Genomic DNA, 71,056 nt, shown 5'->3' with positions numbered 1-71,056 from the left:
CCTGAGCCCTACCCAAGGATGGAAGCAATAAATTTCAGCAATTCTCCCCATCTGCGAGTGTTTTTTTTTTTTTTTTTTTTCTGTACTTGGACTTTGTAATTTTGCTTTCAAGCATGTTATGAGCTAAGTATTTTTCTTCGCTACGTTTCAAATTGCTTGCAGGTTCTTTATTTATGTCATTAACCAAACAGCTGCAATCATATTCCCCAGTTATTGTTTTTCTTGTTAATTTGTACATTTCAGCTTCAACTCTTCCCCTTTTGTCCTTGTTGCACCGAATGATGAAGGCTGACCTTGCTTTTCCAAAATACAGTCCATGTTTTGAGGTCAGCGAAGACATCTGAATGTTTTCTGAAAGTTGGAAAGGTGTCCCTGACCAACAAGAGCCACATATTCATTAGAGTGAAATCATAAAAACCAGTGAAGTATTTCTTAAGCCAAACATGAAATAAATAAATGTTGGTTTTGTGTGTTTTTTTTTTTATTTGAAACCTTTACAGTTTGTCAGCAGCTATTGCATACTGCATTTGAAACAGGTTTTAGGAAGCTGTATAAAGGTAGTGTCATTACCTTGAGGGATGACACTCGAATCAGTGCAAGGTTGGGGCAAAAGATTGATAATGAAAAATATTTTGGATTGTATTGAGAGCAATTAGTCTCTTAATATTAATGAGAACTGACTATATCATTATCAGCATATAGAGCGACAAGTTCATGAATGTCTTAGCAACTGCTTTTGAAAAGCTTCCTGCACATATAAATGTCAATTTACCGGTTTATATCAGCTCAAGGATACTTTAGCTACAACTAGCATAACACACCAGAATCTATTACAGTCTCCAGTCGAGTTGCATTGTGGGTAAAGATGTTTTAAATAACTACATCTTCCTTTGGTACATTCCGAGGTCAGTAACTTCAGTTCCAGGCGAGTATTTTTTCGCCAAACTGTCACTTCTACAGGAGAGGGACATTTTGGAACTGCTGCTTCTCTTTCCACCCCTGCGCACCAAATAACACTTGGACGGCTCCAGCTTCACAGCGTGCTTCCAGTAAAGGGACTGGTGGTACCAGCCGCTTTCCAGTTCACACATACACACACGCGCAGTGTCAAACCACAACACACTCATGTTGCCAGGAAGGGGTCAAATTAACGGCTGACTTTGCAGCTCTCGGGCGGACACACACGCAAATACACACACACACACACACACATACGGAATCATTTCCATTCCCCCCCTCCTTCTCCGCCCTTCCGCTCACAGCCACCCTCTGCTTTCTTTCCTTGTTCTGTCTCAAATTTGCATAATATACTCTCCTTCTGAAGCTCAGGGTGTGTGCACGGACACACACGCACACAGAACTGACAGATGGCACCACTGGCTTCAGACGCGGTGCAGAGCGGGAATGTGAGGGGAATGAAGGAAAGAGGAGAATGTTCTGGTAAAATAAACACACACACACGCAATAATACCATAATTATCCTGGGCACTGGCCTTGGCACTAACCTGGGGAAAACCCTGATGTGCCAACTCACTGTTGCTCTCCTGCTGGTTGAGATAGGTCACAGGGTGCAAACTGTCATGCATCCACCGATCAGCCACAACATTAAAACCACTGACAGGAGAAGTGAATAACATTGACCATCTTGTGACATTACGATGTTCTGCTGGGAAACCTTTGGACCTGGTATTCCCGTGGATGTTACTTAGACATGTAGCACCCACCTAGACCAGACCAAGCACCCCCACGTCATAGCAATGACACTCCTTGATGTCAGCAGCCATCCCCAGCAGGATGCAGCCTGACTCAGGCTTGAACTGGCCTCCAAATTCACAAGATCCCAGACTGATCAAGTATCTGTGGGGTGCACTGGTAGAAGCCTGACCCATAGGACTCAAAGACCCCCACCAAAGATATTCTGTTTTGGAGGCACAAGGGAGACCTACACAATATTAGGAAGGTGGTCTTAATGTTATGCATGATCGGTGTACATACCCATTCATAGGCTTCTTGACGCAAAGCATGTATACAATAAGTTGGTTGAGGAGAGAGGAAATCTTCTTTAAATGGACTAAATAAACACAACTGCTGTCCTTCAATTAATCTCTCCTTTTCTATCTATATTTTTTTTGGGGGGGGGGGGGGGGCGGGAAGGTAACGACGGGCCAGAACGTGTCTATTCTGTCGGCCTGAGTTATCCTTGTAAAGCTCTGGGCCTGATTATCCTGCAATGACTCACCCAGGGAGAGAGAGGTGAACTCAGTGCACAAGAACCCAACAACCAGGCCACTGGTTACATAGCTATAAACAGAGAGAGAGGGGGAGAGTGACAGAGGGAGAGAGAGAGAGAGAGAGAGAGAGAGGGAGAGGGAGAGAGAGAGAGATAGGGAGAGAGAGAGGGAGAGAGAGAAGAGAGGACTAAGAGAACTGGGCCTTGAAAGGCATCAAACAGTGCAATCCCCAGCTCAAGCATGTGAGAACTAGAATGAGGACAAATTGCACACAAGTTTTCATTGCACCAGCCACACACACACACACACACACACACACACGCGCGCGCAACAGACAGACAGACAAACAAACAGGCGTCTATCATTTAACCTGCTTCTTTTCTGCTTGTTTGTCATAGCCGTGCAAGCTGGGCTCTCTGGCTATCCAGTGCCGACGTTCCCGACGTGATTCTCACCAAGTGGTACATGTCAGGTCATATAATTAACTTGCTAATGTAGTCAGTAATCACAGAGAGAGAGGAAAATAACAAAAACAACAGGCTGTCGCGGACAGATCTGCAGCCGGCAGGCTTTGTTGACGCCGCAAGAGCTGCGTCGTTGGTTAAAGTTGCATAACATCCCCCGCGCCGCACAAAGGGGGGGGGGGGGGGGTGACATTTAGTATTGGCCAGATGGGGGGTCCGGAGTGGCGACAAACACATGTTGACACACACACATACATGCCTTTGCACACAGAAAGCATCCACATTTCTAAAAAGCTTCTCTAATTAGCTATGTTTCATTCAACTCAGCAATGTTTACACTATTTTGGGAGATTGACCACTTCTGCACAATACATAGTATTTCCCATTCAAGCTCCCAGTCTTCTATACTTCACATTTTAGTAAGGAGTTCATAACCTGAGTGGGTTTTGCGTACACTTCCTATACATTTGTAAGTTATACTTTATATTCAATAACATAAGCGAGCACCCACATGAATATGTAACCATTTTCAGCCAGCATTGTCTTATATGACTTGATAGACTCAGATCATTTATGAACTACAGTATGTCTTGCTATACTTTTTTTTTTACTTGAGGGGATTCTTATGTTTTACATAAATATAAATTCCAGCAGGAGCACTCACAGTTCTGGTCAACTTTTGTTTTGCCAAAGTAGCATTTTGCTTGGTTCGAGCTGAATATTTCAGAAGGCCACGCACTTACGCACACGAGCAAGCGCACACACACACACACACACACACACATATCTGTTGAGCCTGATTGAACGGGACTGGGCGACGTTCTCACAGCACTAACTGTCACCACAGTGAGAGGTCAAACAGAAACAGTAGCACAGCTTATATAAGTCACAATAACAGGGGCAGGGGGGAGATGGGGCGAGAGAAGTGTGGCTGTGTGTGTGTGTGTGTGTGTGTGTGTGTGAATAGAAAGTAACAGCTGATTTTATGTTTGCTTCTCAAACCCCTTCTCAACAATCCAAGGAAGCATGCAGTCCTCAGAGCATTAACATTATCTTTTATCTTCTAAAACTAGAAAATTTATAATATGTAACTGATGACACTGAGGTTGCCATATACACACTGATCAGCCACAACATTATAACCACCTTCCTAATATTGTGTAGGTCTCCCTTGTGCCTCCAAAACAGTTGTGACTCATCAGAGAATGGACATGGGCCTTCTGAGGGTGTCCTGTGGTGTCTGGCAGCAACAGAATGTTGTTAGTGGGGGTCTTTGAGGGGAGGGGCCTCTGTGGATCATCCCACAGATACTTGATCAGTTTGGGATCTAGTGAATTTGGAGGCCAGGTCAACACCTTGTGCTGTTCTTCATGTTTTTTTTTTAGTTGTTCCTAAACCGTTTTTGTGTGCGACAATAAAAATGCACACGTTAAAGATGCTCGCAGAATGAGAGCAAACAACTGATAGATCAAGTCTCTCAGTCAGCTTCACGACTACAGGATTTTTCTTCTTTTTTTTAGTTGATCTTTTAAAAAAAAGTAATGCTGGTTTAAAAGAGGGAAAAGAGAACGGACAGGCCGGATAAAGAAACTGGCAAGTTCAAGCGTTTGCAGGCTAAGGTGGAGACGACAGAAGGCCAACACAGGCAGGGACGAAGACATGTGCAGGGAGTGAGGGAGGGGGGGGAGATGAAGAGAGAGAGAGAGAGGGAGAGGGAGGGAGATTTTCTATAAGCAGAAGCTAAAGAGGTCAGACTGCTAGTTTCTGGGTCAGGGCGCATTAAACAAGCAGCCGCGCTGAGCCGTCGTCCCCGGCCCGCTGGCGGCGCAGCAATGTGGACAGGCTTCCACCAACTGTGACCACACATTAGGCACTTACTGCAAGCAATACAGACACTGCTCAGGGCGTCAACACATACAGTTACCCTTTAATCAAATCCACAGCATATAGGGACACCAACAGGACTACATCTAGCAGACCGGCAGCTAGTAGCGCGGTGTGTGTGCACCGGCTGGCACGAGCCTCAACCCCGACTCTCATCAATAACGCTCCCAGGAACACCACTGAAGGCGTAAACACTGGAAGGTAACACACACAGGAAAATGTTATATGTTATATATGCAGGACGCCGGGAATGATTTGCAAGTCACCAAGTTGTCAGCAGGGCATCCATAGCTTATTTTTATGTCACATTCCTACGGCTGTTTAGCCTGGGAGCAGTCTGACAAGCACGCTGGAGCTCCGTCTTTCTGTCTCTGGTGGTAAAATTTAGCTCAGCTGCTGATCCTCGGAGGATAGGAGTGGAAGAAAAAAAAATAACATGTTGAAAGGTCCTTGCCTAATCGCCCCCATTTACCAAACTGCTGTTGATGACTGATAGGGATATTGCAGAGATTTGATATTATTGCAATTCCATGAAGTAAGCGGACTGGGACATATTCTGAGACAAAGAGCGCAAGGTTGAAACATCCAGACTTTTAGTCTCTAATGTGCGTCGAGCTCCAGAGCTGGATCGTACAGTTCCCAACGTGGGTCCTCATCGTCTTTTCGTCAGCCAGTAATCCCATACCTTTCGAACCCAACGCCCCCAATTTGTAGGGCAGGCTTTACGTAAGAAAAAAGTAATCTCAAGCCTCACAGACCAGGTGATGGCTCCACTCCCATGGCCACAGAGCATAAAATACAAGAGAAACAATATGTTGCGCTGACCTGTCGAAGTTGAATCAGCCTGACCTGTTGATTCAACTTCCTGTCAGTTATTCTCAAATGTCATGGAAACAGATCTAATGTAGGAACTTTACAGAACTTTACGGGGCTTTTTGACTTTGGAAATAGTAGTTTAATCAAGCAGTCAAACATCCATTTTTTTCTACTATGTATATTAATGGTCTTCATCAGTAATGGTTTCCAAGGCAGTCATGGAGATAGTCGTTGCGGCATGCAAGCTCGGTAGCCAGTAAACAAGGGTAGGGCTTACGGTTGAAAGCCCTGTTATCAGCATTTAAGTAGACGTTGGAGTGGATGCCTCATTAAACTACTATCTCGTTTCTTTCATGCTTAGTGTTATTTTTGATGATCTCTCTCTACAAGTTCATCATTTACAGTGCCTGCAGCAGAGAGGGAACAGCGATCTTTTTCCTGTTCTGTCGTGATATGGGCTGTTACAGCTGCATTTTCAGATTCCAGCGTTGTTTACTTGGTAATTTGCTGCGATTAAACCAATATTTTAAAGACAGAAACTGCCTTTTGACTACTCCTGCTCATTTGCCGTCACATTTGCGAGGGCTAAACGTGGTAGACGTTTGAGTGGCAACTACTACAGGCCTAGAAATGCCACTTTCACCTAATTCATAAACTAGGCTCTGACTAAAGAGCCAAAACAGGACTTGATAAAAGGAGAAATATTCCTTCAAGGGCAAATAATGGACCCAAGTGAACTGAAAGCAGCCATTAGACAAAAGAGACAAGAGAGAGCAAGAGAAAGAGGCAAATATCTTTCCAATTATCAGCTCTGGAGCATGTTCTTAAGAGCGAGCTGAAAGGACAGGTTATTAAGCTTTAATGCATCACAGCATAGGAACCATTCAAGGCCTTCTCCCTCATTAGACCTACCACCAGACACAAGCGTGCGTGCGTACGTACGCGCACGCGTGCTAGCACGTGTTCATTGCTAAGCACCTCGCACTACACTAAACACTTAAACACTGGTAATGAGAGTGTGAGTGCTGCCTAGTCCGCTTACAGAGGGAATAATTGCAGATTTAGCCAACAAGGGCATTTTCATTCCCCTCTATAGATGGGATTAGTGCACATAAAGAAAACAGGAGTCATATTTTCCTAATAAAACCACTCAACAGGATAGAAAATGTTGTTGGAACCATGCCCAAATACTATATACAATATGTATAGAGGTTTAAATAAATCCTTGAGCAAAAAAGAAAAAAAAAACATTAATCACATTTTTCTGGATTTAACATTCTTTTCATGAAAAACAGTGGTAGAATTGGAAGTAATGCTTATAGAAAGACACTACTGAGCAGGGGTGCAATGGTTCCTCGTGCAACAAAGGCCTGATTTCGAAATTCTATGCGGTTTTCCCTTCAAAGCAAACACGCATTATAATGAAATTTCTGTGGATGATATTTTGCCCTGGTTGGTGTCTGTGTATTAGTGTGTACTGCGGGGTTGATTGATTCTCCTTATTGAAATCCACCACATAATATCTGAGGGAATCCATCCACCTGCACGGCTCTTTTAGCCCCTGTAAATAAAAACAGAGAGAGCGGTGAAAACGAATGAAAGCAGGTGATCTCTGCTCATCCTGGGAGGACGCAGAACTTAAACGATTTGGCCCACTCAGCGAGCCGGGGCTTTTACGCAGCCAGGCGCCGCCATATGAACACATTAGCAAGACAAAACACCGTCAAACACCCAGTCCAAGTTCCTGGGATCAATGAAGAAGTATTGGCTTTGGTGCTTCTGCTCAGTCAGCCACTAACTCTCCTTCTGTCCATTCCTGCATCCAGCGATCATCGCCATGTGTGCACACTGTGGCCTGAGTCTGATGAGGACGATTTTCCGTAGATGGGATGATTAATGTGCCCACTCTAAGATGGTGAGTGAGATTGATGCTGCCCGCTATCCCCTCCTTGCCTAATCTTTCATCCTTACAGTAAATATGACACAATGTCCATATGCACGCAAAAAACAGCCTGATTACAAACAGCTTGCAAGCCCTCGTCCCTTTTAATGATTACATCCAAAGGCACTCTCGCAGTCAAACGGCTGTTTCCCTTAATGAAATTAGCAGGTCGCACTATCTGCCTCCTCTGAGGGTGAAGTAAGGAGTTTCCACAGGGGTCACTCAGCTAAGTAACCCTAGTTAAGCAACTCTGATGCAAATGAGATGTAAATCAGGCTAAAACGGAACACTGGTTAATTTGGCCTCCTGACATTGCAAACAGTCACAGGGGGGATCCGATGCAAATTACATGCAAATGACAACTGACGGTCTTTATCTCGATTGGCTAAAGGGTAGCATGCCTATGGGTTCAGGCTCACATCTAGTTTTGTCTATGCAAATATTTAAAGTATCCAAGTGGAACGAAAGAAAAGAAGTGCCCACTGGAGAGAGGGGTGGAGTGGTGGACAAGGTTCACAACAGGTCATGAGTCTGTCATCACAACAGCTGAAGCATTATACACCCCCACACCGCGTGGCCCGGCGCAGCGGAGGAAAAATACAGACCTCAAACCAGGGGAACAAGAGGGAACCAGACATTACATTCCAACCGCTCCGCATTTACCAAAGCCAGGACCCAGCTGTGTGTGATCCAGCCAACTCCTACATCATCTGGAGCTGCGCCTCCTATATTCAAGTCCTGAGCTCGAGCCCTACGGTATAAAGCCCACATATAAATATGGCAATCTCGCCAGGGTGGTATTAACACTTGACAGAGAGCATATCTAAAGCCAAACCCTCCTGGGAAGAGGTCAAACCTTTACACAGACAAGCCCCTGAAGACCATGTGACAGAGGAAAATGACTTTCTCTGATGCTGAGTCCATACACTGACCCACAGTATGGATTTCTGTGGACAGCAGCAGTTAATTGATCCCCCCCCACCCCCATCTTCCTATCAATCATCTGCAAAGATGGAAAGTAACCATTTAGTGGCAGCTTCTGCTGTGTATCTATCTGTCCTTCTTTCTCAGTATGAATTTAAATCCCGCAGCACTAATTCCACCCTAAAATGCTGGACATTTAGTTAGAAAATACATATTTCCAGTCGCAGGCGCTGCACAATTATCAACTATTCAACAGCAAATCTGTAACAAAGAGTAAACAGACTCTCGCAGTCCCATGGCACTGACAAATCCTTTGCTATTTTCAGCATGCCAAACCCCACAGTTGTTTCTTTGATGCTTAAGGTAGATATTTGCAGAAACAGTAAATGCCTTGTCTCTGAAGGCCACTCAGTTCAGCTTAAGAACTGGCCATGTGTACGCGACCTCAGATAACTTGTATTCCACTAAAGGTTGTTGACACACTTACAAGTCCAGGGATGCTTGGCACATGTAATCTCAGTTAGCGTGAGGGTAATAAGATGATATGCTCTGGAAGGGACTTCCTGATATAAAACGACACATTCTTTTCATTAATATAAAACTGGAAGTACTTCAAACTGCTAGCCTATCCAACAGCAGCGGCCTTGAAAATAGTGACTTTAAGGTCAAAATCAATAAATTTAATCAGGTCAGCACAATCAGTACAGCAAACACAGTAAACGGCCGCTGAATTTTGCCATCCACTTTCATCTATTTTATTCAGCTGCAGGAAGCATAGACTGCTCCACAAATGCAGCAATGAGTCAAAAGTATCTCCTGTCTCCTGGATGAACTTTTGTGCAAACAGCGCACAGCAATTTCCTTGAAATAGAGAAAAAAAGAATTAAGGACAAGAAACTATTGTGACACACTACCGATTGCCCGCACGTTAGCCATTAGCTCTGCAGGTACAGTCGTTCACATCTTGCCTTGCTAGTGGTCAACACGTCACCAAGCCTCTAGCACCAGCTACCAAGCAAGAACAATGAAAGACCCTCAACTGGTATCAAACCACACAGTCACAAGCTAACAACCCACTCTGGCTGGAACGGTTTCTCTCGACATGTTCAAAAACCACAACTGTAGAGCTCCTCCAGGTTTTGACAGCTTGCCACACCAGGGTCGCTCCACATTTGCGCTTGTCAATGCATTTCCAATTGGAATGCACAGATACGAATTTAGCCAGGGCAGCCGTCCACACTCGCCCCGTAACAGCTAACTTTTCATTTATGTGTAACCCAAGGAAGTGACCGATTCTAGTTCATCATGCTTGGGCAAGAGGCCGTCAGCACTTCTGGACTACTGTTTAATAACAGTGGGGCATTCAAAGATGTGGCAATAGAGAGCAACGGGAAAAGGGAAGGCAAAAGTTGTTATGAGTGACCACAACCGAGGTAATTCAAATCTCTGGAAAGTTCAAATCGGGAAAAATATAATCACTTTCCAGCAGTCTATTACTAGAGGAATTCAAAACATTAGATTTAGTTGCACACACAAAAGCAATAATTGTACGGAGGGCAGAAAGCGCTCGAATCTCAGATGTTGTTTAACCATTCTAAAAGAACCTTGTCTGAAGCACAGCGTGTGCCACATGCTCTCAGTCCAGACCCTGCTTTACTTATCCGATATGAGTTTGTTTTTTTGCATCTCAGGGATGTGAGGTACATCATGAGGTTACAGATTTTGTTAACAAGAGCACGGCTCAATGTCTTGTTTTGTTTTTTTTGAAGCATTTGCTATTGGGATCCACTCTTTGGTTTAGAAACAGAAGCAATTGGTAGTATAAAGTAGTGTTCATTGAAATATCCACAGTAAATGGTTTGCACTTATATATATTACACTTAGCTACCTGGTATTTAAAGAGCTTTACAATGTTTCTTCATCATCTTTTAACACCCATTCTGACACCAGCTGTGGCAGAGTTGTTATGCAAGGTGCTAATCTGCCATTCAAAGCAAGTTCTGATTCTGTATCTTGCCGAAGGACACTTTGATACAGGGAGGGGTCACCAACCCTGCGATTAGTGGACAACCCACTCCACCACCAATAGGACCATGGTCGCCCTTTCAGACTGCTGCTACTTCTGTGCAAGACAACAAAGACAGGTACATGTTTGCTTGTAGATGCTTTCTGCATTTACAGTCGTCACCGTCGTCACTATACATCCAGAGGCCCTCTGACTCACGCTGCACAGACAACAAGCGCACTTATCTATTATCTGGTTTATATGCTACAAAGCGTGAGCTCCGGGTGATGAATCAAACCACTCCTGTCCCGCTTCCTCACTATTCATTTCATTCATAAACCCAAAATATTGTGGAGGCAGCCAATTGGCTGGGATGACCCTACGTAAAAAGACGCCGTGCTCTCGCTATCCAATCAGAAACGAGTAGTAGTACGCGCTCTCCCTCTCCTGTTTTCATGCTCCCTCTTTAACCCTCTCTCATTTTTGTTCTCTCTCTCTCTCACACACACACTCCCTGTCTCGGTGCATTGCAGCAGTCAAAACAACAGCCTGGCTGAAGAGCGCGCGGCGTAGAAACAAGTGCTATATTTTCGGGGAACGGGACAGATGACAGACAGCCTATCAGCCTACGCTGCCAGAGTGGATTGCACTTGCCACAAGTCACTCCTAAACTCCCTGAGGGGCCTGGTCTTTATTGGTGATTTAGACCAACTCACCCTTTAAGCCCGTCCGTCTGCGTATTTGGTTTTGCAACTGAAAACCCTCCCACTGTACGCCATTTGCTTGTAGGTGACAGGGAAAAGCACTCTAAAAATGAAATTTCATTGACCAATTGATCGGCTGATTGACAGCTGTATCGACTGATCTTTACCCGAGCTCTCCTGAGACCCAAGGCCGCTGACGTCAGGCCTAACTCACCGTGACCCAGTTCAATATTCACTGAACACAAATCTCGGCGGTACAGAGAGGACAAAAAATAAAAACAACAGAGACACACATGAATCACTAATAGCAGTGATCTAGTGACTCTCCATGAACTCAAGAGTGTGACTGTTTGTGGGGAACTGGGTTGACCGGGTTTACAGGGGGATTCGGAGGTGCAACAGTGCCACCTATGGCCAGGTCTGGATGCTGCAGGCAGCCGAGAGATTACATCATCATGTTGAGGGCGATGATGTGTTTTTGTAAGATGCTGAGGCTCAGACAAAGAGAAGTGAGGACGGAGATGGTTGTACTCAACAAAGGTAGAATATTGAAGAAAGTTTACAACAAGTGTATGTGTGAAGGCTTTTTATTTGCACATCCGAAGATTATTTCACAGGAAATTGTTAATCCTATAAATCGATAATAGCCATGTTTACTATTGTGTCTACCTACTCTGTATTAAAATACATACTCTGGGTTACATAAGCTATACTATAACCCAGGTAAATATATTCACATAGTTTATCACAACTACCTAGCCCTAACCGTAAGCCTAGTCAATGATGTAAATTAAACCTAAGTTTAAACCTAACCCCTACTCCTCATAAGTTGCAATGTCTTAAAAAAAAAAAAAAAAAAAAAAACATTCATTCATTTTCTTTAACTGCTTGTCCTCTAGAAGAGCCTATCCCAGCTGTCATTGGGCGAGAGGTGGGGTACACCCCGGACAGGCCGCCGTTCCAGAGACACAGAGACAGACAACCAGTCACATCTACTGCCAATTTAGAATCACCAATGAACGTAACGATCATGTGTTCAGACGGTGGGAGGAAGCTGGAGTACCTGGAGAGAACCTACGCAGGGGAACATGCAAACTCCACACAGAAAGGCCACAGACGGCCAATGGATTCAAACCCAGAACCTTCTTGCTGTGAGGCATCTGTGCTAACCACCACACCACTGTGCCGCCCAAAAGAAAACCAGTCTGGAGTTATGTAATTAGGGAATGGGGGTCGGGGACTTCACCATGTCAGCTCCCCTCTGCCCATCGGGGGTGATGACATTGAATACACTATGCATCGCCAGCAGCTCAAGAGGTGACTTTTTTTTTTTTTTTTTTGTGGTTGAAACAAAGCCCGGCATGTGGGCCTGTTTTGTCAACCGTCAACACGTCCGCCCAGCGACGTTCTGCCATTGACTTTCATCAAACCCAGCTCTCAGGAGGAGACTGGTAGCACTTCTTTCAGTTTGAAAACAACACAAGCTTGTGAACGGGCAGTGTTACATGGATTCTGTGGGGTCTCACTGCCTCCTTGTGTCCCCGTATGTACACTGCACCGGGGCTTTTTAAAGCCTGTGTCTTGTCCTTGGCCTGTAAGATGTTGACTTTATTTTATTTTATAGTAAGGCTGCTGTTTTTTTTGTCGTCTTTTATTTATTTCTTCTGTACAGCACTCTCACAGCACTTCTCACTTAGGTAGTTTTGTGCTTTATAAATGAAGTTGGATTGGATTGGATATGAGTGACATTTTCAGTTACAGATACGATACTGCATCTTGGGAACTGGAGAACGGAACACGATGACTGTTCTTATCGTGTAGCAGGCCAAGAGAGGAAACCTCAAGCTGCTACATCTTGGCATGCAGCTAGGATCCAAGCTGAATATAACGGGTACACACCAAAGCAAATCAACTGATCTCTCCTAGCTGTAATATCCATCCAAGTAAAAAAAAGAAATAGAAAAATGCGCACACATCTGTGCATGGATCTAAAAGGTTATAATCTGGCACCAGTTACTTTAATAAAGTGGCACCAACTACAAGATTATTTAGTTGGATTCTGTTTTCAATTTGATACACTGAGGATTGTCCTTTAAAATTTGTATAAATCATATAAATCACTATGAATCTGACTTTGTTCATTGTAATGAGTTGGCAAACATGATACAAATATAACTACTTAAACAATGCAATCCATTTTTAATTCTATTTATCAGAAGCATGTGCTTTGATTGGTGGAAACGATTAACTAATGAAAATCAGATATTGATTTTGAATTGTGGTTCACCAGAAACTGACCAGGACAAAAATGATGGTAACCCTAATTTAATATCATGTTGCACAACCTTTTGAGACAATCACTTCAATCAAGTTTCTTTCTGTAACTCTCAGTCAGTCTTCTGCACCTGTTGACAGGTATCCTAACCCACTCCTTGTGAGCAAACTGCTCCAGCTGTCTCAGGTTTGAAGGGTGCCTTCTCCAGACTGCATGTTTCAGCTTCTTCCACAGATGTTCAACAGGATTTAGATCAGGGCTCATGAAAGCCCACTTCAGAATAATCCAGTGTTTTGTTCTCAGCCATTCTTGGATGTTTTTAGCCGTTTTTGTTTTGGGTCATTATCCTGTTGGAGGACCCATGACCTACGACTGAGACCAAGCTTTCTGACACTGGGCAGCGCATTTCCCTCCAGAATGCCTTGATAGTCTTGAGATTGCACTGTACACTGCACAGAAACAAAACCTCCTGTGCCAGATGCAACAAAGCAACCTCAGAACATAACCGAGCCTCCTCCATGATTCACAGTAGGTACAGTGTTCTTTTCTTTGCTGGCTTCATTTTTGCAGCTGTGGACATAGAGCTGATGTAACTTGCCAAAAAGCTCCAGTTTTGTCTCATCTGTCCAAAGGACATTCTCCTAGAATCTTTGTGGCTTGTCAATATGCATTTGGGTAAATTCCAACCCAACAATGGGTTTGTTTGTTTGTCCACTTTGGCTCAAACAGCGACGCATGCTGCAATCTGACACTGACGTACCTTGACCTTGGAGTTCACTTCTAATCTCTTTGGAAGTTGTTCTGAGCTCTTTGGTTACCATTTGTATTATCCTTCTCTTCAACTCATCATCAGTTTTTCTCTTGCAGCCACGTCCAGGGAGGTTTGCTACAGTCCTGTGGACATTAAACTTCTGAATAATATTTGCAACTGTAGTCACAGGAACATCAAGCTGCTTGGAGATGGTCTGATAGCCTTTACCTTTAACATGCTTGTCTATAATTTTCTTCCCCTGAGACAACTCTCTCTTTAGCTTTCCATGTTCAGTGTGGTACACACATCGACACCAAACAGCAGTGACTACTTTTCACCCTTTAAATAGGAAGACTGACTAATTACAAGTTTGAAGACATCTGTGACGCTAATTACAGGACACACTTCAGTACAACATGTCCCTGACCCTATGGTCAAATTATTTTCAGTCTTTTCCAGGTGTACCTTCATTTTTGTCCAGGTCAGTTTCATTAGTTTGATTTTTGATCTTATAAGTTTTTTTTCTTTAATGGAAGGGTATCAACAATTTTGTCCACGTGTGTAAAAGCCTAGCTTTATGAGGATACATACCACAGCTTAAAGATGATTATTGTTATTTTTAACTTTAACACAGAACATTTAATAATTAAAAAGTGTGACGAGTTGCTTGGAAATGTACAACAGACGTCAACAGTAAGCCCACTAGAACCAGAAATGAGTGACAATAAGTAAACATGTACATGTATGAAATCCAAACCAGGCACGGGTCCCTTTATTTCAGTTCAATACAGTATTTACTTTTACCAAAAAGCTGAGTTACAGACATCTAGCCCTCAAGGTCTTCTGGGGTGCGTAAGGCACACGTGTGGTGCATAGCATTAGTGTCGTATAGTGGTTGTCGAGTCCAGTTTAGAGTAGACCTTAGAGTCACATTTAAAGAAAACTATCAAACCAGCACTTCCAGCCACAAATACAGTTTGTGGAATAAAGAAGGTCACACTGGGGTAGATGTAGATGAAGCTATTCTCTCAGAAGCACTGATTGCTCAACAGTTATTAGATGATGCTAAACGCTTTGCAGTGACTTGGCTCTTTTCAACTGCTAACAACAGCAAACGTGGCATTTTTAACAACTTTGCTCTGGCACTGTTTGAGACTGATTTTGTTAATGAAAGGTAAGAAAATCAGATGTGTTGTTGCTGGCAAGTGAAAAAAGGTTACTTCCAAATGTAGCATTGAAACTGATCACATTTTAGGAGGCACTCATAAGAGATGCTCAAGCACAGATTTAAAAAAAAAAAAAAAAAAGATTACAGTGAGTGACATTCATCATCAGAAGCCATCTCCTTCAGAGAGTCTGATGTTAAACAGTTGTTCACTTTTTGAATACTGTTAATGTAGAGTTTTTTCATAGCAGACAGTTCACTTGTCATAGAAGAAGAGTCACTTTTTAGCAACGTTTCCGTTCTATCAAATGTCAAACGATCATACTTCTTTACATGCAAAAGGATTCAGCGGTAGCAGATTTGTTATACTGTGGAAACAGAGCCTCCCTATTTCATTCCTTCAATCACTATCTGGAGTGTCAATCATTGCAGAAATTCAAAATATAGGCTTTCCTTCGGATATGCGTCACTACTACAACCTTGCCACTGTCAGCTGTACAACAGGTGAGCATGTGATGCACAATACCAGGGTAATGGAGTATATCACCATCAGAGCTGTGCTCACTGGACTGTTATTACTTCCCTGAACTTAAGAAAATGCACATGAATGCTCTTTGTAGTTCAACGCGTCATATTTCCATGCCGTCCACAACTACGAGAGGGAAGACGGCCTGTGATAGGATTTGAGCCAGTGCTAAAATGTTTGCCAATGAGATTTCTCACTGGTATTGTATTGCTAAAAATGGTGTGGTACAAGCCCAACTTGAGAGAATCGCATGAAATCTGCGTATGGATCAACCTTTAATACGTACAAAATTCAACCTTTAGTAAAATTGACGAGAGCCCTGAGTAGACAGCGAAGCCAGACTGAACTATGCGCTGGAATATGACTTATTAATTTGAAGGGCTGAGTGGGAAACAAAGATACAAAACTAAGAACGGACAACAAACCATGCCTTATTAATGATCCAGTTGTGCACAGAAACCGGCCATCTCTCCAGACCATTACAACGGTGTTGTTCCCCCAAATGACCAAGACTGTTGGGTCGAGACCACGTCCTGTGCTGAGACCGTAATGCTTGTACTTTGGGGAGGGACACTCAAAAGGGTCTCCCAAACATGAAACGGATTAAAGCTCTGTAAGAAAATGCTTCAAATATGCATATCATCCCCAGTCCAAAAGAAGAAAAACAAAAAACAGGCCACTTCTGGGTTAAAATTGCATTCACGTTCCACGTTCCTTAGAGTCATTCAATCCCAGGCAACACAAGCATAAAAAAAAAAACTTGCATTCCTTTTATTGCATCCACTTAGAATCCTTTTGTACGATTTTACCCCCCCTCCCAAAAAAAATACTGTATTTCCAAAGAAGCTGTTCAAAGAAGGGGCATATCTTGCGACTGGTCCAAGTCAACGCAGGAGAAGAGATCAGTGATGCCCTCATCCTCAGGCAGGTTCAGGAGGTACTGCTCCCCATCGAGAGAGCAAGCCAGTGATGGAGTGAGGGAGACAAAACTGTTTCGGTCTTCAGGAGGGGATTGGGGGAAGGCGGGCACTGGGTTGAAAGCAACCGGTATTGACTGTTGTGTCAGGACCGACAGCGGGTTGGAGAAACTAGTGATTCCGCAACTATTGCTAGCATTGCCTGGAAAGATATGGGTAACGGGGAAGAAAACAGATGAGTCTCAAAGGTTTAAAATCCCAAGGCCAAATTAAGGCAACAACCTCAAAGTTGGGTTAGTGGTTGTCGGCTTCTCTGTGGCAACAAAGTAGCCTTTCATATGAGTAACCTGTTTGAAACAGACCATAGCAACCCTAAGTACAAGGCTCACCTTTTGGAGACACCTGGATGATGGACGAGAAAGGCCAAGAGGGGTAGGAGTAGTTCCAACTGGTGGCCGCTAAGCTGTCTGCAGCTTCCATTGGCACGGGGTCATCAGAGCAGAGGAAAACCTCTATAGGCCCCTGGGTGCTGCTGAGGTGGACCTGGAGACTCTGAAAATGGGGAAAGCAGACAGTGCACTTTTATTAAAAGAGCCAGTAATAGGCATCAAAAAGGATGTAGCAAGGAACAACCATTCCATATTGTTTGACTGAGATTAGAATTAAAAACTACAATAATGCAAAGAATGTACCTCCTCAGGGTGCGGCACCTCCAGTTTTGTGTCTACAGGGGCTTTGATCACGATCACGGTCTGGTCTTTTAAACTGGGAATCGTATTGACATCCTCATATGTCAAATACGCATATGTGACCCACAAGGTTAAGGACAATAGAAACACATCTCCTACATTAGATGGAACAACACAAAAAAACTTCCAAAACAACTCAAACACATCTCTCTCAGTTGGGATTTGCCTTTAAAGCCAGCAAGAACACTTCCAGAAGTGTTTACTACTTAGAGTACCTGCACAAATGTGGCTAAAAAGGTACATTTTGAATGACAACAACACAGAGAAAAGTTAAGCTGAATGATGTTTAGGATATCTTTGACTGTGGTGGTCCTCACACAGGCGGTGTATCTGGAGCATACAACATCGGATCAGCTTGTCCAACTTCTCCTCCTCCTCAGTGAGAATCTTCAGCTCTTGATCTCTTCTTACATTGGCCTCCCCGGTCCTGTGCACAGATATGGAGCGGAACAGGAGAGATGGCTTCAGACATTAAACATAAGATCAAACCACCACTGAATAATAAGAGCTGAGAAAAATAATCAAGCTAAAAGTGGAAATTATGAAACAGTAGGATGAAGTAGGAAGCCAGGTATCTACTAGCAGTTCCACTTTCTAAAAGGTATTGTAATCTGCTGTTGACTTGAGTCCTGATGAATATCTAATGTTGTATAGATTGGTCTTTGTCGCACACAGTACCACGATCAACTGCTTCCAGGTGGTATACTTACAACCACTGGATGTGGTTTTTGGACGTCTTTTTAATGAGTTGGATCCCTTCCAGGACATTGGTGACGTCATATACGCGTCTCTTGGAGACTCTGAGCTCCTCGGTGACAACGTTTAGGTCCAACACCCCGTCAGTAGAGCGTTTCAGCAGCTCCAGAAACTTTTGCGTCAAGCTAACCAGCGAGGTGTCAGAGCGCGGTCTGTCCAAACACGACTTGCTTGTTATGGGTTTGAGACCAGGAGCTGGAAAAAACAAAAAAAAAAAACAACAGGTGGTGACGCAGAACTTCTATTGATATGATTTCTTTAACATTTGAAATGAGTCATTTTTAGATTAGATTTTTAGTATTTTTAGCTACTGTATATCCCTCTTGCTAAACAGGAAATGATCTTCATTCACCACATTGAACAATAAATGATTTCAAAGTTTCAGTGTCATGTCATAGTGCACTGTTTCTGTTTCATAAATACCTTGATGTTAGAATGGATATTGGGAGTGTTTAAAAGACAATAAGCAACACTGATGTGTGTTGCTGGCGTAAATTGTATATAAAAGAACTTCTCTGATTAAATACTAAGTCAAGAAAACCAATCCATCTCAAGTAGGTGCCTATTTTGGTTTATTCATTGACATGTCAGCTCTAGAGTGACTGTCACGTAGTCCCCGTGTTCCCAATCAGACCCACCCTTCACTCCTTTCCAGCTCCTCCAAATATGGTCACGTTGCTCAAAATAACCTAAAATAGCAATGGCCAAATGCCAAACTCATGCTTCAAAGTCCACCAATCAATGGCAGATGTTACTGTGGCTACATTCATCATTTATATATAGTCCATGGGTGCTGGACAGTGCGCATCAACAATCATGTTATGAGCTGCTGGACTTACTCCCAGAGCACAAATCTGCTCACTCAGGGTGATTTTACAGCCAGGTTGTTGTTTCTAAACTGGGAGAGTATCCCTCCCAGACCAGTTCGTCTGGGTTTGTCCTAAATAAATCAAACGAGCTGAGGCCAGTTAGAGAGGGTGGTCTCAGCCCGCATAAAATCGCTCCCCTGGAGCAATTTGTTTGTATTGAGAACACATTACCTACGGGCCTATACGACTAGGTCATTGTATTCCTCCAAAGTGTGTCTGAGGTGGCTGAGAGCAACATTGTGCCTCCTCAGCATTAAAATGCTGTTTTCTACACATAGCCTGGATGTTCAATTAAACTGAACATGCTCCATTTTCAATCTGATTATTTCCTGATTTCCTAACATTCACATTTATGATAAATCACCAGAACTATATACAACTGTTTATAAACACTGTAACAATATTTTATCATTTTACTTCCTGACTCAGGTGTGAAAGCACCCTGGGGTTTTAAACTGGGAAACTAGCATGTCATTATACCAGCTAACTCTCCTGCAATAAAACTACTATTGTCAGTAACCGGTTTATGCTCCTATACTCTGGTTCATATTCTTTATCAGTTTCATCATCAGCTATATCTTGTACTTGGATCATGATTAGATTCTTGTGTGCTTTAGTCAGATGTCTGTATTTATGACAGATGTGTCTTTATCTCTCTTTTCTCTCTTTTTAGAATAGAATAGAATAGGTCTTTATTGTCATTTTCACAAGTACAACGAAATTGAAACTGCTCTCCTATCAGTGCATCATTGCACAGTGCAAAAATAAAAAATAAAAACACACAGTCATGCACACCCAGTCATTGCATAAAAACGGTATAGTGCATATTATTTTTTTGCAGCACTGAGGGTTGCTATTGCTGTTGGATAAAAACTGTGTTTGAGTCTATTTGTCCTTGCGTTTATTGATCTGTACCGTCTGCCTGAAGGTAACAGCTCAAACAGGAAGTGACCAGGATGGAGGGTTTCTGTCTCTAACTGGTTAGTCTCAATCAGATGGGTCCCTCCATATGAGCTGGGTTCTGCTCAAGGTTTCTTCCTGTAAAAAGGGAGTTGTTTCTTGCCACCATCTCCTTAGTGCTTGCTCAGGGGGTTTCAGGCTGAGTTCGTAAAGGGCCTTGAGACATCCTGAATTACTACTAGTGCTATATAAATACAATTAGATTGGACTGATTTGAAATTGTCAGAATAATACACCAGCTAACACCATATGTGGCATTACAACTCTTTAACATTAACTTGACTTAGTTGTATCTTTACACACAGCTGGAACAACATGTACACCGGTCATGCCGTAAACTTGCAGAGAGTCCCACCATTTCTTTTGCTCAGCACATGTGTCCACTGAAAATCCTAAACACAAGTTATAACACTACAAAGACTTACTGTTTCTTGCTGTTGGGGTCACAGAGACCACTGGTTTCTTGGATTCCATGGTTCTGCCACCATCCTGCAGGTCCTGTGGATCACAGAGTTTCAGCTCCAGTTTTCTCTATGGCTGAGGGTATTAATGACAACTTGTTAGAAAGTAGCAGGTATAATTAAATACTGGGCACTTCATTAACAAGCAGAACCACTTTAGTTGGTCACAAGACAGCCATTTTGGTCAGTAATAAAGCATAAACTTGTTATTAGTCAACTGCATTTACTTGTGACTCGAGTTGCATTTAAATACAAACACTGAAGGTGTTCGTAAATTAAATATGTTTATCCTGTCGTGTGAAGCTGGTTTTCCATCGCTACTAAGGGTTGGTCAGTAGCTAAGGCTGGAGCAGAAGCTAGCTCCCCTCTGTTTAGCTAGTTGGAGCAACACTCCCATCCCCCTCCCATGTTCACCCAAGGCTTGCACACTAGTTTGTTTCTGGCAATAATAAACAGTTTTACAGTCTTGTCCTTACCCAAATATATCTTCACAGGAATTCAACTGCTATGGCGTCTGAAAATGTACAAAGGCATGCGATGACAAGACGCGTTATGATGCCTCAGTTCAAGCGAAAACCATTGACTGTGGTAAAACGAGTAAAACGCTATTTAAGCTACCGGAAATACACAAGGGCAGGGAGACTTTCATGATAAAAGTATGCAATTCAATTGCAAATTATTATTATTATTATTATTATTTTGTCCTGCCCACACAGGCAAAAACTAAATCAAAAATTAGTTAAAGTGACACAATAATGTTCATACCATAAAACTCAAAACAGTGTGGGCAATTGCTGACACTGTAATAATTTATCAATAAACGGCGATACAGCTTTAGCTTTCCTAATTAAAATTGTTAAAGAAACTAAAGACATTTTTGAAGCAGGATATTGACACTGCTACAATTATTATTTTGATTTAATGAACGCCTTGTTGTCTTTCACTCATCCAAACTGACTCCGTATGCAGCTATTTTCTCAACAAAAACCCAGTAAATTTCCCAGTACTCTAGATTATAAATACAAATATTAGTACTTTACACATAAATGTTACATTACCATTACGCCAAAACCACAACTTTAATTTCTGTCATTTAAAATATTTTTTTACTATTTTTTTTTTGAGGATGCCTTTATTCTGAAGACACATTTACAGCTTCCGGTGCTATCCCGGGTAACATTCGCGAGACTGTTACCTACTACTAAAGTTGCATTTCGACTTGCTAATGATGCTAGTGTTACGGAGCTCTCTTGTATGTAGCTAATTTGATAAACCACGCAAATATCCACTGCAGACCATGAACTGGATCCGTTTCTTTCTACTGTGCCTAAACATATCGAGGTGGACAAACTCAATAACGTGAAATACAGCCTCGTCCAGATGCGTTTTGTGTTGGTCGCACGGCCACAGCAGCAACAAATTAACTGTAACGTTAATGTAAGTATGATTATGTGCTGTAATTTGCAACCATCTGGTGGTTATTGCCTTCCCGTGCTCTTTCCTAGCTTAGATCCTACACTACACGCGTTTTCGCAGGCTGGGTGAAGGGCTGGGAGGGAGTCATTCTCGGAATACCTCGCGTTAACACCGCCGGAACCCTCCGAGACCGAGGAAACAGCTTTTCTCATCTCGTCCAGTCCGCTGCCGTAACTGCCAACTAATCATGTCTACCATTTGTACAGTACGTAGCAGACAGCGTCATCAGCCTCTAGAAACAAATACCGCTGACTAAAAATATATGGAAACATAAAAACACTGTGTTCTACGCGCGAAACACAGATTTCCCGGGAAAGTTTCAAACCGGATTTGCATGTAAAATGCTATTGGCCAATAGTGTGCACGCAGCGTCTGACGCAGCTGTAGCCGCGTATCTGCGTTGTTGTCTAAAAACGAATGAAAATCAATCACTTCACCCAAAAAAGATGACAAATTAAAGGATTATCTTATTTTATGTTAAAGCAGATAAGACGTTTACATATTGATCTATTATGGAAAAGCCATAGTGTGATCCAGTAATAAAGATTTTCCTAATTCTTTTTATTTGGAAAGGTGTCTTGGTTCACGCTGACAAAGCTTTTAGATATCTTTTGCTTAACAACATTTAATGGCTATTTTTGAACGTGTGTAACTATTGGTACATAAAATGCTGTCAAAACGCATGAAAACTATAAGGATATGTGAAAAGTAAACACTCTTTCAGACTACAAGTGGCCAAGTTTTAGAATCTTAAAAGTCATTTTAGCTCTAACACTTTGCTCATTCAATATTCACGTCATCTCCAACGCGATCTGCTATGACAGGAATATTAAATCAGTGGGACCGATCACAACATGTCAAATGGTTGTTCATTAACAGACGTCTGAAGTGTCTAAAGCTTCATGTAGATTTGTTTAGTTGAAAAAGTGATAGCTGCAGTAATGTACAGGAAATGCTGCAGCACACAGGAACTGGTCATCAGCAGGGCTGCCTTAATGTCCACAGAGTCACAGTGCTATAAAGGACAATTTCATCCTGAGCTAAGGTTAAAGATGAAAACTCCTCTCCAGAGATTCCTGTTTTTGTGCTTGCCTTGACAACAGATTGATTATAGAGTATTAAACTATAATCTAACTGGGATTTTGATGCATCAAAGGACGTTAACTTAAAGGAAGTCATGCTTTATTAAAATAAAATGTTCCTTTAGCGATCCTCCCGTAGGGTAAAAAGACACAGCAAGAAAGGAAAAATCTGCACACACATCTATCAAATATGAATAAATCTAAGGTAGCTTACAAAATACAGGAGTCTTTCTATACACAGTACATGTACCAGGAAAGCAAAGTCCATAATAAATATGTCTGTAATAAAAGCAGTAACACAAACAGTATCCTCTACTGTGTATACAGTAAACGGTAAACAGTATATCCTAATGTACTCCTAATCATTGGATCACTGTAGCCACTGTAAGGAATGGACAAAAACTAGCAGTTCCTCTGTTAAAGAGTTTTACCCAGACAAAATATACCTTTACCTTTATGAATAATTGTTGACCCACCTGAGGCCTCAGTGTTTGAGTCTCATAGATTCATTTGATGTACATGTACCTCAATGACTGAAACTTTGCCTATGTTTTATAAAAATATCTGACATTGTACTAATATATTTGCAGAAAATAAGGAAAAGCATAATAGGTCTGCTTTAATAAACATTAAATAATGTTAATTCATTTACTTTATTTAAGAATTTTCTTTGTGATGCAGTTATATAACAGGTTTTTTGAAGAAAGGTAAGACAGCAAAGAACAACATATCCTGCACTTGTAGCACACCTGCCAAAACATTAGGTACATTAGGTTGAGTTTACATTGAAACAGCATCAGAAAGGTGGTATTCAACTGGATGATCATTTTGGAGGATTGAAGTAAACACGGAAATGTTTCTGTTATTTAGCCCACTGACTAAAATGGGGCTGTCAAAATAACAGAAACATGTGTCGGTACATTCATTCATTCATTTATTCATCTTCTATACCCGCTTGTTCCTGTTAAGGGGCGGGGTCTGCTGGAGCCTATCCCAGCTGTCATCGGGTGAGAGGCAGGGGTACACCCTGGACAGGTCTCCAGTCTATCACAGGGCTGTGTCGGTACAACAAAATACAATTCTACAGTACTACAGATCACAGCCTCCTAAATGAAAACAGTTAAATCAACAGCCCTTTGTTATTTGAAACAAATGCCATAACCTTCATGAAGATACGATTTAGTGCAGCAGTGTTAAATTAAGATGCATTCATTTTCACTAATGTATCTAATGACCTGGCAAGTGTATCCTCTCAAACACACACATATCTGTTACTCAAATTATTCTATATCTTTTTATCCTCATACAAGGGATTAATGAAGATACACCGTATCTCTAATCTGAACATCGTATTATTAAAACACATAACAGCACAATGACACACAATGATGGAAGATCATAAACAAGAGAAGTTCACCGGAATTAAGGTTTTGCAGTGGATTTCAATATGTAATCCAAAGGTTTCAGAGTGTACAGTGTATCTAAGCCACTTGAACGTTAAGCTGCCTAAAATTTCCCCCCGGGGACAAATAAAGTTTTCTGAATCTCAACCTGAATAATAATGGAATCATAAGGATACAGACATTATGACAGCAAGGCCAGGGAAAGATCTGGGTAAAACAAAATCAAACAATACTACTTTATGAATGTCCGCTAATATATTTGTAACTACAGCAAGTTCTTGCAAATTAATTGTTTCTTTAACTGGTAAACACAGAAAATGTATATGCCAGGGTGACTCACTCCACATTTGAAAGTCACAATATTTTAACAACCAATTTTCCTGAGTTGCTGTTTTTTTTTTTTTTTTTTTTAACCAAGATGAAAAACAGGCACACCCTTCAAGAGACCGTCACTGAACAGCACTGCTGACATTCAGCCTCCAACCACATAAGTGACAGCTTTTACACCACACTAGGGTAAAACAAGATCATTTAAACACAGCACCTAAGAGACTCAGTCATAGGCATCATGTGAGATCAGTTTAAACGATCAGACATGATTTCAGTCATCATCAAACTTAATCTTCTTCCCCTGGAAGGCCAGGATTTGTCCCTGCTGCTCTTTCCTTTTCTTGCTGGCCTCCCAGGATGGATGTAGCGCCTGCTGCGATGCCGGCTGAGAGAAGGCACCTCCACCCCTGTGATCCTTTTGCCTTAGAGCACCACCTCTGCCTCGTCCTCTCCCTCTCCCTCTCCCGGCAGATGCAAAGCCCTTCTCCTCAGACTCAGAGAGTCTGCCTTCGGGGCAGGGCTTGCTGTACTTGGACCCTGAATTTCTTTCCACTTCTTTATTCTGTTTTTGGAACTTGGATTGTTTACTAAAATCTCTATTTAGACTACTGCCACCTTTCGGTTTGCCCTGGCCCCTAAATTTATCCCCACCTCTCCCTCTACCGGTACTTCCGCCCCTACCGGCCTTAGTCGCAGCCAGGGAAGAACAGAAAACCGACTGAAGTGCGGTTGCTTTAGACTTCAGCCTGGACTCAAGCTCGTCGAGTTCACTCTGGAGCTTGTCTGACGTTTTCACACTGTCTGTTGAGTCCTTTTTCACGTCTTGTCTCTCCTCCCCTTCTGTGTCTTTCTGCTTCTTCTTCTTCTTCTTGAATTTGCTCACTTTTCCCACAAAGAAGTCGTCTTCGTCGTCACTGTCCTCTGACTGGGAGGACTGCTTGTGGAAACGTTCCTCAGTGCTGTCATCAAAGTACTGTTTCTCTTCGTCGTCTGACAGCTCTAAGTCACTCTCATCGTCATCTGATCTTTTCTGGGGGGCAGCAGGGGCAGGGACAAGACTGGGTTTCTTTTCTGCAGGTTTACTTTGAGGTTTATTTTTCACATTGTGCTTGACATTACTACTTTTTACTGACATTTCCTGCACTTGAACTTCAGGAGGACGAGCTGAAGAAGTTACTTTCTCTATTTCCTTTTCAACTTTAGCAACGGTTGCATCTTCAGTGTTTTCAAGGGAACCAACTTCTTCCTCCCCACCTAGGATTTCCTTCACCTCCACTGTATTGTCCTCCTCTTTTTTCTCACTCTTTCTTTCTACTCTTTTGTCTTGCGACTGTAGAGCTGCTTTGCCAGCTTGATTTTGCACTTTCTCCGTGCCTGCTGGCTGCCCGCCCTTCATCCGCTCCTCTTTGAAGGCTTTCACAGCAGCGTTGATGCTCTCAATCTTCTTGCTGAACTGAGGGTGGGTGGCGATGCGTGCAGTGGCCCTGTCAGCAATAGTGGATTTGGGGTTTTTGCACACCTGTTCAAAGTTGAGATTCTTCTGCAAAGCGGTCTTGGTCACCTGTCATGGAAAGAAGTCACACAAGGTTCTACATTAAAATCCTCCCTTTGACCAATTGAAGTCTGAAACCTCTGTAGAAATTGTTTTTTTTTTTTTCTCTTTGATTTGTAGAAAAAGAAAGTGAAATAAACTTACCAGGTCCGGTACGAGGGTCTTCATGGCATGGATCTCTTCCAGAAGTCTCGCAGCTCTCCTCTGATTCCTCTCCATTTCTGCCTCCTTCCCCTTCTTCTTCTTCAGGGCAGCAATTTGGCGTGTCAGTTTCCTGATGATCAAAGCCCTCACCCTCTTTACCTCTTTCCTCATCCTCACCACCTCGTTGTTGAGGTTCAGGACACCGTCTTGCTTTTTCTCCTTAGCTTTGACAGGGAATGGGCTCTTTTTCTTTGTGGCTCGTGGCAGAGCCTCTTCCTTTTTATCACCTTCCTCTTCCTCTTCGCCCTTATTCTTCTCACTTCCCTCTTCATCTCCATCCTTCTCACTTCCATCTTCATCCATGTCATCTCCCTCTTCATCGTCTCCTTCCTCTTCTTCTGTCTCTTCCTCCTCCTCTTCCTCTTCTTCCTTAGGAGATGGCAACATTGTCTCCATTTCGTTGTTGGTACACATCATCTTTTGAAAAATAAAGACACATTGGATTGGAAACTAACATGTGCAACAACAAACGCATTCTCATAAACTGTCTAATCACTTTCTTATTCTTAAGAAAACAAAACGCCTTAGTGTTACTGTTTCTTATCACATGTGCAGTTTCCCCAAACTCCCTCATATCGTTTTTTTACGAAACCACATACTGCTATATTGTAATTATACGTAACTGTATATTGTTGTGCCGCGGCTAAATACCCCTGAGATATAATACATTTCTGCCTGAACTGAGCAAGACTGCCAAAACAAACGTGGTTGAGTAAGCATGGACATTACCACGTAGAGTAAGGTCTACGTATACCTATTTGACGTCCGTGTGGCGCCAACATAACACACTCTAACGACAAAGGCAAAACAAGATCACCATAACACGCTAAATATCTCACTTACCGTTCAAAAATGAATATTAAAAACCTAAAACTGAGAGAAACTTCTGGAGTCGCAGGGGGCGGCCATGTTTCTTACGCCTGAGGCGGCGGCGTGACGTCAGACGTTAGCCGGACAACGCAGCGTGTCGTGAAAAGGGGAGGTCCTTCCGCGGACTGTTTTTATTTATTTCTTTGTTTCATGTGCATAAAACAACAACAATGGTGGATAATTGAAGAAGTGTGAATATTAGGATGAGCGAATGACATTTCCAGTCACCGTTACCTGACCGATATCTCAAGTGAATCAACAGGGGGAGGATGAAGCGGCGCAATGCGGACTGCAGCAAACTCCGACGGCCGTTAAAACGGAACCGAATCACCGAGGGTATATATAGCAGGTACAAAAAAGGGGTTGGAGGGACGTTATTGTATAACAATGGCGCCTATCTGCATATGTCAAGACCGGGTTGCCACTCTCTGCTACGTTCATATTTCTGCACGCTTCGGTTTTGAGCTACATTGGGAGCTGAATGAATGTACCCGCATATTGTCAAAATTATAGGCCTAGGTTAACGTTACTAGTGTGGCACCTCACACCACGATTTGTCCCTGTGCTTGGTAGATAAATTTAAATTCACTTCGAATTTAAATAAATAATGGCAGTGGTACTTCGCGGATATTAGGCATAAATAACGTTCTGTGGGTATGTTTTCTGCTTAATGAAATATCCTCAACTTGTGAGAAAATTCACGTTGAGGCTGGAGATGACAGCGGCAGTGACAGAGAGGCGCTCGTTTTGAAGTCGGGGTGACGCCGTCGGCGCGGCTCTCACCTGTGCTTTGTCTGGCAGAGGGCTAAACCTAAACACGCCAGTGAAGCTATTATCTTCACGAATAAATAAAGCCAAACGTTGGAGTTGTTGCAGTTTCACAGTAGCATGCTCTTATCTTTACAATGAATGATTTCAAGTCCGAAATTAAACCAGCTGTGCTGTTAAGTAGAGACCGTGTCTAGACATGACATTGTATACATACTCTTGCTATCTCCAACCCCTCTCCCTAACTTGATTGAATGCCTTAAGCAATAATATTTATTTTACCCACTTTAATAACAGAAATCATTGTTATTGTTGTAAATGTCTATTTGCATCAGTGTTAATCTGACTTGAAATCTAGAGGTTACATTCAAAGTCACACTGGAAATGTTTTAACCACACACAAGACTGTTATATAAACCTGATGTCCATCTTAATCCACCATGAACCATGTCTTACAGCTCGTTATCGTCTTTTCTTGTTTCTTTGGTCTCCACAGTACGTTCCTGTACCTGAAGTTCCTGGTGGTGTGGGTGTTAGTTCTGCTGGCCGACTTTGTGCTGGAGTTCAGGTTTGAGTACCTGTGGCCCTTCTGGCTTTTCATCCGAAGCGTCTACGACTCCTTCAGATATCAGGGGCTGGTACGAGCTTGTCTGTTAGACCTTACCCATTTCCCACCTCTGGATGTGCTCTGGAGCGCCAGAGGTTAAACTCTCAAATTCTGCGTCTCTTCTCCCACACCTAGGCGTTCTCTGTCTTTTTCGTGTGTGTGGCGTTTACGTCAGACATCATATGCCTCCTCTTCATCCCCGTCCAGTGGCTGTTTTTTGCTGCCAGCACCTACGTATGGGTCCAGTATGTCTGGCACACAGGTTAGTTTTCTGTGGGTTCTCGGCCAAACAGCTACTTTCACCTTAGAGTCTTGGTGCGCAAAAAAAAAACAAAAACTCATAGCTTTCAAGTCTGTTCAGATCCAATAGTGTGTTTTCTCTCCTTTTCCCTATTTCTTTCAAACAGAGAGAGGAGTCTGTCTACCAACTGTATCGCTGTGGATCCTGTTCGTGTACATCGAAGCTGCCATACGTTTCAAAGATCTGAAGAACTTTCATGTAGACTTGTGTCGACCATTCGCTGCTCACTGGTAAATGCCATTTATTGTTACAAAGAGAGGGGGCACAGTGATTATTGTGGTTAGCACTAATGCCTCACATGAAAAAAGAACTTTGTGGGTTGACCCGTGGACTGTAGGAAAAAATGGACAACGTGTCTCCACTTCCTCCCATTGGTCATAATGACGCTAGAATTCCAGGGATACAGGCAGGTCCATCTTGTAGGTTTGGAGGCAGAGCCTGCCTAGTACTGTCTGAGAGTTTAGCCGTGTTATTGATGACATGCCCACACTTCCATTAGACTCACTGGGGTTTACATTTAATACTGTGCTCTGCTCTGCTATCACCAGTTACAAAGAAACATTGGATTATACACCTATACACATCCTAACTTAACTTAAAAACTTAAAACTTCTCAGAAAAAGGGACACTTGATATAATGAATCACCATTATATTAACAACCTTAAAATGACAGAAACCGTCTTTGATAAAAAGAAAGATGGATAGGCTCCAGCTCCCCCTGCAAAGCTCTTAGAGGTTACCGATAATGAATGAATGTCGTGTAGTTATTCGCAGTTTCCTGCAAGTAATTTTTGCAGAATCATTAAGAATCATTGTGGTAGCCCAATCATAGTAAAAAAAAAAAATATTCAAACTAATATTCAAATGGATTAACTGGCTCAATAAGAAAATGTTTTTGGCTTATAATCGTCTGATCATCCTCTGGAAAGAATGAATACGTCAGGTGACGAAAGGAGTTTCCGGGAATGACAGAAAAATGTTTTCTATTTCAGTGTATTTTTCTGTTGTACTTTCGGCAGATTTGACACTCCACAGCGGGCAGAACCACTTTGTGTATGCCAAAGAATTTACATTTTGATCGATTTTTGGGGGGCATGTGATCTTATCAGATCATTTTTGTCTATTGTCCATGTAAACAGTTAAATTGGAATCTCTAATCAGAATGATTTCAGTCTCGAAGACATTTTCTCCTTGTAAACATACCCAATGATAAACAGTGAAAAAAGGTTCTTTACTGCCTTAAAAAAAAAAAAAGTACATTGTTGGTTTACTCTCAGTATTTCTTCTCCTTACAGTATCGGCTATCCGGTCGTGACTCTAGGCTTCGGCTTCAAGAGCTATGTTAGCTACAAGATGCGTCTGAGGAAACAGAAGGAAGTGCAAAAGGAGAACGAATTCTACATGCAGCTTCTACAGCAGGCTTTACCGCCAGAGCAACAGATGCTGCAGAGACAAGAGCGGGAGGCAGAAGAAGGTGAGGCACACGAATCGCTATTACTGTGGCAGGTACAAGAGTAGAGACAGAGATGACAGGGATATCTCCTCTCAGTTCAATAGCTAACTCAGTGTGGTGGTACAGTAGTTAAATGTGTATTTGTGAAAACTTTGAATTTAATGGTGCTTTCACACCTGTAGTTTGGTTTCATGTGGGTGTTGGAAAAAATGCACACTGTGACCTTTTAGCACTCATCTTTCAAGAGATGTAGACATAAAGGACCAACAGGTGTCTTGTTCATCAAGAGAGGAATATTTGTAAATTAGACTGTGACGATTGACAGCACATCATTTTAGTGTGGCTTATCTGGCTAACCTGTTGTCACAACCAGCTCTTCATGAAATAAGTGATTATGAGCATTAATAGTGCTAGCTGAAAGGAGGGCTGCCACTGAAGACTGGTTTCATTATGAATTCATTTAGAGATCATTTTCTCGATTCATAGCAAAATATCCGAATAGTGAAAAGACAAAAAGGACTGTATAGTTATACAAACAAAGACTGATTATAAAAAAAGTTGTTGTAATTGATTGACATCTGGACATTAGATGTGGCAGTAAACATCTAGACATGTTACAGGTGCTGTGTTTTTACATTAAAATTATAACCACGCTTATGTGGCAACTTGCCACACTCAGGTCGTTAATCTTCTGAATTTATGCTAAAATCGTGTGTTTGAGCTGTCACAGAATTCTGTGATTGCTCTGCTTTACTGTCAAACCACAAACCAACCTAGATTCATACCTGGACCCCACAGTTCTGTGTGGCTTGGCCCAGATTTGTAGTCTGCTGACAGCTTTTATACCTGCTGAAACAACTCGAATTGGAAACGGCCTAAATAGCAGTCTTCCTGTAGCTGCTTGTTGCCATGCAGCTGTCTACCAGTCCTGTCCGGCATTTTGTCTGTTTTGTATCAGTCAATCAAGGTCATCATTCAGTCTGTGTTTATGGCCAAATATGTTTCCAGTTTGCTTTGGAATTTAGTAAAATCCGTCTGTTTATATGTCTTTTAATGCCACATGTGCTTGCTTTCATCCAGCTGCTTTAGCTAAAGGGATCTCTGAGGTAGAACCCACAGTAGTTTCCCAAAACGGAGCGCCTCCTGGAAAGAAAAGCACGTCAGTACCGCTACCAGAGCTGGAGTACCGGGAAAAAGGGAAGGACAGTGCTGCGAAGGAGGGCAAAAAACAAAACACAATCGGAATCAATAACAACAGTATTATACACGCACTGGACTCCAAAATACAGGAGGCAGAATATATTGAGAACTACGTCGGGGCAAAGAGACTGAATAACGACCTGGCAGGAGAAAACATACATGCTGATACCAACACACACACTGCTTCTAAAGAGGAAATGGGGGGGGCGGGGAAGAACTACAAAAATGCCAGCGGAGGCGGGGGCAGCAACTCATCTCCACGGAATCACAGTTCTGCAAACGGCAGCGTGCCAGCCGGGTCTTCAACCAATAAGAATGAGAAGAAGCAGAAGGGCGCAGGAAAGGGACAGAAGGATCCGGTGGAGAACTGCATCCCCAATAACCAGCTGGGGAAGCCAGAGGCTCTAGTGCGGTAAGAGTCACACTGTCATATATATATATATACTGCAACATCATTCTTATTTACTGCACACCCTATGAATACATCCAGAATCAGTAGTCTAGCCCTATATCAGAGCAATGTATCACAGACAGGATGAAGGCTTCACCTCCTGTATGAGAATAACTTGTTGTTCTCTGAACCGTGTTTGCCAATGTTGTCTAAAAGGCTGGAGCAGGATGTGAAGCGTCTGAAGGCAGATCTTCAAGCCAACAGGCAGTTGGAGTCGGAGCTGCGGAGTCAGCTTTCCTCTCTGAGCAGCCAGGACCGCAGCCTTCGCTCTGAGCTGGGCCAGCTGCGCCAAGACAACGAGCTGCTGCAGAACAAGTGGGTCCACGTATACTTGTACACTTCAGCAAAGAGTAAAACACTGACAGCAAACATGCTTTAGATGTATTCACAGTCTTTTCCTTTTTTTGTGACCAAAAGAAAGTTATTATAAAATGTGATTTGCAATGACTCTGCTCTGCACTACTGTATAGAGGTGGGATTTATATGAAACAGATTTTTTAAAAAAAAAAGAGTCATTTTCATGGGTCAGAACGGCACATCTCGGGAAAATTACATACATAGTAGTACAATTGTACAATCATTTGATTCAGCTTCAGTCGTGTTCCTTCCGTCTCAGCACCCACCAGCATCAAGTTAGTTCAATAACCTCACTCATTGTCGAGGAGTGTTCTATCTTAATATCTATTTTTCTGTTTTTCATTATGACTCTGGAAAGCAGATGAGCCACACAGGCTCGCCGCTACTGTCCTGCTCTTGTAATATGTTCTGTGGCTGAGGAGCATCTGTGCTGCTGAAATTATGCTACAGGTGTTAATATTAGATTCATAAAAAGTAAAAATGATTTGTCTTTGTGCCTCTACCTCTACAAGCTAAGTTTACACGGTGAGGTAACACAAGTGACTCATTCCACACACTAATAAACGAGTGGCACAGTGGCTGACAACACCTTATTGTCAATATATCTATCCTGTCCACGTCAAAAGACAAAGGAACCATTGGAAATCAGCATTTTCTGATGTATTGTTTGTACAACTGACTACACAGGAACTCCTCAGCATTATGAATTTAAATCGTTTTGCTGAATCTGTTGCCATCTATGTGCTACAAGTACATTATTTCCTCCACCTTCCTGGAGGTGGTGCAAGATCACTCTTGATGGCGTACTGCTGGTCTGATCGTGAGGCCGATTTCCAAAGATGCCTACAAATCGAATAGTGCAACTTGTTAGAGGTTTTTTATTAGAACATCCCAGGTCTATAAACTCCCGTCATTCCCAACCCCATGCTCCTGATCACATGGTGTATTGGCATCATGTAGGTGTTAATTATGTTTTGTTACTACAAAAATAACCAACATGACAACTGGCTTGACATCAGCAGCTGCAAAAGTAGATTAAATAAATGAGCGGTCAAAATGGATAAACCAGGTGGTCCTTCTCATACCGAGTGTTCATTGTATTCTTCTCTATCCCTCAGGCTCCACAGTGCTGTCCAGGCCAAGCAGAAGGATAAACAGACCATTTCCCAGTTGGAGAAGAGGCTCAAGGCCGAGCAGGAGGCCCGTGCTCTTGTTGAGAAACAGCTGGCTGAAGAGAGGAAGAGGAAGAAGATAGAGGAGGCCACTGCTGCGAGAGCTGTAGCGTTAGCTGCTGCAACTAGGTACCAGTCTTTGTTGTCTTTGTTAGTGGATTCTTGACCGTTTCAGATTTATCAGCTCCTAAAAACCACTCTTCTGTCCAACAGAGTGGAGTCTACTGATTCTCTTCGTGGTCGCATCAGAGAGCTGGAGACCGAGTGTAAGAAACTTAGCATGGACATGAAGCTCAAGGAGGAGCAGATTAGGGATCTGGAGGGCAAGTGTCAGGTAAGACTGCTTTGCTACTCCAACTGCAACAAATGGGATGACTGAACTAAAGTACGGACAGAAAGTCAAATGTTTGGTAGCTTATCTCATTATCTCTCTGCTTCTGTGTCATATGAAGGAGCTGCGTAAGTATAAAGAGAATGAGAAGGACACAGAGGTTTTGATGTCGGCGCTGTCAGCCATGCAGGAGAAGACCCAGCACCTGGAGAACAGCCTCAGCGCTGAGACCAGAATCAAACTGGACCTCTTCTCTGCACTGGGGGATGCCAAGAGACAGCTAGAGATTGCACAAGGTAGATGGCGGCAGCAGAGATGCAGCAAATTACTCATGTTGCTATTAGTCACTCTCAGGATATTCGAGCTTTCTAATCACTGTCTTGAATGAAGCGATTGCTTGTTTACAAGAGAAACTCTATCTTTAAACACGAAGATGGAATCCTAACAAAATGACCAGAGGGTATTGATGAAGACGGATCAGAGATTGCTAAAATATTCATAACTGGCTGTCTCGAGGTCGAACTAATTGATGTTGCATTCCTGTGTGTGCGTGATGAGATGATGAAAGATTAAAGTGGGCTACAAAGTAAAGTAATATCACCATTTGTAATGTAGTGCCTGAGCAGAACAGTTGGTCATCTGTAACCTAATGGATGAACAAGCTTATGTAAGGTCCTGGAAGCAGAATTATAAATACAGAGCCACTACCACAACACCACAGCGCTCTGACTACAACAGCGCTTGGAACCATTTCAGAACTTGCTTGCCACATCATAGAACGCCTTCTCCTCGAGTTTGGCAGCTGTGCTCTGTTGCTAGTCCCATGGGATCATTTGATTACTGTTCATTGCTCTTACCCACCACATTTAAATGATGCGTGGATCACATGTTGTTTGCTTGCTTTGTAAGCATCAGTCAATATGAAATATCCATCATCAAAACCTCGGGGGATTTCCCCCAGTTAATGTTTTAAACATTAACATTAAAACAGAGCACCAGTTTATTATAATATGTTGGTGAACTTTGATATCAGCTATGCTTCTTCTCACCTCATGCCATTGACATTCTCTACAAAATGGTAACAGCAGGTAAAGTACAGGTGTCTTCATTAAGGCTGCGTTCCATTTAAGGAAGGTCTTGCTTTTGTGCATGCATTTACTTCCATGGCTTACTGGGACACTTGCTTCAGTGAACTACAGTTAAATAGTTCAAATATTGCCAGATTTTGAGCATATATCAATACCAAGTACGTGAACTTCAGACTTGCGTTCTTGTTAGTTCAGATTGGAGTTGAACTCTGAAGTACGGACTCTGGAGCACGGCAGGATACAGGACGGTCCATCTGTAATTGGGACAGTAGCGTACTTGAGGACACCCGCAAAATGCCTTCTGGGATATCTGTCTGTACCAAGTCCACACAAGTTACCTCCGTATGCATTCTTGATAAAACAGGCAAAACATCCATGTATTTGGACTGTACTCGGTCAGACGCGTACTTTGAATTGGAACAGTAACTGAGCAGCGAGTGATGATGTTTCACCAGAACACAGACACAGACAAATACTGAGAAACACCCCTTGACTGATCATAGCTGAAAAAGTCCTGGTGAAACTAATCTTCTTTAACAATGGACCAGTCCCTCTGTGTAGCAGGACGTCACTGTCTCCATAAACAGAATGCAGGTGTTATTAATGTCATTTGTTAGAACTGTGCTTCCTTTGCTGGGACTTCAAAATGTCTGCCCTGAGAATAGTCTGTAATGTTGCGACAGTATAACAGTCTGCGGATATACCACACTGCACTAGCAGGTTGACTAATAGTAGCCACAGTGGTTAGTAAAAGGGGAACTTAAGCCCCATCTGGACGAGACATTCAGCAGCAAAAAGCCAAAACTGAAAGCAATAAACTGAAAAGCCACAGAGAATAAGAACTGGCCTGAGAATAATTTTTCTATTTTCTTACTGTATGAAATTAATCGAGTGAGTAACTTTCTGTACATCTACTACACACAGGAACAACCAAGAACTCCTTCAGGCTAGCTTAATGCAGACTAAAAACAAGACTCTAACAGTAGGTAATTACTAGCTTGGCTTAGCCACAATAAATTCTTATCAGAATATGAGTCTCGTAATACACCAATTCATTATGGGGTGCGTTTCAACTGATGCAGAGAGGATAGTCCTACAACCAATCAGCGCTCCACAACTCTCAGATGATGTGTATGACTACGTTGCTCTTCTGTCCATCACTGCATAAAGCCCGCCCAAAGGGCTGATGATTGGCTTGGCGGATGTTTGCTGGAGCATACTCCGTTTGCGATACCACAGAAAAACTGAGGGTGAGGAAGTTCATCTGGCTTTCAGTCTAGGCATTTACAGCTGTACTTGGGAGGCATTTAAAATCTAACCACCAATGAACTGACTTTCACAATGAGGGAGGGTAATGTCAGAGACCTCCCCTGGAGAAGTAAATCCTATCCTGTCAGAATTTGGCTTTGGTGAAAGATGCTGGGCTTTCACGGAAATTTCACAGCCTACCCATCATTGTTGGACAGTATATCAGTATATACGATGTCAGAATTTGTCCACCATTCCACAGTGTTGAGATTTATACCAAGCCTTTTAACACCTTTTGCTTGTATTATGCATTCACGTGATATCAGAATAATGAGAAAAATAACTTCCCCGTTGTTTATTGATCGAGGATTTTCAATTTACCGGGGTAAATAGACTTTTTCTCTTTACACTCCACCACAGGAAAGTCAGAAATCAGTCCATGCTATAGAAAAAAAAAACATTCCTAGAGCTGTCAGGATTCAGGATTTCTTTCAACATTTCTGTTTTGTGTATCTCATCCAGGCCAGATCCATCAGAGGGAGCAGGAGATCGCAGAGCTGAAGCAGAAGATAGCAGAGGTGATGGCTGTGATGCCCAGCCTGTCCTATTCGTCAGACGGCAGCAACCTCAGCCCGGTCACTCCGCACTACTCCTCCAAGTTCATGGACAATAGTCCCTCCTCCCTGGACCCCAACGCCTCAGTCTACCAGCCCCTCAAAAAGTGACTCTGACAGCCACACACCTGTCAGACAGAAATCCTCCCCTCGCTTTCTTTCTTTTGCTCTCAGTTTCAGTTCGGGTTACTTTTGAGTTTACTAGCCCCTGAACGTTTTTGCACTCTAACAACACACACACACACAACCCCTTCATACATATGTGTATTTGTTTTTTTGGTTCTATTATGAGAACTATTATTTTGACAGGTTTTATGTACAACAGGATTTTTGGGGGGAGATTTGGGATTGAGCCATCAGACAGCGTGCTCTTTTTGAAGTGGGAGACAGGAGTACACAAATTGGTTGGCCGAATGTCTACAGAAGAGCCATCACGCATCGCTTCATGTCGGTCTTCTTTTGGTGTACAGTGTGAATCCCCCTCGCAGCCATATTTCTTTTCTTCTATAGTAATCTGACACCCAGGATTTTAATTTAGAAACAAGATTGGCTTGTCATGATGGTTTATTGATAGACTGAAGACGTTTTTTTTTTTTTTCTTTTCAGTTCAGACTTGAATTCGAAGCTCACCTGCAAAGTAAAGCCCTGTGAGAGGTACATGAATGTAATACTGTTCATGTTTTGATATCAGCATTAAACTTAAATCAGTGATTGTTTTGTAAAGTTTCAGTTCAGTTTCGACAATGTACTTTTCTTTAGGAATAATGATATTGAACAGTTTGCTGTGTTCCTCAGATATTCCAGTACTATTTAGTTCCTTTATGCTGGATTAGTGGATTCTCCAGGATTATCAGTAAATGGATCAAGTAGGTGTAGCTTTTTTTCCTTAAGAATACTACTGCTAGATTGGACCTGGCACTGCCAAAATGTCACATCAACATTCACTTGTTTGCTGCAGACACCTTTCCTCTCCCCTCTGGACCAAATTAAAACCCGTTAGGCCATATTGTTAACAGGATTTAATGATGTCGAGGTAACCGGTCGTTACCATTATTTGCAGATTTTACAGTGCCTTGCAGTTTTCTCTTTCTAAGATGCATACTTTTCAATCCTGGGATCTCAAAGCTTCAAAGCCGCTGTCCTCTCTTTAGCTCTGATGCGCCTGCCTGGTTTTCATTTGTACGAGGTAAAGATTTCTCACACGCTCAAGTCAGTATTCACAGGCTGAAACAATTAAGTGTCACACCGGACACGGCTAATTGATCACAATATTGTAGACTCAAAGGGAAAACATGAGACTGGACATGGTACAAGTCATTTCGAAGCGACACAGTCTTGGTATGCCAAACACAAGCCAAACTGATTGTCCACTATTATGCCCTCGAGCTGGCATTTTGTTGTTTACAACAATGTACATTAACTTACTGAGGAATGTTTTCTTTATTTCATTTCGGTTCTTAAGTGCCAAGTGTTGATGTTCAGTTTCCATCCATATTTTGATCGATGTAGCTAGCTAGCATAATGTTTGCAGAAGAGTGCTGTTACTTTTTCGTCATTAGAACATAATTGAATGATGTCGTGTTTACAAGGTTCTGGGCTGATCGCGACGAAGCAGCAGACGGCCAGTTGGACTGATTGTGTTACATTTATTTATTTGTTGCAGACTTTTATTGAGTGGCACTTCTTTGATATTTCCCATCATATTAGGTTGGTTTCCTATATTTTCTACCAGGAAGGATTCTGTGAATGTGTTGTGTTGGGAAAAAAAAAAAAAAAGTTACCCCTGAACCATTTGACCATGTTGTGGTGTCACGTCGCATACCTGGAGAAATGTATTGTTTGTGGATTGCTCTGCCGTTGTGATTTCAGTTCTCAAGTTGCTTTTACAAGTTTGTGTAGAAGGAAGAGATGGTATAAAAAAAAGTGCTTTGTTTTATCTTTTCATTGTTCCACCATGTTTATTTTCTTTATTCAAAGTGACTGTGTCACGCTTTTCACTTTGGTCATCACTATTAAAGAAAGTCTTGCTGGTGGCAATGCAAGCTGTTGAGTGTGTGTACATGTCATGATCTGTTTGTCTGAAGTTTTCCTTTATCTGGCACTAGTCAACGTTACATAAATCTCACCACAAGATGGTGACAGAATCTGGCATCTCAAAAAACCCAAAACAATCCAATCGATATAGTAGGAAAGTTGTGTTGTGAGACTTAAAGTTTCTGGTTATTTTTTTCTTTTTTGTTGTTTGTTTAGTTTTTTTTTATTTTACTGCAGTAAATGCATACCTCTGTCCACACATTTCAAGCAACTGATTCATCTTGAGATGACCTCTCAGACCTTTAAGCCAGCTTGATGCTTCTGTTTACATTGTCTATCTAAAACCTTGTGTCTGCTAGATAAAATCAGAACAAATGTGCATGGCCCCTGGTCTGATGTTGCCTTCAGGTGCTGCTTGGAAATACATATTTCTTAGTAAGAAGTACAAAGATAAAGTTCAGTCAGTTGTTTTAGAGCCGAAACAAAACAAAAATCTATTTTATTGGAATCCTGAGGCCACAGAGATGCCCTTGTCATGAAGTAGTCATTAATGATGAGAAGTATTTTCATCTCTTTGTTAATTTACAGATAGTAAATACAAAATCCAGCCTATTTACAAAATATGATGTCATCTGAAAGTTAAAATGAGTAAATGTAAACACGGGAAAACAGATGAAAATGCACATTTTCCTCAGTGACAGTTCTTTAATGGCCACCAACACATAAATGTTACATCTGAGCAATCATCAAAATAGCTCAAATTTCATTTCTGATGAAAAAGAAAAAAGAAAACTCACTAAATAAAACATAATGTGTCCTGATATCAAATGCAACGAAAATGCAATGTCCCATGTGACCCAAACGCAGCGCGTCTTCTTCGTCAGGCTAAATAGCGGGATTTCTGACTACACTGGAAGGCACCACAAGTCCATGTTCCCCACCAGCAGGCAGACCAACAACACTTCTCCTGGAAGACTCCGCTAACTTCACCGACTCTCAGCACTTCAAAACACCGACATGGATGCCCTCAAGTCGGCTGGGAGAGCTATTATCCGGAGCCCAAGTATGGCGAAACAGTCCTGGACTGCCGGCAGACACCGAAGTAAGAAACGTTTGTTAAGTTAGCTCATGAGATACAAAAAGTAGAAATAAATTTAAATACGTTCTTGTTTGTCTGTCAGCTACAAATGTCCAATTCCTCCGTGTCGACGTTGCCTAACTGCGGCAGCGTTTAACTTCAACATTACGGTTAGTCAAATGTGACATTTTAAGCCAACTTTACCAAAGTTTGGCGTTTTGTTTGAAAAACGAATAAACTACCAAAATGATATAAAGTTGCTTATTGTCAGAAGAAAGTGGCAAAGATGAAGGGTTGACATATTTTAAACTTTAGACGTAGCGGTACGTCTCATTTAGTTTGACAAAGAAAAAAAAAAAAACTAAACAGTTTGCTACGAAATGCTGCAGTTCTGTGTTTTTTTCTCATTCCTTGCTTGTGTTTTGGGGGAAATGTGCTATTTCTTGCTTTGGTGGTAAGTAGCTGTCTGCAATGCGGTTTGTCCTGTTTTAGGAATTTCCCGGAAATGAGGATTATTTTGGAACATAAATAAATAAATAAATAAAATAATCACGATTTTAACTTTGAAATATTTGACAGTTTTTCCACTATCAATAGGCTACTGGTTGCACGTGTTAAAATGCAAATAGTTCCAGATGATAAGCTCAGCCTTGTCCTGAGATTGTATCTTTATAATACAATAACTTCCTTTATTTCCTTGTGATTTTACTCACTGCTGCAGTATTTTGGATTTGTGGATTATCCCAGTCTTCTGAACACCCCCACTCTTTTCACCCACACTGCTAACACTGCTGGAGGAAGTGCAGAGGTCAGCTTCAGGACGTAAACTTACAGTGATATATTTTTCTCTCTCTCTCTTTCTTTCTTGCTCAAGGGCACTTTTACCAGGGGCAGGAGCTGGCCCACACAGCAGCATTAACATGAAACTCTTCTAAGAGCGCTCTGGTGCCCATTGTAGCACTCAAGGGCCACTTTGTAAGCTAAATCTCACTTGATCCTGGCTGTAAAGTTGTGGAGGGGGAATGACCGGGTGGCTTAGAGAGCCTCAAAGCTCCCCTGCCTGTAACCAAGAGGACAAGGCAGGAATGCTGCAGGTCAGTCAGTGCACGGCCCCCTTTTGGCTCCGATTCAAGCCGGTCTGTTTGAAATTCCAGAAAGGCTATTGTTAAATCTATAGTGGCATTAAACAATATGTGCTGTATCGCATAAATCCACTACATTATTGCGTGTAACGTTGGCAGCTCACCTGGAAAAGAGCAGCACCTCTGGAATGTGAGATACAAGTCAGTGGCTGCAGTTACTTCTGACTGTAATGCATCCAACTAACGGTTACCTTGGAAGTATTTATAGTGCAAGGCGTCTAAATAAAACAGAGTAGCCGTTTAAATCATCCTCATTGAACAATCTCTACGTACAGTTCCAGCATGAACACTGCATGTGCCAGTGCAAAGCAGTGCAGAATGTTTTAGAACTTATTTTTTCATCCTTTAGGAAACCGTAAAAATTTTAATCCAGCCCATTCTAACTACAGTTAGCTAGACTGCACTGACTTAAGTGTTTGTATAGAACCTGTGCTATTATTCTGATTATTAGGGGAATTAGCAGCTTCCTGTAAGTGCAGCTACTGACCCACTTGTTATAGATGCAGTGCGTTGTAGTATAGATTACCAGGTCTTCTCCTGGCTGTAGGGCACTCATTCCTCCCCGGCGCTCACTAGGGGTTGTACCGAATAGTCGACTAGTTGACTTGTTGACTTTCCTGCTGTGCCATGAAGCTTTTAGCAGGAAGTCGAGTAGTCAATGATCACATGGCAGTAACCAAACGGGCACCTCCGAGAAAACAGCTGAGGAGTCCGGCAGTTGATTAACAGACAGAGAAGGAGGGTGCACGTCAACCAATTTGTTGGTGAATTTCATTGTCTAAAGTTATTAGAACTTAAACTGTTCTACACTGAAAAGGCTTCGGAGATATGTCTTATTTTTATTTTTTTACCCTGGCTACATTATCCTATCTAACAACACGCTGTGAAGTACTATTAAATGCTACTGACGGTGCTGATTGCAGTAAAGGTGTATTCAGGTCAAGAATATAGATTTAGTTGTTGCAAAGCATTACTTTCTACTGGGTTTTTATGTGTGATGTCATCAAGTAGTCGACATCGACTTAACTTTCACCATATATTAGCCGAAGTTGCTCAACCCCTGGCGCTCACCCATATCAACCATGTCAGACTTCCAGCTCTGACTCTAGCCCTATGGGATCATGTAATCAGGGACTGATTACAGTTGGGATATCAGGCTGATGCAGCTAACTGACCAGTAAACCATGAGTGCCAGGGTTCTTTACCTAGAGATACCATTTCAAACATATACTGTTACTGAGACTCTAATGCAGGGGTGTCAAACATATGGCCTGCTGGCCAAAACCGACCCACTAAGACATTAACTGCAATTTTTCACTAAAAGTAAGTCGGTTACTCATTTATTTCCCATAACTGTTTGTCGTTGGGGGGGGGGGGGGGGGGGGGGGGGGGGGGGTGATAGGCTGGAGCCTATCCAAGCTATCATTGCACGAGAGGCAGGGTACACCCTGGACAGGTTGCCAGTATCGCAGGACAGCTCTTTTATCTTTAGCTAGAAAGTAACTGCTTATCTCAATTTGTCCACTGGGGTCGCACTGTTTTAGTAAGAGTTGTGGACATTACACAACACTAAGGCCCACGACTAAACGGCAGATAGCACCAATGTGCCAAAATTGCATTTATTTTTCTTAAGAATTTTCTTCATGAAATATTTTGTAAAAGGATAGTTCATTAAAGTATATATATATATATATTATATATACTTGTACTTTTTGCATTAATACAAAGGGAAAGTTGTTCTCATTTCTAGGTTATTATGCCGTTATGTTACTGGTCCGGTCCTCTCGACCCCTATCTAAACTGATTTTGCCACACTTGCTCTAAAGCCTAGTCAATCATCTTCCCACCTCTGTAAACTGCGAGCTTGCACTGAGGAGACACCAATTCATCCACCATCGGGACTAAATGGCTAAGCCTCCATCCACTTCGCTGCTTTCATTTCCCTGGCTTGGTCGCTCTAGACAACCTACGCCGGCACGCTGCCAGTGTCAAGGACCAGCCAGAGGACGCTTGTCTGCCGCAAAGAGTCCTTTTTCTAAGTCCTTTTTCTAGGGGCCTCTTCAGATGGAAAAACGTGACAGTGCCAGGGCACTATGATGCTGATTATGGAAAATCGCTGCCAGGGTAGGAATATTTCCACCTCGTAATTAACTAGTTATTTCACCAAAGCATGGGTGAAATAAGACTTGGCTCTTCTAACAGTCTGATTCTGTTTATAGATGAGGCTTTGTCTCCTTTCCTTTGTTATTGGTGCATTTTGATGACACATTTAACAGTCAGTTACTCTACTAGTTACAGTGGTACTGTTGATTGGTGGGAAACCCAGTAAAATGTAACTCTGTATCGCGTTTTTCCTTAGTGGCATCCTCCAGGCCTGAAAAATGAAGCCAATGTTGAAGCAGTTCCTAAAATGCCCACTTGGGAATGTCTCCAAAAGCAAGTCAGTCCCCATAGACCACCATGTTAAAGCCCTGTTTTTCAGCGGGAGTAAACATGTTTACAGTCTGGTGCAAAAAAAAAAACAGTTTTGGTCTCTGTCAGCTGTATGAGTGAATTTTTAAATAAGTCACCCGTTTAAATTAAAGGCTTGTTTTGCGTAAATATTCCGCTTTGAGTGACAGGTTTGTAACCTCCCAGGTTGCTGGTTGTCTGCCACTCCACCGTTTTGGACCATTTTTGTATTAGCTCAGAGTTTGGCAAAGTCTGGTACAGCCAAGCTGGCATCAGCCAGAGCTTCAAAACCTCTCTCCAGGAATCCTACGGGGGGCATCATGTGGTTTATCCATCTTTATATACAGTCAGTGATTATGTCTGACGGTTCAGATGATTTCAACTTTGTTTGGTGATGTAGAGTAGCCCACCAGTCAGATATAGGAAGGCAGGCTTCTAGGTTGACCTATACTACACTGACTTCTGTATAGAAACCCTAGGATCATAGAAGTAGGATTACATTATTAATCCTTGTTGTAAGCCTCGGCCTACTGCGCGTACTGGCTGCAGTTCTAAGAAAGATGTGCCTCTGTGTTATTGTATGTTATACAAAGAGAGATCAGCAGAATGATTTGTGATTGTTTGTGCATAGCTTAAGCTCTAGATCCCTGCAGTGGGATCATCTCCATTAAATAATACAAACATACTGGCTCTGCAGCTGCCACAATATGAAATCATTTTTAGACTAGATTAGCTAATGTGTGCAGCGGGTGTGTAGTTTGACAAGTTGTCAGAAGTGACAAGAGGAGTAAGCTCTCTGCTTTAGGCTGGAGTAAGTCCTCAAGTTTGGTTTAATTGGCTTTCATTAAAAAAAACTGCAGTTGAGGCAAGGAACTATTTGACAGTTGCGGCAGTAGCTCTTTTTGAATTCTGCTGTGTTTATTTGCCTCATTTCTGCAGGCTGATCTGTAAACTTCGGCCAAAATGCCTCTGAAATGCTTATTTAACTTGGCATCTGCAGATACTTCCAAACCAGCACATTATCACTAACGTGTTTACATTTTTCCGCATCGGTGGAAATCCTTCACATCAGCTCAGAAGAGTTTGGAACTCTGTGTATATGTAGATCAGTGGAGTTGACAGAAAATTGTTCAAAAAAATAAAAAATGGCACAGAGTATGCTAGGGGTCTGAATTTGTAGGGCCACAGTTAGTGGTTTCCCCAGTGATCTAATGTTTGGTGCAGACACACAAATCACCCAGGACGTGAACTGCCTGTCAGTTGGAGCTTTTTGGACCAGCACTGTTGTTGTCATAGTGTTCACCAAAGACTTTTCTTTGCATTTAGATGCATTAAATGGATACTCATCCATCACTGTTGGATATAATTGAAAACTGTGGAGCTGGGGCTTTATCCTGTCTTCCTTTTAAATTCCCCCTTCTCTCTTCCTCTCCACCTGTCTTTTAACACTCTTTCACTTATTGTATATCGGAGAACTAGCAACATTTTACTCCCAGCAATTTAATCTCTTAATACCAACAAGTGCTGAGGTTGTTTTATTTTCATTAGGGCTCACCTGGATTTACTTGGTCTCAGTTCCCACATGCTCACAGCTGTTTCCTTTCACGTGCACTCGTTCCTGACCTTTGAACCCAGTGCCCTGCACGTTCTCAGTCTTAGCAGTGCCTGGTACCTGCACTGTAGCTGTTTTTCTCAGGAGAGACAGAAATGAAAACTGATGCTGGTACTTTTATTAAAAATGGGATACAGGCTGTTCAGTTATCTTTTCCCACGTGACAAGAATCTGGAAAGCCTGCAGCGAAACCTGCCTCGCTCACCATCCGTTAAAAGGGTGAAGGTGTTTTGATGGAGTTTTGTGTTTTCAGTGCCATTTTACAAATGTTGCCATTGAACCCTTTTGATAGTTTTTTTTTTTTTTTTTTTCTCTCTTATGGATACTGGTGTAAAGTGTTGACGGGAGGTGACAATGCATGCACAGAATAGGTGTTCACAGTAACAAGGGCTTTGTTGAATCACCACTAAGAGCTATAATAACCGTTAGTAGGCAGAGATTACAGTTTGCGCATTAAACATTATAACAGATTGTTTCAAACATATCTTTTTTTTTTTTTCCCATAAATTTGTGCTTTTCATGGCTGCCTATGCTTGTTCACAGAGCTTCTTTGTTCATCATTATCTTTCAAAACTTTCACTAAAATGACTGCAGAAGAAGCCAGAATTTAGTTATTGTGTAAACTGCACCGTTTGGTTTTGGGGTATGATACACCGAGGCAAAGTAGGGCTGCCACTGTTGCCACTAGTTCTTCAGTGTGTTAGCCATATCAGCAGCTTGGTTTTCTAACTTTAAACCAGGCTTAAACTACAGGACTGATTGCCACAAATTTTTCTTCAAACATTCATTGACCCCAGAGGATGAAGTCTGACGAATTTAGTCTCAGCAACTGCTGTATGTTCCCCGTGGTGAAGTTCACCAAGTTGTGTTGCTCATCGTCATGAACTGTGGTGCAGGTATTCATGTTCCTGTCAGGATAAACTGTTAACACTTTTGATGCTAAAGTTACCTGTAATTTAGTACCACTGTTAAGCCAAAATTCTGTCAAATACTCTGACTAAATACCTCTAAAACCAGCTGTATGCTGCTTCAGTGCCTTAGCATGCTAACATTCCTGCTAAATACCAGCATTTTAGCTGCAGCCTGGCAGGACCACTGACTGTAGACTTGTTTCAGTGTATGCTCACAACAATGTGCAGAAAGACATCTTGACTGTGTTAAAAGGGATTTATTTTTTTTTGCCATGATGAACAATATTAATCAGTGGTATCCTGTAATTATTCTCTACACAGTTTTAAACTATGTAAAAGCCTTTTCATCAAACGTTTTCATGCAATTTACAAAAGAAATAGCATTTACACCATAAATGCTATTTCTTTTGTAAATTATTTTGTTAAGTATTTTGAACCATCTTTCATCAGTGCCTCCATCAGCCTTTAAAAGCCCTTTTGCTGGTCTCACTTGACAACATGCAGTCTTCCTTTCATATATAGTGTGTGTGTCTTTGTACATGTGCCTGCACGAGTATGTGGTATGCGCTACATCCCAGAGGAGAGAAATGCCAGGAGGATGCATTTCTTGGTAATGCTCATGTTTTTCCGTTCTTGCCGTCCTCAACCCCTCCTTTCGGTCTCTGAAGAAATCTGTGTAAACACTGCTACAGTGTCAAGGTCGGCCAGCAACACACAGAACCTGATAAGACACCATACAGGTATCAGCTGTTCTTTTGGCAGTTACAGTTTTAACACTGTCTCTGCACATTTTCAGGAAAAATATTAGTAACTTGTTGGCAAGATTGAGCCTGTAATGTGCTTTCAGATAGACAGCTGTTGCTTAACTTTTGGAGAGACCGGTTAAACTGTACATTGCTGTTGTCACAGGATGTCATAGTCCACGTGTACATGGTCCTTACTCATTGCCTTGTTATTGTCCAGCCCTTTAAGTTGTTGGGGAGATAAAATATTTACTTTACATGCACCGTACCTCTGACCCAGATACCCTGTTTTGCCTTTTCACTTCAGGGATAGAGCAGATGAAATGGCTCAACTTTAAGTTCACCATAGACTGTTTACGTTTCCTCAGATTTTATGTTTTTCTCAAGAGCTTCAAGTGTTCTCATCTCTAGTGCTATTTATTTTGGAATGTGAAATGGGAGAAAAACTATCTAAATATTCAGTGTTTTTACAGGAACATGATTAATGATGATCAATGTATTGACCCACTTGTCCCTGGAAACTTGTTATGTCTCTGTAGAGCTTCCAGAGAACTGGACGGACACACGGGAGACTATCGTAGAGGGCATGACCTTTAACCTTCGACACCTCGGCATGACACTAGTGGATCAGCCCAAGGGAGAGGAGCTGTCAGCAGCTGCTGTGAAGAGGATTGTCGCCACGGTCAGAGTATCTAATATGATTTGTTTTATTTCAGAATATATTGCCAACTTCGGTAACAATCTTGTTTGAAAATGTTTCCAGTGGTTTTATAGGTGCATGATAGTAAACTATTTATTCAACTTCAAGTGGCCATTAAAGGAACTGCGCTTTTTGACACTTCACACTGGCTTCATTTTTCAGCACTGGAGGTAGCCACTTGGTTTTCACTAGCGTGACTATTGGGTCAATTGTTCCAGTATTTGGGATTTCACCACATTTTACTTGGTACTTTTCATAAATTATTTACAAGGTCCATTACTCTAAAAGTGGACTTACAGTCGTTGCTAGGAGTTTCTGGGAGCCAGGGTTGTAGAGTTTGATTAATGTTTGGTCATTGTATCTACTGATACTGATACACTGATAAATACTAGAGGCTTGTGTTTAACATTATCTGCATTCAGTCATTCATACGGAGTGTACAAGAGATTATTTTGTAAGAAATTAGTTACTGTGAAGGAGAAGAGTGTTTCTTACTTTGCCTAACATTGTCCGCCATCAATGGTATGACGCGGTGTAGTTATAGCATGATACAGCCATACCGTAATTTCTTGATGCAGGACTATTCATTGAAGAATCTTCTGTTTCAAATTCTCTGTGACAGGCTAAAGCCAGTGGGAAGAAGCCTCAGAAGGTTGCTCTCAAGGTTTCTCCTCAGGGAATCGTCTTGTACGACAGCTCGAGCAATAAACTCCTGGAAAACGTCTCCATATACAGGTACGTGTGCAGCACCGCAGGCACATGGCTTAAGTATCCTTTGTGTCCTCCTCTAACCTGTCACCCCTGGCCTGCAGAATATCCTACTGCACGGTGGACAAACTGCATGATAAAGTGTTTGCTTATATTGCTCAAAACACCCTCAATGGGACCCTGGAGTGCCACGCCTACCTCTGCTCCAAAAGGAAAGTGGTGAGTTTAGAGTGACCTTTTTTTAATTTGAAATGAAAGTTAGTCAAACATTTCCCAAACTTACTCTAGTTTTAGGGGGTGCAAGCATGTCTGTGTGGTTGGTCAAATGCTCTATTTTGGCTGTAACTCCCCCTACCTACCACATGCTAAGGGGAAAGCCCTGATAAGCTTTTTGGAACAGCCATCATTTATCCCTTAACTTTTCTCCGTGACACCACAGCTCTTCCTTCACCTCATCCCTCCATCCTTAAATGGAAACCTTAGAAGTCCATATCCTGTCATCTTCCTGTGTGTTGAAAAATGGAAGGGCACTTTTCTTCTCATCTTACCTGCTTCCACTCTCATCTCCTTTTCTTCCAGGATAACATGACAACGATTTACTTCCTTAATTCTCATTCTTAGTGTGGCTATTAAAATACTACTGTTTAATACTTTCTGTCCTGCACTGCTGCTGCTCTTCAGTCCCAGCATGAACAACTTTGCCATCATTCAGATGTATATTGAATATACCAACTCTTATATCCACCATATCTGCCATTTGAAGGCAAAAATCTAGTCCCAGTTAAAGCTAAAACAGCTTTTACTTACCGATTTTCTTTCCTTTCTTTAATTGAAAAGCATTAGTTGTGACTTTGAACCCTCTTACTTTTGTTGGATTTGTGGATGCTTTCTCCAGTTAAGCTACGGTAAATTTAAATGTATTAAATTGTATATTATTATTTTTTAGTGTTGTACAGAAACCAACATTAAGTAGACAGATGAAATTCCTATTCTTTGAGGACCACTTCAGGGAACATCCTTTATTATAGACCAGAACTGTCCTTGGTTAAGATTTACTTTGCATAGCTATCACAATCAGAAAACTCAATGTTTCTTCTGGAGTCACAACACTCTCATGAAAGAGGAGATGTGTTGAGGATGATATTGTAATTAGATGTCACTGAGGTTGGTAAACTCTAATGCACTCTTTCCAGTCATGATCTGTTACAGTGTGTATTGTTCTCTTGTACTTCAGGCTCAGGCAGTGGCTTTGACGGTAGCCCAGGCCTTCACAGTAGCTTTTGAGCTCTGGCAAGTGGCCAAAGAAGGTACGCATGACAGTCTTCTCCCTTCAAGTCCTGGAAATGACACATGCCATCTCCACCTCCCACGTACACATCAAGTCCCGTCTACGTAGGGGTTGTTTCATCAGCGTCTGAAATTGCTTATGTTTGCTCTAAATCGACCTTGATTCACCAAGGATATTGATGTCTGCTGAACAGTTGCACAAAACACGTCTTGACCTGCTTTTGTTTTGTCTCTTCTCTTTTCTAGAGAAAGGGAAGAGAGTGAAATCGGGTTCGGCTGGAGAGGCCAGCAGCAGTTCCCATTCAGAGAGATCGGACAGCTTCGGGAGTCTGAAAGGAACAGGTGAAAAAATACAGATGCAGTGTCTGAAGTGTGTAGAAATTGTAGGAACGTTATTATTGTGTTTTATTTATTTAATTTATTAGATTTATAACAACATATATTCCATACTCAAGGGGTTATTTTAAGGCCCTGAACTTCCATTTTATCTGCACAGAATCTCTTTACAGTTTGTACAAACCTCTGTAAGCCATTGTTTAGCTGCATTTCCACTTCAGGAACTAGGAGCCTTCAGAAGTAGTTTCTACTGCAGGGACCAACATCAAAATCGATATTTTTTTCATCACTCAGGGGACTCATTTGCTTGTAGTAGTAGTTTGAGGAAACCTTTTAGTTCCTTGGAAATAGTTCCTGGGACTAAAAGTTCCAATTACTTAAGTTGGAAATGCAGCTTATGTTACCATCATGTATTACTAATGGATTGGCCTTCCCTTTCCTCCCAACTAGATGTTGCCACAGACAACTTGTTGGACTTTGAGGACAGTGTGAATGTTGTAGTGGAGACCAATGGGAATGTAGAGGAGGATCATCTGGACAACCACAGGCCCTCTGAGACCAATAACAATCCTGCATGGGTATAGTCTATACTCTTTCTCTTTTGGCTTTGGCTCTGTTTTGAACAAGTTGATAAGTGAGATGGTTGCAAATCAGTTTCGTTTAACTGAAGCCCTAATGATTTTAAGGGTGAGATCTGGACACAGTTTATGTTCACAGGTCCTAGAGTATGCCTGAAAATGCTTTGATAGCATTTGAAAATATCATTTCCATTATCATTATATCATTTTCTAGGGTGCATATTAAACCAAGGTGCTTTTTCTTCCAGGAAATAGAAGATGGTTTGGATGAAGCCTTCTCCAGGTGAGATGTTTGTGATGAATATGTTAAATAATGTAAGATTAATTTGAGGTGATTCTCCTTCCTGCTTGTTGGCAGTAAAATGCACTAAACTCTGCCTCTTTGGGTTTACTGTAGTTCATATTTTCAGACAGCTTGGCTTTACAGTGCCACCTACTGATGATTTCTGTGGACTGCCGAACACAAACCCTCCAAAAAACCCTCTCTGATTATGTAGAAATTGAGGAAAAGCAAGGATAATCTACGCAATCAGTGAGAAATAGTTTGACAGCTGAACTTTAAACTGTCCTCAATGTCCTGCTGTGTGTTTGTGTCCCCAGCTGTGCTCTGGGCAGCTATGGTTCACTCCCAGGTAAAGTTGAGCACTACTGTTAACAGCCTCACTTAGTGTGGTAGTCCTGATTACTAACCTAACATCAGCCCATTCCATTCAATCACCGCAAATCCAATAACACTGTTTATAGGCCAGTAATGTCAGTCAGTAGTGTGAAGTAGCTTCCTCTGCCCTTTATAGGCTCCCTGATGTATTCATTGTCAACTAAGTTTAAAGCCTGTAGTATTGAATTTCAGTCAAAATGAAAAGTGTCGTCATCCCCGGAAGTGTTTTTCTCCAATAACATACATAGTTTGTGTTTGTCTGAATGGACCACAGCAAAGGGAATAATGTGTCTCCACAGAGCGGGCTTTGTTGGGTGTTTGTGTTGCTGGTGTGAAAGTGGAGCAGTTGAACTCTGTGGCGGATCAACACCATTTATCCCAGGGTTCAGATGAACTGAATGTCTTGAAGTAATCCTGCTGACCTGCAGCCGGACTCTGTGTACATAGTTTTATTCCTGAGAGAAAAGGATGTTTGCGGCCGGAGGGACCCAAATTAGAACAGATTGAAGTATTAGTTATATAAACCAGTCTGGGAGGCTGAGCTGCAATGAAGGCAGCATTATAATCAGTAGCTGACCTAAAACTAAATGGCAGTGTGAAATGAAGACCTCCTTCTCTGGTTAATACGCTAAAAGAAGGAGGGAATATGGCAAGACTTGGCTGTTATTATACTGCCCAATACTATTAACATGAGCTAGTGAGCTTCTTACCTTTTATCTTATGTTTTATTTTACGCCGTGCAGACTGAGCCAGCAAGGTAATTTCTCCCTCCTTTACAGCTCTCACTCTGAAAATGTTTGCAGAAGTAAAAATCATGAACCAACTTCTGGCTTGTTTATCACAAGCTCTTGTTTGTTTCCAAGAAAAGTTTTGTTTTTTGATTGGAAAACCTCTGCTGGTCTATGGGTAACCATCATATCCAATATTCATCATAAAATCCCCTAAAAATGCCAAAACCCATTACGGAAATAAGTGGAAGTAGTGAGAGACACACTGTTGCTTGTTGGATTACTTGACAGAAAGTAGAAGGATTTCTTTCTTGCCAAGAATTTTATTTATTTATTTAATCTTTTTTCTTCTCTGTCTTCTCAGACTGGCAGTGTCACGTACTAACCCCCAGGTCCTGGACATTGGGGTGACACCCCAAGACTGGTTCACTGAACCTGACTGGGACAGCACCAATGGAAACACTTCCAATGGTTTCAGCCCTTTAGGGAGTGACATCTTGGGCTTCTGACCAGAACTGCATAACATGGAGAGATGACAACTAAGATTAGGAGGAGGAGGAGGAGGGGCTGTCTTCTTATAAGATTAACGTGACAACAGTGGGTATTTAAGATGAGGCTACAGCAAGTCCACAAGGGAATAAGTGTCGACCTGTGAAGTGAGATGAAGTATTTGCCTCTTGTTGTTGCACCCCTCATATGAACAGTTTATTCTCCTTGTGGAAACAGCACATGCTGCTATCCCCACGCACCAAAGCAATAATAACATCCTTTAATGTTACTCCATCTCCTCTGTTACTACACTGCACATATTAGTACTAACGTGTGTTCACCAAATCATCTCCTGTCACCATTTGTTGTGCTTTGTTTACTCAAACACTTCTGGTTCTGTAGTTTGCCGTCATAATCCGAGTCTTTTTGTATGTTTAGTTATAATTTATAGTACATAATTATTTTTTTATGGATGAAGTAGGACTTAATTTGAACTGATGAACAGGCCTTAATAACAGCAGGACAATCAGCAGTGCTCTACCTTCAAGTTACAAAAAAAGAAAACACTAAATGCTAGCTTAAGTTCATCATCAGTGGATTTAATTTCCGAGGAGTTGGCCTTCCTCAGCTTTGAATGCAAACTGAAGATTGTTTTATGTCTGAAAATCTATGTACTTGTCGTATTTATGTGAAATATTCCATTCAAGACATGCAGAAGTGTAACAGTGTTATCTTGAAATTAAGCCCAAACGTGTTCACAGTCCATTGTGGCCACTTCATTGTATAATCCTACCAGCATTGTATAGAATTAAAATATATTCACGAATTCAAAATATTATGTTTGTGTCCTTATTAAGATTATAAAGGATACACTCACACAACTTATTGAGTTCAGTCAGTTCACAAGGTACATCTAGCAGTTTTGGAGCTTTCGGTCTTTTTCATAATCCTTAATTTGAACCATTGGTTAGACCCTTCTGAAGATAACATGAAACTACAGCATGTTTATACCGTGCCTCTTAGCATTTAGCTTACCATCGCATGATGAGCTTTACTGTTGTTGCTAGGCTTTTTGTATTTTTTTGTTTTTATGCTAAGCTATGCTAACAGTGCTAACTGCCAACATTCTGTTGCCAGACACCACAGGACACCCTCAGAAGGCCCATGTCCATTCTCTGATGAGTCACAACTGCTGTGGAGGCACAAGGGAGACCTACACATTATTAGGAAAGTGGTCATAATGTTATGCTTGATTGGTGAATCAATCTTCTTCTTAAAAAAAAAAAAAAAAAAAAACTAGTGGGGGCTGACTGCTGTTAACATAGACACTTGGTTTTAGTTGAATTCAATTCACTTGGAATCAAAGTGAGCTGGTATATCTGATTTAAATGGAGTCGGCCACTGATGTTTCTTGTTTGTGCAAGGTTACTATATATTATATTTCATGAATCTCCTTGCCACGTGCTATTTAATACATGTACTTGCATTATTACATCAGTGGTCTGACTATTTTCCAATCTTTAGTCCCAAGTTTAAGTTTACTACTTAAAGTGAGTGTTCTGATTTGTTTCCCTCAATTACCACTTATAAAATGGTAATATTTGTTTGGATCTTCTTTTATCACCACTGTGGGATAAATGAAGGATGATTTTATGTTATGTGACGTACAGTTTGTGTGTGCCACCAGCAGGGGGCAGCCCTGTACTAGCCGATAAAGTGAAGGCCACACAGTATATTTTCGATGACTGCTATTTGAGTGTTAAACGCTATCCGATGCTGGTCACATCACCAGCTCTGGACCAAGACATTAATTTGTAGTCTCGCGCTGCCAGACGATGATGTTACAACATGTCTAATTTTGTCTAATAAGCCCGTCCTCTTCCTCCTCTGTTGTCCTGAATTCAAAGTGACAGCGTAGGTCAATAAATGCAACTTTATTAGCTCCAAGAGATTTGTCATAAGCAAGAGAGGATGCTTTTTGTCAGACTGATCTATAAACCACCAGCATGAGGGCAGGAAGGCAGCAGACGAGGACGCTGGGACTAAGCCTCGGCCTGTCTGGCTTCTTCCTCACAGACATGAACACACATGCACACACGTTCCATGCCACGTTCTGTATTCAACCGATGGTTGTGAACACGACTCTGGAGGGCTGAAAGTCACGCGGTCTCCCCTCTTTCTGTCTCTAACAGGCTCTGGCTCAGTGAAGCGGGGGCTTTTTTACAATTCGTCCCGACAAGCTTACTTAACCACCTGCATTATTTAACAGTCTTTCCTCAAAGGGAGCTCCAACTCTCCGTCTCCACTCTGTGTAAGTTTAATGAAGGCATGCACGGTGGGGAAACAGCCAGATTCTGTCAGAAAAGGTACAGATACTATAGGCCTGCATACACCACGGCTAAAAGGCAGTAAGGGCCGCTAAGTCTTTGGGCAGCAAGGTCAAGTGGCAGAGGTTGGAAAAATAAAAAAAGGCTAAATTCGGATTTTGAATTCGCTGCCTTTTTGTGTTGGTAGAATTTTTCTCACCGACCACTCCGAAAACCTGTTAAAGGAAGCGCTTATGTAACAATCAGACACCTTAAGTGTGCTCTGATAAAGTCTTTTCTGCAAACCCCAAGTGCATTTTCGAATGATTACAAGGAAAACTCATTTCCTCCAAAATAGTATTCCTTCTAATCTAAGGCAGACAGGACTAGGACATCTGTCTATAATGAAAGGAATTGTTAAACACTTTGGGAAATACCATAGTTAGTATTATGTCTGTGAAGGTTCCCCGTCATCCAGGTCAAACAAGCGGAAACAAGCGCAACCGACCTGTCAGGTTTCTTGAAGACGTTTCACTACTTATCCTGTAGCTTCTTCAGTTCTAAAGGACTAGTGGGGAGTTGAGGTTTAAATAGGAACATAACTAGGGTCTGTTAATAACATATGTGAGTTTCAGGTGGGCAACTCCCACAGTTGTTCCTATTTCAATCCCAACTTCCCATCACTTGTGTAGAAGAAGCTACTTGAGTGAGAGACGGGAACGTCTTCAAGAAACTCTACAAGTCCAGTTGCCTTTGTTTCAGCTAGTGTTTTGGACAGTATTGTCCACTGAAAACTGGGAAGCAGCTGCCCAGGCTTCGTACAAAGTTTTAACTAAAAAAGCGTGTTCGGTTCCAAACCCAACAAGCTGTAAGGCTTAGCACGCTTCACCCCAGCCTGCCACACGTCCCCAAGCGAGCGCCTGCCGCTCGTCTCCAACTACCTGCCACACACAGCTCATGCAGAACCTGACGCACATCTAAAAAATCCTGCGACAGCAACCCCTGCACAGACTGCCAGTGTTCTGAAAAAAATAGTTAGACTTGGGCTTATTCACTTTAGCCTAGCTGGAATGGTAGCTGGAGCCAACAGTTAGCATAGCCTAGCATAACGTCTCAAAACAGCTAGCCTGTGTGTAAAGGTGGCAAAATCCAAGTATGAGCGCCTCTAACGCTCACTACGCTGCATCTTTGACTAAGTCTAAGGAGTCTGTTTGGCGGTGACTTCAGCAACTTTAAACCTTAAGCCACGACATAAACATGTTAATGCATCAGATTTAGAAGTGGCAGTAAGTAGCTGTGTGTTGTTGTTTTTTCTTCTTTTAGGATGAAGTGTGGCTAGCACTTGCCCTCAAGCAGCTTTCAGTCTGTAAGCTAGGGAAATAAAACCGTGGCACACAAACAGGAGGAATTGTTGTGCTGAACTTGTCATGTAACTCTCTAAAATATCTAACTATTTATTTATTAACTGGGAAACTGTTTGTTTTTGTTCTTGTCCTACATAGCTAACATACATCAGGGCAAAAAACATTGTACACGGAGAAAACCGCGGTCAGCACGAGCATCAAGCAAACACCGACGTGGATGAAACTTTCTGGCTCTCCCTCAACAACAAAATCTCATGGGTAAACAGACATTGCAGCGGTCAAACAGGGTGTACGGTGGTTATGTCATAAACACAACTTCGCTGGTGTGAGCTCGGTGTTATTCTGCAGCTGAGACGAGCACTGCAGTAAAACTAGCTCAGCGTCGACATTCTGACAGAATAATCCACAGCTTCGGATTTCAAGAAAATGTATCGATCTACAGTGTCCGAGATCTGTGCTTTTCTTAATCCACATATCTAATGAATTTAGAGACATTCATTTTGCATTTCTCCTCTGTATGGACAGTCGGATAGCGTCTGTGAGTGGATAAAAGCTTGGAATAGTGTGTGTGTGTGTGCACTTTCATGTCCTTGTCTTCAGTTCTAACACCCACGTCACATCAGGCAGACACCATCCAAGCCTCCTGCCATCCAAGGCAAGAAACCAACAGAAGTATTTGCATCATTAGGCTCCATCAGCCCCCTCTGACAATCTGTGCAGTCATCGTCTGCCTCTGCTGTTTACCTCATTCATTATAAGGCAAATATCACCATTTTATTTGACACAGCGCCATTAGCCTGTGTGTGTATGCGGGCCAAAGTACGTGAACACCTGCAGTCGTACACTCTCTGGAGCCCCAGTCTAATTTATGTTTTCGGTTCCACAGGATGCCCAGGATTGGTGTAGTAGAGAGTGTGTGTGTGTGTGTGTGCGTTTTAGCGGGTTGTTATATTGATGCACGGCGGCTGCAGATCCAGCCTCATAAACCAGCCTTGAGTTTGAAGGCCTGGGCCACATCCATTGCAATCTAACCTTGTCACGCCCCATATGCCGGAGGCTAACTTTGGCCACCCACACCCTTCATTAGCATTCAGAGGCACAGCATCTGTTCTCACCGAGCACTGAAGTGATGTGACGTGCTGCGCCGACGCCGGTCTTTCATTACGGTCACATCCAGGCCTGCGTCAAGTGTCACCTGCTTTATAGGAACCATTTTAATCTGACATTTTTAAAAGATTTATAGTTTAATTGAGACATCTCATAAAATGTCACATTTTTCCCAGAGCCACAGCGCCAGGGATTATATCCTCCTGAGCAGGGAGAGCAACTGGCCAGGAGCTTCTGACCTTTTTAGACTTTTAACTATTTTACAGGCGTAATTTGGTTTGCAAAACGTCATTACAACCAAGGCTCAGTCTGGTCAAAAAATGTAGCTTTAATACCTTTATTATCACAGATATATTTCTGTGTTTGATGAGATTTTGCAAACTGATGTGATATACAGAAAAGCTCGGATCAGGTGCAGGGACTGCTAGCAGTTATTTACGTATGTTACATTGGTACGCAGTAGTAGTAGACAGTAGAAGCTGGGTTTTAAGAAAAAAAAAGAATGGAAAGAGCACACTCTATGCAACCGCTCAGCGGGGCTGTTAATCTGTCTCTTTTCAGAAGGAAACAAGGCGTGCACTTAAAATGTTAGATATTTGAATTCAACATTAACGTTGAGTGCACAGTCATTTGTTTTGACATTTATCATATTCTGCCTACAGACTATTACAAATATCTTACTATTTTTTAGATTTATTTATCATGTTGCCAGCATCTGCTAATGTAAGGCTTGATTAATGGCTTTGTTTCTTTCTGAAATAGATCAGCTTTGTTTTTTTGGTTCCAATTAATACAATCAAGGCTGGTCACTGGCTACTCAGCCGGTCCCCTGAGATTCTCATTTCAAGATACCCTTTTTACACCACTTTATGTGCATTAGATGGAGGAGAGATCGGGAGGAATCAGTGTTGAATAAGTGCATTTTTCATTGCAAAGCCCCTTTAGGAAACAGACTGCAAAAATGTCTCCATTTTTCTTTTTATCCTGCAGTTAATTTCATGCTGTATAACTTGTATAATAAAAATGTTAAGGATGTAAAGAGCTTAGGGATAGTTAGGGTTACACAAACATAGGGTTGAAGTTTGGATGATTTTTAAACATTTCAGGGGCTGAATTGGCTTTGTGAGCGCAGGAACAATGTCAGTTAAGCAGCAGTCATCAAACAGATGATATTTAATGAAGGTTTATGTGCCTTTTTAAGATATTTGTAATGCTGCTTTGAAAGGTGCTATAGAAATAAAAATTATTATTATTATTGTATGAGCATAGGGTTAACTGGTTGGTAAGAGGGGCCACAGAATGATGAGGGATGGTGTATTCAAGCTGCTTAAGAGTTTAAAGAGGCAAAGAAAAGGTTTTCATTTAACTAACTGAAACTAAAAGTCACTATCTACTGCCTAATCAAGTAATAAATATGACAATTGTGTCCTTTGATAAAATAATAATATAAAAATAGTTTGATCAGCAGTATTCCTAACGGGGTGTCTGTCTTCCTAACAAGTTAGCGACGTGCGATCCGACGCCCAGAAGTTAATTTTAACCAGAGACAGCATCCATTGCATTTCGGACGGAGAAGTGAGGTTCAAAAACATGCCTGCAATGACCATTTGTTGCCATAGGTGTCGCCAAAGAGAAGGAAGCAGAGAGTTCCACTTTTTTTGGTGCTTTTTTTGTCGAACCAACACCTTAAAACCAAAGGAATTTCAATTTACCTGAGCAACAGTTCAGTCTTAAAACTTAAAAAGCAGCAGTTTACTAACTAGTCCAACCGCTTTAACAAAGCGTGGTTGATGAACATCAGGTGATATGATTGAAAAGACAACTGGTAATGATACATCGACAACAATGCAATACAACTGAAGGCTGTATAAGAGCTTGCTGTTGTTTCTCAACTGATATTCATTTATAGTAAAGACAAGGAGACAATCTTTACATTTGAGAAACTGGAACCAATCCTGTTTGACTTATTCATTGCTGAAGTGCGTCAGTCAAGAAGACACATAAATGGTGCATTGAAAATATTTTATTTCTTTTGTGTTTATACATAATTAGACGTTTATATTTCCATAGAAATAGTATATATGTATACCATGGGTGTGAACAATAGCAGAGTCATGCTAGCCCTCATGAACAGGTTTTATCCCATGAACATCAAGATGGTTCAACACAGACGTCGTGATCGTACATAAAACACTGACTCCATTATTCTGCTGTAAATCCATGCTTCTTGGTTATTTGCTTTGACATAAAGTACAAATATATGCCATAAGTAAACGGCCCTATTCTTTACTACGCTATGTAGGGCCTGGGGGGGGATTACTCAAGGTTCTCGACATTCGCTCCTCTGATCATATACAGTACAGGTGAACCACTGGGAAGGAAGGGGACAACTTCTTGGTTTCGGGTTCGGTTGGGGCATGAAGACAAGGAGGAGGTTAGTTAAAGGCCAGGGTTACTGAGAAGCTCATAGTGTTACAGTATGTTGGGAATAATTGCACTACTGGGATATTTATCAAGTTAACATGACTTACGTCTCCTGCTGCAAATACAGTATAACGTGTTACCACAACCTCCGAGGACACCAAGGGGGGCAATGACTGCAAACCAGATGTGGTCCGGTATGATCAGAACCTCAGTTCTTTTGCTGAAATAGTTTCTCTTCTTCTAATGATGATGCACTTCAAGTTCAAATTCTGACTCATTTCATTCCCATCCAACATTCATTCATCCAATAGCCCTGGTAAAATTCAAGCACTGAGCATCAAGCTTTGACACTGAAAACCCCACTGGGTGCAATGATCTTCCCTGCCCCTCTGTGTCCGTCACTCACGTTACTCCCATTGATTCTCTGACTCATCTACCCCTTTGTCTCTTTCTCTCTCTCTGTCTGTCTTTACGTCTCTCTCCCAGTCTTGGGCTCCACATTTGCACGTGCCTCATCGGATGTTCACCTTGAGCAGCTGTTCAGTCGCCTCCTGCAGCCTCAGATAGACAGAGACTGAGCTGTCTGGGCCAGACCTGCCTTCTGCTGCCCACCCCCACCCCCTCCCCAGTGTGTCAGTTTGGACCGCAGCCAGCCAGAGAATGGACTTGGTGGATGAGTGAGTGTTTAAGTGTGCGTGTATGTGCACTAGGATTAGACCGATATAGGAAAATTACCACTCCGGGCTCAATTGTATTACAGTCACTAAGCACATTTGCACTTTTATCGCCCTCTGCATCAGATTAACATTCGGTGATCAGGCTGATTTACCACCACGGGCACAGTTTAATGGCAAAGTTCACTTTTGTAGATTTGTGTGACAGGAAAGACAGTTTCTGCAGTGTTTGCTGCCTTTGATCACGAGATAAAGAACAAATCTGTCCTGATTTCTAAGGGCAAAAGAGAATGTATTAGTGTATTGTGAGCCAGCAGCTAAAGTGCAACAGAAATCATGCTCCAAATAAACAGTTCATCTTCAGCACAAAAGATGAGCTGCATGATAAGCTGACTGAAAAGCCATTTCGCTTAGCTGGGAAAATTTTGATCTGAAAAACAATTAGAAGCGGCTCTGTGAGGATCATGTTTGTTCCCAGGTATTAGCTAGTTGGCTGGAAAGGAGATATTTTCATTCTTAATCCTGCCCTCAAAGCTCAACGGTTACTCCAAACAGAAGCACCAACGGGACACCAGACCTATTCAAAATCAGAAATGTGTGCAGTGGAGTCTGGCTAGCCTAGCTTAGGGCACATACATACATTCTAGTATCATTCAAACCTGACTTAACTTGATGCAGCCGGACTCAAATTCTGAATCCCAGATTCTACTTTGCTTATGGGGCGTGTTTCAAACGATACAGGAAAAAATAGATGCAATGGATGCAACTGGATGGTCCCACAACCAATCAGAGAAACAAATTAGATGAAGTATGGTTCTCGATAAATGTTTTAATTGCTGTCAACTGCTCTTCCTTTAAAATTATTTTGCTATCATCAGTATCGAAAGGGGAACTTAAATGTATCGCTTTTTGCATGGCAGCCATTTTGTTGTTACCAAGTTCAACTCACTGGTGCCCAGCTGACATGAATGACTACACTGTTGTACACTGTTTCTATTCTGTACATCACCACATAAAGCAAACAATTTGACTGGCCCGGCAGATCTTTCGTCGGACATAGCGGATTCAGAATGGAGCGACTCCAAACTAAAATACAGTCACTAAAATCTTGCAGGCAGGGGGAACTTTGGGCCACAATTGTATTGTGTTGTCATGACAGCATCTGCCCAACAGGTATCTGATCGTTGTCCTGTCCTCTCCACAGGAAATGTGGATAAAAACAGCACAGAAAATGGAAAATAAGGGGCGGGACGATTTAAAAATACTTCAGAATTAGCTGAGTGAATCACCAACCAGCCCGACGTTAGAATATAGCAGAAGTGGACTCACTCAGACACTACCAGCTACAGTCCCAGTGGAAAAACCTTGACATTCACTTCCACTGTGTCTATAATGCTAGACATGCTTGTCCTTTAACTCTGCTCTGTTCTAAAGTTTTGGTCAAGATGTCCCACTGCTGTCATAGCCTCAAGTATCACATTATTTTTTTATTTTTAGCAATTCAATGTTTAGCATTTTAATACGGGGAAAAAAATTTTTTTTCACTCAGTTTGAGTTAGTAGACCACCACAACACTGGAGGTACTCCCTATATAGCCTGCGGTTCGATGACTTTTTCACTTTCGTCCTATATGGAGCAGTAACAAACTACCATCAAGGTGAAAAGCAGTGTTTCACAACCTTGTGTGACTGAAACTGTGGCTGATTAACTCACCATCTGTCAAGTCACGGTGTCCCACAGCACACCTCTACATCGCGAGGTGAGAAATTAAACCACACAAGGCCAGCAAAGACACAATTTACAACCGGTGTTCATTTTTCCTTTTTCATGTTTGTCAAGTGTTCACCCCTACCAATACTGTCCTCAGGTGAACCCTGTGAGCCAGATGCTAAAGTTGGCTGAACATCATTGCTAGGCAACTGTCCATATCCGCAAGCTACAGAAGCTAATAATTAGCATGCTAACAGATATGTAGGAAATGCAAAGACAAACGGGAGACTACCTTTTGAAATTCTCAGTAAGTTTTAACACATTAGCTCCTCAATTGCCAAAAGTTGTAGACAAGAGCAGTTTCTCGTTTCTTATCTGGGACTGTTAATTTTGCAAGAAAGAAAAAAAAAACTGTGGTTGTCCTATTACGTAGGCTATAGCTATAAAGCTACTTTAGCTAACCAAACAAAAGACCACTAGTTGATGATTTGTGGGACATTACAGAGGTCCTTGCAGTGAAGTGTCACGCTTGATAATGCTGGTATGATAGCAGTATTAGGAAAAATGGAAGACTTAGCTGTCATTTCACTGTTCATCTGTACTTCGTTGTTCATATTTTCAGTATGACAAAGACAATTTTACAGTAGGATGAGGACTAACTGATATGCTTGGCTCTGTCTCATGTTTTTTGTATGGGAAAATATTAGTTGTTCATGTGCTGGTCTGAAACTGATATCCAAACACGCTAACACATACTATAATCCATTTCTTACACTTTTGCTGTTGGTTTTCCACTTTTTCAAAATCCCAAATACTGCTGCTACTGCACTGAGAACCTAAATGTGCTTATAGAGTAAAAAGTGCTTCTTTTTCCTATCACCCCTTTCCACTGACTTCTCATATTTCACTGATTCTCTCATTTTCCTCCTCCTTCCAGTCTATTTCTCCTTACTTGTTTACAGAGTAAAACGTCCATCCCAGCCAGTCGCAGGCGAGAAAGTGATAAATGAGCGAGGGATGGGCGGCGGGCCGGAGCCGAATAAGAGAGCGGAGACCCGGTGCGAAGAGGGAGAAAGTGGCTAACGGGAGTCTGAGAGTGGATATAATGAGAATCAGGGGAGAGATGCAGGGGGAGAGGAGGGAGGACAAGACCGGTGAAGGGGAGGAACGAGTGATATGAGGAAGAGGACATTGCGACAGGAGGACAGAAAGTGAGGGCGAAGTCATAAATGGGGGAATGAAGGCGGATGAGGGTGGTTGGAGATAGAGGGGGGGAAATAGAGGCTGATAAAGGCAGGAGAGGGTGAAATATGGCTGGCAGGGTGAGGGTGAGGTGTGATCGCAGAATTGACGATTGAGAAAGTAATGGCTGTCTCTCCCAGACTGTATTTAAATCAAGCACCAGTGTCCCTGTATATGTCTGGATGTGTGTGTTGCTGATTAGCAGTCATCTCAGCCAGCGAGGCATTCAGACATTCACTCATTATCTCTAATAAGGGTGCAACTCGTCAGAGTTCGGCTTTGCAGCATTTTTCTGTCTGACTTTTTGAGTGAGTGTATCCAGTATCCAGGGGTCAGGGTCTAATATATTTACAACTGTGCAGATAGAAAACATAATTAGAGAGGAAACTATAAAGATGATAATGAAGCCTTATCTTCAGCTGCATAATTCTGACGGGACCCTTTGCTCCTTCACATAAAACCCGCAATGAAGTAGTAACTGAATAAGCCAGAAGGTTATGCATACGCAGGCCAGGACTTCTCCTTTAATAATAATAGGCTGTCCAAATGTGTTTAAGATCTGGGGCTGCAAGTGATAATGTTTTCCTACTTTTTTAAAAAATAAAATAAGGCTGTTGCTATTCTTTATTTCTCTTGTCAGGAAGTTCCAAAAAAGACTAAAACCAGCAATCCATCCCCTAATCTGTCTGTACCTATTGTCCTGGTGAAGACACACACCTTTCATAACAGCACACTTCCAGTTTCTACAGTTAGGCACTGTAGTGTTTTAGCCCGGTGTAGCCAGACTCAATTCTTTTCAGAATATGAGTCCGGTAACATGTCATTTGGATTTCCTTATGGGATGTGTTTCAACTGATATAGAAAAAACAAAAAGTGGATAGTCCTACATACAATCAGAGTCATTTTGTTATAAACAAATGAAACTCCATGGCACTCAAATGACGTATGCGACTGTATCCATATTACTCTTCTGTCCATCACCACATAAAGCTCATATGAGCTTTGAAATCGTTGCCAGAGCGTAATCAGTTCCCAATGGAGTGGCTCCAGACAAATTTTCCGCCACAAAATGTTTGCAGGCAGTGGAAGGCTTCCAGGCTAGGAGTTCACTCAACAAATGTGACTCAATCAGGAAGAAGTAGTGCAGTCATTTGGGACTTTCTTTCAGCTGTGGATGAATGCACACTTGGTGGACTAGCTTTTACAGTTGCAGGATGCTCTGAGGTTGACTGCAGCTAATTAAAAAATGTTTAAAAAATTGTTTTTAGCCTATTTAACTGTGAAGCTTAGCGGTACATAGGAATACATATCACAGGAGCTGGCTGCACAATACAATATGTGTTATTAGGATGGGTAAATCATTGGTTTTGGTCTTTGGAATTATTAATAAACTAATATAAAATGCCATCATCTGTTGGTCATCTTGACAAGAATTACATGATGCTTAAGCATTACAGATAATCCTTGTGGAGTTGGACCAACTGAAATGAAACGTGGACTACAATCATGTCAGTAATAAATTTAGTCTTAGCTGTGGGGTTATTTCATACTGTATAACGGCCAATTTTAGACACACGTTTAAGGGTTCAGCTCTACATACTGCTGTGCAATGTACTGTTTTCATTTATTTGCTTCACTGAGATACTTTTGTTTTCTAACTGAAGGCATGCAATGACTGGTTTTATTTTATTTATTTTTTCTTTCCCATGATTTGCGTGTAGCTGCAAAGGGATTCAGGGAGAAAACGAATTTCGAAACATAGCAGAGTGCATCGTCTCGGGGCTTCTCCTTGCTGGCATCCCCGTTGGTCTCCATCCAAACCGCAATGGAAGCCCAGCCAAACTTTGCCCAGTGTATACATTACATTAGGAACGACGCCCCGCATCTCTCCATCCATATTCCCATCACATCCTGCTGCAGAACACAGATGGCATATGGTGCTGAATGTGCAGCCATGAACACTAAACCTCAATACAAACCTAAATCACTCACTTTGCACTCATGCCACCCTTCTAAATGTTTGACGCTGATGATAACGTTTAGATTTTAAAGCAAGCAGTTGTTGGTATATTTAGGTTTGGATGAGAGATTACCTGGTTAATCCTGAATTTTTAACATTGCTGTGTTCTGTCATTGTCGCCGCCCCATAAGACATGTCAGATGTTATCCACAAAGTGACGAGGGAGTTAAGGTTCAGCTTCAAACTGATGCATCATTTAACTGATGACAAAGAGAGACAGAACGGCAGGAGAAAAAACGTGCAATACTTCTGAACCGACAATAAAATCATACCGTAATCAAGACTGGGATCGTAAGGGCTCAAACAATCACAACAGGAGGAGCACCAAACAGCGATGTGCTTATTAGAGAGACACCGACACAGAAAGACAAGGGGAGAGATGAGCTGCTACACAGAGGGCTCTTATAAACACAGAAAGGAGGTAATGGTAGATGGATAGAAAAAGAGAAAGTCCTTAGTTTAAAACAGAGCTCAACCTGTTTTGTTGTGTGCTGACTGGTGCTTGGACCAGCTATTCTTGTGTGGCAGCTCTGACCTCTGACCAAGTGATGCAAACCTGAAGTTGGCGTTCGCGTTTGGCGGTCCGCTCCTGGGATTCGGTGCCACTGATGAGGACTATCGTATGAAACGAGCAGTTCTCGTCGAGAAGAAAGTGACTGACAGCCATCTTGTGTCTTGTGTATGCATCGGCTGCAAGTGGGATACAGTCCCATTTTGGTCGCAACAAAGGTGAATGCAGTCTGACTGCGTTTGCAGCCTCCGATTTTGCAGGTTCAAGTTCGTGTCTGCTGTATTTGAAGTTTCCCATTGTGTCAAGAAGAGTTTCTATAATGGTTTGTCTGTTCTTCAGTGTGTTTTTCTGAGAATGGCTTTCTGTTGTTCTCAGGATCTGAAAGAAACAAGGTTATTGTAGTTTAAGACAGACAGAACGCAGTGATAGTTCAGACATTGTAAGAACTGAAAGGAAAATATCCAAAATGATTGTTGTTATAGCTTTTGCTACACGCTTACTAAGCCCCCATAGCTACTGGTGCCACATCTCTCAAGCCTTTCCATCGTGGCTCTGCAGAAACTGCAGTTTACAATGAGAATTGCGACAACTCCAAATTCAGCCTAACCACTGAGACAATGGGCCCAGACAGTGGTACACAAACGCTGGTTCCCTTCCAGGTGATGTTTCTGTTGTCTGCTGAACTGACAAAGTGACGTGACTGAAATGACAACTAGCAGATTGTATCAACTGCGGTGAGCTAATTGGACCGTGAGTCGCCTGAAGACTCCATCTGCCACCGCCTTTTCTCACGTTAAAATGACGGATCCTTAAAAAGCACTTCATAGAGACAGACAGGAGATGCGCACTGTCACTGAGGCAAAAACTGTTTGCATCCTCACCAGCCAATGAGCCTCACAAGGAATAACTAATGCTCGCATCACTCTAAAGTACTGTCATCTGCAACCCTACAAATGAAATAGCACTAAATTACCGCTGCAGATCGTTAGCTAGTTAGCCAGGCATGCTACAGAAAACAAACATATAGTACAATATTTATACTTTTGCGGTTGTACTTGTATTTTTTGTAATTAATGAAGACAAAAAAAAAAATCTAAACTCTCCAAGCAACATTTCAGCATGTTGAGAAACCAAAGCTGACAGGCCTAATGTGCTCCTTTATGTTTCCAGCTATGACTAGACATAGTTCAGGGGGTCAAGAATCAAAAACGAACAAATTCGGAACATAACTTATGGAGTGAAATTAGTTTCAAAATGGTCACAAATGCGTGTTCCGTGATCCACAAGTGAAAAAGGAGATTCGCAAATGCGTACGATGATTTGTGTGTGAATCTGAGCGCTCCCAAATGCCTACGCTAATTCACATGCAACTACCAAGCCATTTGAACATGCGCCAAATAATATCACAAATGCACACATAGCATTCTGAATAAGTATTACTTTATGCACATTGCAAGTTCACTAATCTGATGGTTCGACTTCTCAAAGCTCAGCGTTTTCACTTTCAATAGGCTTAGGACTGTCTGAGCGTGCACATTGGCAGATACCCACAGATCAGGCTGTGCACACACGTGGCGTTTTGAGACTGTTTCCACGCTGCTCAGATCAACACAGATTCAGAAATGCAAGGTGCGTTTATGTGTCACGGGGAAATTGGGAAATCTGGGCTTTGGATGGAGTGAGACATATCATTCCTGTCTTTACTGACATAACTCGTCACTCCTCATTTACTACCAACATTGAACTGAACAGAGTTGAGGTCCTCGTCTGCACTGAGAAGGGAGATCAGTGAAAATCTGAACATCTCTGGACTCACTTGTGGATCATGGAACACACATTTGTGAATACTGTTAGACTAATTTAACTCAGAGTATAGCGATCTGAGAGAAAACTGTTTGAATTTATGAACTGGTTACTTAGCTTGGTAACCAACAGAAGAAAACAGAACAAGCATGTCTCTTAGGAATGAGGTTGCAAGACGGTAGTCAGCAATGACTTCCTGTTTCTCACCTGTCCTGAGGATTGAGGAGTAGAGTTATTGCAGAAGGCGATGCAGGGCTGGGTTTTAGACATTGCTGCGCAGTAACCCCCCCTGTGGGTGCTCAGGAGTACTGCACTCCGAGGAGTTCTTGGCTTTGTCCTTGTTGTTGTTGGGCTCGTTGTCTTTTATGATGTCGTACTGGCGACAAAACAGGGCGATCACCCCTGAGGGACGGAGGGACATGAGAATTATTTGTTACGATAACAACATTCTGGCTGCCGCTTCATAACATCAGACCCTGGCTCCAAACTCGCAAGATGGTGCCGCCCGTATCCCCGGGAAAATAGCTCCAGTTTGGCCAATGCAAGGAAGTGGGGACGCTTTGTCCATATTTATATATCTATATCTATGGTAACACCACATATCAGGGGGACGAGGGTTGAGCTTTACCTCATTCAGCATTCAGTTCAGATTTTCTTACATTTTATATCACAATTAGGTGTCTCAACTATATATATATAATTTATTTTGGGTTTCCACTTTCAGCCACAATCAAGTAATTAGAGCTACTACCCTGTAATGGTTTGTTGTTCATCTCTCTAGATAATGCCTGAATAGCTTGAAACGTTGACACAGAGCAGCACATTCCTTTCATCGGCTTGAAGAGGTGTCGATACATACTTCTGATGTGTCAATAAAGCCGATGAAATTGGGCCGAGAGCAACGGAGACTTGAGCAGTGGGAACTGATCAGATGGAGATACGAAACTTGATGTAGAGATAGCCACGTGGAGGCTGCCTTCAGTTACAGAGATTAAAAACATGGCAGAGGAGTTCCAGATGTGAAGGCAGATAGAGCAAGGGGGAAGGAAGGGGAAAGGGAATAATTCATGATGGTGGAGGAGCATGTGGAGGCTTGAATCCGTGCCCGAGCGGGCTTCAGCTGTTCTGCTTATGTCAGCCTCCACTCATCTGATCACTGCCATACCAAAGGCTGAGATGGGATATCTCACTGTGATATCCCCCAGCACACCCCACAGGCCCAATTAAAAGCTGTAAAACACAATTCGCCTCCTTCACTTTCGGTTGTTTTTTCACCATCCTGCCCTCCTTTTTCCCCTTCTCAATGCTCGATTAGCTCAGTTTTTCACTCTTCTCTCTCACTGCTCAGTCTCCAACTTTCTTTGAATATTCCTCTGCTTCTCCCTCAGCTTCTCGTCCTCTCATGGGTAATTGCCGATGGATATCTAGGCCCATTAGCCTACTGTATGTACCATATACAGTATTTGGGCCACATTTGTGTGGAGTGTGTGAAGTGGGTTATTTATAGCTGAGCGCATCTGTAAAACACTGCTGAGATGCACAAAATGATAACTACATCATGACTGGAAGGCTCAAATAACAGGCAACCATATTCCTGCAGTTTGAAATATAACAGCGTTTCTGCATCAGGTAAGAAGTAAATCGAAAAGCTGTTCGATGTTTGTCTAGTTTTTGACTGATGCATACTTAAAGACTTAACTGTGTGCATATAAACCAACCAATCACGCATAACATTATGACCACTGACAAGTGAAGTACATAACATTGACCATCTTGTGACAATCCTATGTTCTGCTGGGACACCTTTGGACCTGGCATTCATGTGGATGTTACTTAGACATGTAGCACCCATCTAGACCAGACCAGGCACCCCCACCCCATAGCAATGACACTCCTTGATGGCAGCAGCCATCCCCAGCAGGATGCAGCCTGACACAGACACACACACAAAAATGGTTTAGGAACAACTAAAAACATGAAGAACAGCACAAGGTGTTGACCTGGCCTCCAAATTCACTAGATCCCAGACTGATCAAGTATCTGTGGGATGATCCACAGAGGCCCCTCCCCTCAACCCCTAGGACCCAAAGGCCCCCACTAACATTCTCTATTAGAAAGGTGGTCATAAGGTTATGCTTGATCGGTGTACAGCATTAATACCTAATGTTCTTTTATATTGATTTGTTAAAGCTCAGCAGCAACATGCTTCTAGGTCCATCATTCAGGTACACAATTCAAATATCTCAAAGACTATTTTACAGATTTGCATGAAATTTTGTCAAGATATTCACCCCCTTACGGATGATTAATCCTTAACTTTTCCTGTAACTCCACCAGATAATCAAAGTTTCCAGCGATTCTATGAAATCCATCAACATTTACATCCTGATTGCAACAAATTTCTGTACAGGTATTCGTGGTTTCATGATGATGTATCCTAAAAACGTCTGAGATGCCCCTATTTTTTTCCTTATAGCATCGTGATGAAGCTGATTGTGACATTGTGGGGGATGTAGTTTGTGGTGCTGTTAAACTGGATTGAAACAAACCCTAAAGTGTTTCAGTTATTTAGTTTAGCTCACTGACTAAAATGGAGTTAAAGTAATAGTCCAATAGTACAACAAACTGCAAACTTCCAAAATAAAAACACAGCTATATCAGCAGCCCTCTTAGTTATTTGAAACAAATGCTGAATACCAGAACCTACACAAAGCTAAATGTTGGTGCAGTTATATCACAATGCATTTTTTTTACCTAGAATACCTAAATAACTGGCAAGTGAGTGTATAACATACAGTACATGTAACTATGTATAACTTATGGACACATGCAAAAGAAAAGACAGTGTGGTTTCAATGTACAAGATTACAGTTACTCTCTTTTGATGAGAGTCCAGAGCTGAGAGCTGGATTTGATGTGTTGTGATCATCCAAAATGCACACTCCTTACATCACCCCACGGCCCTGCAGGCAACAAAGCACTCTTCATGGAGAGATGGCACTGCTGCCAGTGTGTTTATCCCTTAACAGGAACTCAGCCAGAGAGCTTATTTGCCCCAAAGTCGGTGGATTCTTGTCAGGTCTGCGGTGATAAATGTGTGTTGCCGAAAAGGAATATTACCTGCCCACATGATGAGCACCACTACAATGATGATGAGTTCTCCAGCCCTCAGCTGGGCGGCCTGACCAACCTCCTCCATCATCACCTCGTCTGGAGAGAGAATGCACACACACAGACACAGAGTCAACAAAGCGCCGCCGAGGACACTGCGATTCATTGTCCCAGAGAGCAAAAGTGAAATTGCCATCACTCTGAAACTCTGCAGGGAAAGATAAAAGAATCAAACAGGGTGCCAAGAGTGCAGGGAAGCTGAGAGGTGTAAATTCTCCAACCTGGTCAGTGTAATTAAAGCTAAGTGAGAGCAGAGGTCCACTGAGACGTAGAGAGCTGGATCTCTACCTGATCGCTCACAGAGTTTCTCTCGCTGACAACACTCTGGCAGCCGCGGCGTTAATACCAATCAGGGGTAAAGG

At 42.0% G+C, this 71,056-nt stretch overlaps 5 protein-coding genes across 7 annotated transcripts in view; 2 read left to right on the top strand and 3 right to left on the bottom strand.

The window, feature by feature from the left end:
- Window positions 1–14,548: 14,548 nt before the first annotated feature.
- Window positions 14,549–20,997, bottom strand: e2f3 (E2F transcription factor 3). The gene is made up of 7 exons (XM_084563425.1): window positions 20,876–20,997; window positions 20,364–20,475; window positions 18,064–18,304; window positions 17,649–17,780; window positions 17,297–17,411; window positions 16,994–17,156; window positions 14,549–16,806 (listed from the first exon to the last, which is right to left on the bottom strand). Exons 2-7 carry the CDS (start codon window positions 20,410–20,412, stop codon window positions 16,538–16,540), a joined length of 969 nt encoding a protein of 322 aa, XP_084419551.1. The 5' UTR covers window positions 20,413–20,475; window positions 20,876–20,997; the 3' UTR covers window positions 14,549–16,537.
- A 1,729-nt stretch (window positions 20,998–22,726) lies between these two features.
- Window positions 22,727–27,373, bottom strand: srfbp1 (serum response factor binding protein 1). Its single transcript, XM_084563537.1, has 3 exons — window positions 27,290–27,373; window positions 26,387–26,863; window positions 22,727–26,251 (listed from the first exon to the last, which is right to left on the bottom strand). Exons 2-3 carry the CDS (start codon window positions 26,861–26,863, stop codon window positions 24,962–24,964), a joined length of 1,767 nt encoding a protein of 588 aa, XP_084419663.1. The 5' UTR covers window positions 27,290–27,373; the 3' UTR covers window positions 22,727–24,961.
- A 100-nt stretch (window positions 27,374–27,473) lies between these two features.
- On the top strand, window positions 27,474–38,949 carry maco1a (macoilin 1a). 2 transcript variants are annotated; one of them, XM_084563478.1, is made up of 11 exons: window positions 27,474–27,665; window positions 28,581–28,722; window positions 28,827–28,953; window positions 29,099–29,222; window positions 30,289–30,467; window positions 31,536–32,058; window positions 32,254–32,412; window positions 33,573–33,755; window positions 33,840–33,960; window positions 34,079–34,253; window positions 36,816–38,949. In XM_084563478.1, exons 1-11 carry the CDS (start codon window positions 27,586–27,588, stop codon window positions 37,016–37,018), a joined length of 2,016 nt encoding a protein of 671 aa, XP_084419604.1. In that variant the 5' UTR covers window positions 27,474–27,585; the 3' UTR covers window positions 37,019–38,949. The 2 variants fall into 2 exon arrangements, with proteins under 2 accessions (XP_084419604.1, XP_084419603.1); XM_084563477.1 differs by having other exon boundaries at window positions 31,527–32,058.
- Window positions 38,950–39,574: 625 nt separating this feature from the next.
- On the top strand, window positions 39,575–53,549 carry ldlrap1a (low density lipoprotein receptor adaptor protein 1a). Its single transcript, XM_084562935.1, has 9 exons — window positions 39,575–40,043; window positions 47,418–47,560; window positions 48,201–48,313; window positions 48,391–48,505; window positions 49,521–49,593; window positions 49,820–49,915; window positions 50,360–50,487; window positions 50,736–50,770; window positions 52,238–53,549. The coding sequence occupies exons 1-9, from the start codon at window positions 39,959–39,961 to the stop codon at window positions 52,380–52,382; spliced, it is 933 nt and encodes a 310-aa protein (XP_084419061.1). The 5' UTR covers window positions 39,575–39,958; the 3' UTR covers window positions 52,383–53,549.
- Window positions 53,550–67,586: 14,037 nt separating this feature from the next.
- Window positions 67,587–71,056, bottom strand: part of fndc5b (fibronectin type III domain containing 5b) — a gene marked incomplete at its 5' end in the record, with an annotated part of 13,625 nt that continues 10,155 nt past the window's right edge. For both annotated transcript variants that reach the window (XM_084563588.1, XM_084563589.1), the window contains 2 exons: window positions 67,587–67,925; window positions 70,644–70,733. In XM_084563588.1, the coding sequence (XP_084419714.1) occupies window positions 67,786–67,925; window positions 70,644–70,733 (230 nt within the window). In that variant the 3' untranslated portion in view covers window positions 67,587–67,785. The remainder of the gene's footprint in view (window positions 67,926–70,643; window positions 70,734–71,056) is intronic.

The sequence above is a fragment of the Chelon labrosus genome, assembly GCF_963514085.1.
Source record: "Chelon labrosus genome assembly, chromosome: 16".
Classification (NCBI taxonomy): Eukaryota; Metazoa; Chordata; class Actinopteri; order Mugiliformes; family Mugilidae; genus Chelon; species Chelon labrosus.
The sequence above is the reverse complement of the archived record's forward strand: the minus strand, read 5'-3'. Positions and strand labels throughout refer to the sequence as shown.

What these genes read in the sequence shown, in the direction of transcription:
- e2f3 (XM_084563425.1), bottom strand. Translation starts at nt 20,412, where the DNA reads ATGGAATCCAAGAAACCAGTGGTCTCTGTGACCCCAACAGCAAGAAAC. An exon ending in GAGGACCACCACAGTCAAAG is followed by an intron (nt 17,412 to 17,648) that starts ATATCCTAAACA and finishes CTTGTGGGTCAC; the next exon opens with ATATGCGTATTTGACATATG. An exon ending in CATCCAGGTGTCTCCAAAAG is followed by an intron (nt 16,807 to 16,993) that starts GTGAGCCTTGTA and finishes ATATCTTTCCAG; the next exon opens with GCAATGCTAGCAATAGTTGC.
- srfbp1 (XM_084563537.1), bottom strand. Translation starts at nt 26,863, where the DNA reads ATGATGTGTACCAACAACGAAATGGAGACAATGTTGCCATCTCCTAAG. An exon ending in AGACCCTCGTACCGGACCTG is followed by an intron (nt 26,252 to 26,386) that starts GTAAGTTTATTT and finishes TTTCCATGACAG; the next exon opens with GTGACCAAGACCGCTTTGCA.
- maco1a (XM_084563477.1), top strand. Translation starts at nt 27,586, where the DNA reads ATGAAGCGGCGCAATGCGGACTGCAGCAAACTCCGACGGCCGTTAAAA. An exon ending in ATCTGGAGGGCAAGTGTCAG is followed by an intron (nt 33,961 to 34,078) that starts GTAAGACTGCTT and finishes TGTCATATGAAG; the next exon opens with GAGCTGCGTAAGTATAAAGA. An exon ending in ACAGCTAGAGATTGCACAAG is followed by an intron (nt 34,254 to 36,815) that starts GTAGATGGCGGC and finishes TATCTCATCCAG; the next exon opens with GCCAGATCCATCAGAGGGAG.
- ldlrap1a (XM_084562935.1), top strand. Translation starts at nt 39,959, where the DNA reads ATGGATGCCCTCAAGTCGGCTGGGAGAGCTATTATCCGGAGCCCAAGT. An exon ending in GAAAACGTCTCCATATACAG is followed by an intron (nt 48,314 to 48,390) that starts GTACGTGTGCAG and finishes CCTGGCCTGCAG; the next exon opens with AATATCCTACTGCACGGTGG. An exon ending in CGGGAGTCTGAAAGGAACAG is followed by an intron (nt 49,916 to 50,359) that starts GTGAAAAAATAC and finishes CCTCCCAACTAG; the next exon opens with ATGTTGCCACAGACAACTTG.